Source organism: Rutidosis leptorrhynchoides, chromosome 1 (genome assembly GCF_046630445.1).
Source record: "Rutidosis leptorrhynchoides isolate AG116_Rl617_1_P2 chromosome 1, CSIRO_AGI_Rlap_v1, whole genome shotgun sequence".
Classification (NCBI taxonomy): Eukaryota; Viridiplantae; Streptophyta; class Magnoliopsida; order Asterales; family Asteraceae; genus Rutidosis; species Rutidosis leptorrhynchoides.
In genome coordinates, this window is record NC_092333.1 from 602,383,015 (window position 1) to 602,455,103 (window position 72,089).

The 72,089-nt window shown below is 31.6% G+C and overlaps 3 protein-coding genes and 1 long non-coding RNA gene across 5 annotated transcripts; 3 read left to right on the forward strand and 1 right to left on the reverse strand.

Moving 5' to 3' along the window:
- Window positions 1–22,947: 22,947 nt before the first annotated feature.
- On the forward strand, window positions 22,948–25,744 carry LOC139884279 (uncharacterized). 2 transcript variants are annotated; one of them, XM_071868336.1, is made up of 5 exons: window positions 22,948–23,047; window positions 24,195–25,106; window positions 25,177–25,356; window positions 25,447–25,538; window positions 25,613–25,744. In XM_071868336.1, the coding sequence occupies exons 2-4, from the start codon at window positions 24,516–24,518 to the stop codon at window positions 25,483–25,485; spliced, it is 810 nt and encodes a 269-aa protein (XP_071724437.1). In that variant the 5' UTR covers window positions 22,948–23,047; window positions 24,195–24,515; the 3' UTR covers window positions 25,486–25,538; window positions 25,613–25,744. The 2 variants fall into 2 exon arrangements, with proteins under 2 accessions (XP_071724437.1, XP_071724443.1); XM_071868342.1 differs by having other exon boundaries at window positions 25,450–25,538.
- Window positions 25,745–31,328: 5,584 nt separating this feature from the next.
- On the forward strand, window positions 31,329–32,066 carry LOC139847468 (putative F-box/FBD/LRR-repeat protein At3g56780). Its single transcript, XM_071837141.1, has one exon. It carries the CDS (start codon window positions 31,329–31,331, stop codon window positions 32,064–32,066), a length of 738 nt encoding a protein of 245 aa, XP_071693242.1.
- A 247-nt stretch (window positions 32,067–32,313) lies between these two features.
- LOC139884296 (uncharacterized) lies at window positions 32,314–32,977 on the forward strand. The gene is made up of 3 exons (XR_011771889.1): window positions 32,314–32,489; window positions 32,591–32,658; window positions 32,733–32,977. It is a non-coding gene; the product is annotated as an uncharacterized lncRNA (long non-coding RNA).
- A 2,400-nt stretch (window positions 32,978–35,377) lies between these two features.
- On the reverse strand, window positions 35,378–38,728 carry LOC139884302 (heptahelical transmembrane protein 1-like). Its single transcript, XM_071868352.1, has 4 exons — window positions 38,316–38,728; window positions 37,095–37,187; window positions 36,674–36,722; window positions 35,378–36,226 (listed from the first exon to the last, which is right to left on the reverse strand). Exons 1-4 carry the CDS (start codon window positions 38,615–38,617, stop codon window positions 35,555–35,557), a joined length of 1,116 nt encoding a protein of 371 aa, XP_071724453.1. The 5' UTR covers window positions 38,618–38,728; the 3' UTR covers window positions 35,378–35,554.
- Window positions 38,729–72,089: the final 33,361 nt, after the last annotated feature.

Consider the following 72,089-nt stretch of genomic DNA (forward strand, 5'->3'; position numbering starts at 1 on the left):
CCTACAATCCATCGAAACCACCGTTGTTGCTATAATTTTTTTTTTATTTCGGTTCACTGTTATAATTACGATGTGATGAGAAGGGACGATGATGATCATATGATTTTCGAGAATTATTTTGATGAGGACGAATCGTGATGAATGTTGTCAACTAGAAGATGAAATTATGATCGATCATAATCATATATTATTGATTACATGTGATGATGTTAAGTTGTTGTTTCTGTCCCCTTTTCTCCTGACAACAAGAACCCACAAAAATTTCCATTCGATCTATTTAAATACCAACATTTTACTAACCACTAAATGGGCTTGTGAAAACTCGGGTTTATGAAATTGCTCTTGGGCTATACGATTATTGATGGGCTGTGATTTCATCCCATCTTATAGGGCCGAAGGTTTTAAGCTTGTAGTTGGGCCAAGATCCCTGTGGGGCTGAGGGTGTCCTCCGTTGATCTCGTTGTCAAGGTGTTAGGCCGAGAGTTATCATTTTGAAAGCCGAGGGTTAAACTTTTAGGCCGAGAGTTATCATTTTTTTTTTTTTTGGCTTTGAAGTTCGAAAATGATGATATGATAATAGATTACATGATGATGACTATGATCATGATTTTAGAGGTTGATGGTGAAAGATGATGAAGGTGATGACATGAATCGAAATGATGATGATCATGGTGAATGATCATAATAAAAATAGAATAAAACGATGATGATTAGATTAACGATGAAAAGATGATTACCATCGATTCGATTATAATTATGATCGATGAAGGTGAGGGTTCATTGATGATAAAATGATAATGAAGATAATAATTAACGAAAATAATTAGATGATGATATAAAATATGTTTTGTTAATAATAAAGGGTTATCATGATGAGAAGTGATGAAGATGATAAATCGTTTCATAAGGGTTAAACAAATAAAAACGTGGGTTATTTCAGAAACGTTTGAACAGTCCATTGGTAGAGAGTGTTTGTGTTAAGCGGGAGGTCGCTGGTTTGAGTCCCGGCTTGGACAATTTGATTATACTTTTGAGCTTATGAGGTAAATATCTTTTTAGTTAATTATTATTATTATTATTATTATTATTATTATTATTATTATTATTATTATTATTATTATTATTATTATTATTATTATCAATATTATTATTATTATTATTATTAACAAAAGTTGTATCATAATTATTAGTATTATCATTTCAAACATTATTATTATTATTATTATTATTATTATTATTATATTTTCATCAATAATATTAAAATTATCATTATTATTGTTATAGAAATTATCAAAATTCTTATTATTTTTATCATTACTAATATTATATATATATCAAATGAATATTTTCCATATAAAATATAATTATGACATAAAAACTAACCACATTAATATTTTTGTAATAAATGTTAAAATTAGCTATACAAAGATAAATATATATATAATTAGGTTATTAATAAACACATAATATAAAATAACACATAAAATCACTAATAGTATATACTCGTTCGATTACAATTATACGTGTTAATATATATACTTGATATAGGTTCGTGAATCCGAGGCCAAATCTACATCTTTCAATATAGTCATATGTATTTTTACTACAAAATACATTATGTGAGTTTCATTTGCTCCCTTTTTAATTGCTTTTGCAATATATATTTTTGGGCTGAGAATACATGCGCTGCTTTTATAAATGTTTACGAGATAGACACAAGTACTTAAAATATATTCTACGTTGAGTTGTACCACTGGCATACTTCCCTGTAGCTTGGTAACTACTATTTACATGCGGTATTGTAAACGCGAATCCTGTTGATAGATCTATCGGGCCTGACAACCCCAACCGGACTGGACTACCAGTATTCAACGGTTGCACAGTACTTCGTTTCAGTGACTACACTTGGTACAGTGTAGTGAGATTTCATAATAAAGGGAATATGCGACGTTGATTAAATGTTAAGTATGGTTACCAAGTGCTCAACCACTTAGAATGCTTTACATACACTTGCGAGTGTATTATGTTTATGATTATGAAATCTTGTGGTCTATTAAAATATTGAAATGATTGTTATGATAAACCTATGAACTCACCAACCTTTTGGTTGACACTTTTAAGCATGTTTATTCTCAGGTATGAAAGAAAGCTTCCGCTGTGCATTTGCTCATTTTAAAGATATTACTTGGAGTCACTCATGGAATATTTAGGTCAGTACCTCGCAATGAGATCAGATGTTGATGATTTCGTCCGGGAGGATTAGGACGGGTCATCACAGGTGGTATCAGAGCGTTGGTCCTAGCGAACCAGGTCTTGCATTAGTGTGTCTAACTGATAGTTGTTAGGATGCATTAGTGAGTCTGGACTTCGACCTTAGCTGCATATTATACGTATTGTTTATCATTCCTAGTGGAAAATTACCTGCTTATTATTCCTAAGTCTAGACACGACTTCCTGCACTTATTTGATAGATAGTGTATAGATAAATTTATATCCTAGCGTATCAGTTACTGTAAACTTTGCCTGACACGTTTCCTTAAATCCCTTCGTAATCTATGGGATCTTCTGTACTATGTATAGGTATTCTATATAATTAGAGTATCATCCGATATCCGAAAATCATTTCATATCGAAAAATCCTTTATTCAATCGTACGCAATGGAACTCATAACTAGTTTAAATCCCTCAGATTCCGATATGGAGTCCCACTCCAGCCCCAGAAGCAGCGTCACCAGAATGAATCAATCAATCAGCCATCCCCAATTCATCTGATGGGTTCGTAGTCGACTTAACCAATGGAGACAAGAAGAAGGCGATCCTTTCCACCCACCAACCTGCACCCTCGGCAAAGAACTTGAAGCACTTACCGGTGAACCTATCCGAAACACCATTTTTAGCCTCATCTCTAGGGTAGCTCGTCACGATTATCTTCTATCTAAAATTCTAAACCTTATTCATCCGCTCGTTCCGACCGACAATCATCCCGGAATAATAGAAGAAGTCAACGAACTTCGCGCTCGTGTAATCAATCTAAAGAATATGGTGCAAAATTTACCAGCTTCAACAACATCACCGGCACCAACAATACCATCAATAACAGCACCAGTACCATCAACAATCCATGCCTCAACATCTCATTCTGTACTTCGAGTACAATCAACGTTCTACGTATCGTTCTACATCAATTAACTTCGTTCTTCATGATGATTATGTAATCTCTAATGTTTTAGAGATTATGTATTCTAGTTCTAAAGGTAAATCAAATGAGTTAATATTATATCTACTCATTAAATCCACGATTACATCTGAAGAAAATATATATGTATATATATTTTCATAAAGATTGTAATTAAAAATTCTTTTGTACAACTGTTAATGGTGAAAATATTTTAACGGGTAGGTAATACCCGAGGAATATTTAGATTTCACATTAATAAGTTACACTGTACATTCGACGAAGCTGATTCAACAGTCATTTACTATCCTACTTACAACCACCGATATACGTATCCGTTCACCGCAGAATAACCATTTTCATTCAATTTCATATTAGGATTTTGACCTATCAGAATCCAACAAGTGGCATAATGAAGAAAACATTTGACGAAATAAAAATATGATAGAAACAAACAAATTAACTACGAAAAACGTTGTTAAGAATCCACGCTAACTATTCCAGCTAACTGTTCCTAGCTAACTGATTACATTTTATTTATCGCAGTTTATTTATCGCAATTTAATTATCGCAATTTATATTCTCGCAATTTTATTTATCGTCATTTAATTTCTGTTATTTACTTTACGTACTTTATTTATCGTCATTTAATTTCTGTTATTTATTTTACGCACTTTAAATATCGGGACACGTATACAAGGTTTTGACATATCATATCGACGCATCTATATATATTATTTGGAATAACCATAGACACTCTATATGCAATAATGTGGGAGTTAGCTATACAGGGTTGAGGTTGATTCTACAATAATATATATAGTTTGAGTTGTGATCGAGTCTGAGACGTATACGGGTCATGATACGTATTAATTAATTCGAATATTATAAATTAAATTATATATGAATTATTGGACTGTTAACTGTGGACTATCGATTGGAACTATCAACATTGGACAATTAAAAAAATGAATTAAAATATTAATTATAACATATGAAACTAAACAATTCTTCAAGTTTGCCACTTGATTTCATCTTAAACCTCATTCGTATCTTAACGATTACAATCTGCGTTCAAACCTTTCACGATTATTGAAAACACCTCGATCGAGAGGATGAACCAGCCACACTTCATCTACTGAAGAAAAGATTGATGCATATAGTTACGCACCTGAAAAACTCTTGGAAAAACTGAGTAAACGTTTAACACATATCTGTGCAAGCTCCTTTGGCGTTATTATTACCAAAAATAACTTTGCAATTCCTTTCCAAATTAGCCAATTTTGTCACAGCTCCAGCAAGTCAACTCTGACTTTTCATCCGAGACAACCTTATTATAACCTTGATATATATGCGCACTCTTTATTGTTACTCGGGAACCTTTTATATTTCACCATATTACCATCAGCATTTAATCATCTAAAAACACAATTCTCCTGAAACCACCTCGGTTTGATAACCGATGACCTAGATCCGTTAACTTTGAAAATGCTGACGAAGCAACATGTTGTAGATGGTCTTAATGGCCAAAAGTTGATGATAAAGAAGGAAGTGTTAGGAACGCTCGATAGAAAATTTGATACTGAAAAATGGATTGAGCTAACCATGAAGGAAACAAAGAACAAATACAAAGACCAAACCCTATATTCAAAGAATCCAGGTAACTCTGGATCCACCGAAATCTTTAGAGAATATCTTGTTCTGAAGTCATGTTAAAATCTTGCGAAAAATCTTTCTTCATCAATCTTCGAACTTAGAAATTCCAAAATATCATCATAAATATCTTCGATATTTCTGAGGATATTTTCATAAGTATTCTTGTCCGAAATTATCTATCTCTTCGCGCTTTCTGTATTCCATTATATTGGAAACTTCTGTAAAATCTAAGAATAAATTATGAATGAATTGTGGAGAAATGTTGGAAATTGAAGCATGAGTTAGTATAATATAATGGCGCTTGGCCAACGTGATTATAGTACACTAAGTCATGTTAAATTTCTAATGTAACGTGATGATGATTCACAGACCTTATCCTCGTCATGTGCCATGTTACATAACTCTTTCATTCTATTTAATCTCTAAACATATCAAGAAAATAGTCTCTTGATATTTCTATCCTTTCCATAATTCCGACAGTTGCTAACAAATCGTACTATTACATTTTCTTTCTAATTAGGAGATTTCTTTAAATTCATTGAATTCCAGAAGAATAATCGTGACTACATCAAAAGTCAGGTCGAATCTTATTTTTCTCATTTCACTATTTTGTGATAGCTTCACTCGTACGCTTCACATGATCGAATCGTTTTATCTATATTAATCAATAATGATAAAACTCTAATTATCAACTCATATTCGTCATGAAAATATTTTTATTGTTAGCCATGACGACCTCGATCAAATTTCGGGACGAAATTTCTTTAACGGGTAGGTACTGTCACGACCCGGAAAATTTCGACTAATTTTGAACCAAACTCTCGATACTATCTAATATTTTTGACACGATATATGAAGTCTATTAGGATGAGTCTCAAAATTTATTTATTTATTATGTATATTCATTTACCTTTTTACTGATCCCGATGATTCACGAACCATTATTTGGAAATGTGCGTATATATAAATGTATGTATATGTGTATATATAACTTAAAACAATAATAACTATTATACGAAATATTATTATAACCAAATAATTAAAATAAAATACTTTGTAAAGAAAACTATTATATATATATATATATATATATATATATATATATATATATATATATATATATATATATATATATATATGAATATTACTTGTATATATTAATATATTAAATTTAAATGTTTAATATATTTAACTAATATATTTATTTACGAAGTAAAATTTGTTATTTATGAATGTTCTTATATATTTAAAGTATACATTAAGTAAAAATGATTTCGAGTCTAAACAGTAAACGTTTAGAACACTCGGTTGACGTTTCGTTGATTTTAATATAAACCTAATATACATCTATGAGGACTTAAATAAAAGTTGGTCCGCATATTGATTAAAGAGATTATGGGCTCGATAAAAATATTTTTACCCCTTTTAGTTTCAGTTTTAGTACTCCGTACACGTTAATTGAAACAGAAAATAAATAATTAGTGAACCTTTTTGATCAGGTTTCAAATAGTTAATGAGTGAAATAATTAAATATACTTGAGCTAAAAATTTGGGATTTTTAGGAACACTTTTATACATTAACTGTTTAGCATTGGACACGATAGTACTCCGTGTGAAAAAAACCGTCGGCAGATGAGTGCCAAATTTTAGCTGCTTTTCCTGTTACCTTTTTCCCATTCATTCACATGTCTAAGTTTTGAATTAATTGATTTTTATATTACATTATTTATATGACACTTGCAAATGAGTTTAACAACCACACACACATACACGATGCATATATGTTAGGATTTACCATTTGCAATCTAATCACTTTCATTGATCTTCACCCTCACACAACCGGCCGTCTCTACCATCCCGACAACTCGCCATCTCTTTTCCCTTTTCCCTCTCTTCCTCTCTCACTTAGACCCGTCACTCTCTCCATTCTACACCATGAAACCAACTCTTAAACACCACCATTGGGTATCACATATAACCGCCATCCTTTCACCACCTTGCACCACCCATCGGCCATCACTACAACCTATACGCCACCCCACTATGAACACCCATAACACCACCTTCATCTAAACCATAAACCACAGTCCACCACCATTCTTCTTCAACAATCACCACCCAAAACTGCTTCTGCTACTCGTTTTTTTTTTCTTTCTCCTCTCTGTTTAAAACCCAAAGACACCCTAAACTGCTACTAATGGTCACTGCTATAAGCTGTATATATATATATTTTTCTGTTTATACTCGAAGACCCTAACAGCCACCCCACCGTTGTTATCTTCGACAGTTACGCAGCTCACAAACCACCAAGAAGCTGTTAACTACTGCTACGTTGTTACATCTATTTTTTTCTGTTTCTTTTACGATCACACAAGACGCCTACAATCCATCGAAACCACCGTTGTTGCTATAATTTTTTTTTGTTTCGGTTCACTGTTATAATTACGATGTGATGAGAAGGGACGATGATGATCATATGATTTTCGAGAATTATTTTGATGAGGACGAATCGTGATGAATGTTGTCAACTAGAAGATGAAATTATGATCGATCATAATCATATATTATTGATTACATGTGATGATGTTAAGTTGTTGTTTCTGTCCCCTTTTCTCCTGACAACAAGAACCCACAAAAATTTCCATTCGATCTATTTAAATACCAACATTTTACTAACCACTAAATGGGCTTGTGAAAACTCGGGTTTATGAAATTGCTCTTGGGCTATACGATTATTGATGGGCTGTGATTTCATCCCATCTTATAGGGCCGAAGGTTCTAAGCTTGTAGTTGGGCCAAGATCCCTGTGGGGCTGAGGGTGTCCTCCGTTGATCTCGTTGTCAAGGTGTTAGGCTGAGAGTTATCATTTTGAAAGCCGAGGGTTAAACTTTTAGGCCGAGAGTTATCATTTTTTTTTTTTTGGCTTTGAAGTTCGAAAATGATGATATGATAATAGATTACATGATGATGACTATGATCATGATTTTAGAGGTCGATGGTGAAAGATGATGAAGGTGATGACATGAATCGAAATGATGATGATCATGGTGAATGATCATAATAAAAATAGAATAAAACGATGATGATGAGATTAACGATGAAAAGATGATTACCATCGATTCGATTATAATTATGATCGATGAAGGTGAGGGTTCATTGATGATAAAATGATAATGAAGATAATAATTAACGAAAATAATTAGATGATGATATAAAATATGTTTTGTTAATAATAAAGGGTTATCATGATGAGAAGTGATGAAGATGATAAATCGTTTCGTAAGGGTTAAACAAATAAAAACGTGGGTTATTTCAGAAACGTTTGAACAGTCCATTGGTAGAGAGTGTTTGTGTTAAGCGGGAGGTCGCTGGTTTGAGTCCCGGCTTGGACAATTTGATTATACTTTTGAGCTTATGAGGTAAATATCTTTTTAGTTAATTATTATTATTATTATTATTATTATTATTATTATTATTATTATTATTATTATTATTATTATTATTATTATTATTATTATTATCAATATTATTATTATTATTATTATTAACAAAAGTTGTATCATAATTATTAGTATTATCATTTCAAACATTATTATTATTATTATTATTATTATTATTATATTTTCATCAATAATATTAAAATTATCATTATTATTGTTATAGAAATTATCAAAATTCTTATTATTTTTATCATTACTAGTATTATATATATATCAAATGAATATTTTCCATATAAAATATAATTATGACATAAAAACTAACCACATTAATATTTTTGTAATAAATGTTAAAATTAGCTATACAAAGATAAATATATATATAATTAGGTTATTAATAAACACATAATATAAAATAACACATAAAATCACTAATAGTATATACTCGTTCGATTACAATTATACGTGTTAATATATATACTTGATATAGGTTCGTGAATCCGAGGCCAAATCTACATCTTTCAATATAGTCATATGTATTTTTACTACAAAATACATTATGTGAGTTTCATTTGCTCCCTTTTTAATTGCTTTTGCAATATATATTTTTGGGCTGAGAATAAATGCGCTGCTTTTATAAATGTTTACGAGATAGACACAAGTACTTAAAATATATTCTACGTTGAGTTGTACCACTGGCATACTTCCCTGTAGCTTGGTAACTACTATTTACATGCGGTATTGTAAACGCGAATCCTGTTGATAGATCTATCGGGCCTGACAACCCCAACCGGACTGGACTACCAGTATTCAACGGTTGCACAGTACTTCGTTTCAGTGACTACACTTGGTACAGTGTAGTGAGATTTCATAATAAAGGGAATATGCGACGTTGATTAAATGTTAAGTATGGTTACCAAGTGCTCAACCACTTAGAATGCTTTACATACACTTGCGAGTGTATTATGTTTATGATTATGAAATCTTGTGGTCTATTAAAATATTGAAATGATTGTTATGATAAACCTATGAACTCACCAACCTTTTGGTTGACACTTTTAAGCATGTTTATTCTCAGGTATGAAAGAAAGCTTCCGCTGTGCATTTGCTCATTTTAAAGATATTACTTGGAGTCACTCATGGCATATTTAGGTCAGTACCTCGCAATGAGATCAGATGTTGATGATTTCGTCCGGGAGAATTAGGACGGGTCATCACATATTAAGATTAATATTTATATATAATTTTATTAATACTTATAATATACTATATTGCTTATTTGATATATGATTTAATTAATGTTATATCAATGTAAATAGTATTATATTAGTTAAACCATAATATTATGTAGTATTAGTAGACATAAATATATATATTTTTTATATAAATATCTTCTGTTCGCAAAAATTAATAATTGTAATAATACAAAGTTAAGGATAATAACGATAATTATACTATTAATAATAGTAATAATAATAATAAAAATATTACTTTTTAATGAGGATAATTTTAATAAAGAAAATGATAGTTTTTAATGACAACAAAATAATAGTTTTAGTAGGAACGATACTTTTAATAATAATAGTAGTTTTTAATAAAAAGATAAGTTTAATAATAATAATAATGAAAATAATAATTTTTGATAATAATACTTAACACTTAATAATAATAATAATAATAATAATAATAATAATAAATATAATAATAATAATAATAATAATAATAATAATAATAATAATAATAATAATAATAATAATAATAATAATAATAATAATAATAATAATAGTGACTATAATCTTAATAATAATAACACATGATACTTAATAATAATAATAATAATAATAATAATAATAATAATAATAATAATAATAATAATTGTAATTGTAATAATAATAGTAATAATAATAATAATAATAATAATAATAATAATAATAATAATAATACTAATAATAATATTAAAAATAATAATAATAATAATAATGGCTACCTTCAAATGAAAGGCTTAAAAAAAAAAAACTGCTATGTCCGGGACTCGAACCGGCGACCTTTTGCAATCCCGCTAACATCTTAAACTGTGACGATCGCTCCAAATCCATATGGACAATACGTCATTCATTGATTTCATTGCGAGGTATTTGACCTCTATATGATACGTTTTGTAAACATTGCATTCTTTTGAAAAGGCACACCATAAATGAATATTTAAATCAAAGGTTTTCGACATCTGATGATTTCTACATATAGACAATCACCGTAAATAATAGTTTACAATAGTACTTCCGTTGACAATGCAGTCAAAATAAGATACATGGTGATGATTTGGTGAATGCAACGTTTCCTTGAAAAGTATGTCATGTAAGACTCCATGCACATAGCTTGTCTAACATATAAGCAACAGCGGAAGACTTCTAGTAAAACTGAGAATAAACATGCTAACAAGTGTCAACACAAAGGTTGGTGAGTTCATAGTTTTATTGTTTCGTATAATCTGTATGTAAAGGTGAATCACAAGTTTTCAGTTGTTTTATCCAGAAACGTTTATCAAAATATTCTACGAAATTGAGCACCCTGGTAACTAAACTTAACGTATATATAACTTGTATCCTTTATATAATCATCTTAATAATACACGCAAACCAACGTGTACGCTTCTCAAATAGCATACGTCCGTTAAAAGGCTAGTGCTCTAGCTCGGACGGGGATATCAAGCCCTATGGATCCATATACTACTACTCGCGCCCACCAGTTCTTATAACTGGCAGTTAACAGTTACCAAAGCTAAGGGATTTTCGGTTCAAACTCAGTGTAGAATTTAGTATGTACTTGTATCCATTGCGTTTAAAATAAAGTGCATGTATTCTCAGCCAAAAAATATAGATTGCAAAAGCAATTAAAAATGGATCAATGAAACTCACCTTAGCAGCACATAAAGTTGTTCATCGTAATGTGACCGAAACTCGGTATATCAAATAATCGTAGATCTCAACCTAGAGAACATATGTTGGTCAATAAATGTCTATCAAGCTAGGTCAGGTCATAGTGTATCACAATCCTAATGCTCGAAATTGACATACAAAAGTTATTCAAAGTTGTTTTAAAAAGTCAATTTTGACAATAGTTCAACAAAAGAGACGTACCTTATATAAGGATTCATTTACTCGGTTGGTAATATTCAAAAATCCATTTTATCAATCTCGTAAACAAGTTGTTTAAGTATTAATTGCAGATTCAAAAAGCAATTCCAATTAATGTCAATTATAATTCAGTTGACCATATCTTTTGATTCGTTCCTCGAAACTATTCGATATCTAAATGAAAAGTTATTGATTTTTCGCCAGCTTTCCGAAAACATGTATATCATATACCTTTTACCCGTCATATATGTATTTAATTCGTGATTTATTATAAACTGTTTAACGACGAAATTTAGTATACAAGCATGTATAAATATATATACTCGAGCACTAGACATGTATACACTATTAATTTATAAAAGATAAAATATAAATGCTTACGTATCAATATTGTGATTCAATATTTCAGAAAAGTACGTAGACGTAACGGAGATGATAAACACTAGGTTAAATATACCCCCGAACATTACCCATAACCTCCTTGGCAATAACCCATAATTTCCTTAGTTCTATCCCGCTCGAAAAACCATTTTAAAAGTGATACGCTCAAGACCTCATCGTAGTATTTTATGTATAATATTAATACTACTAATAATAATAAGATTAATAATAATATTAATCTTAATAATAATAATAATTATAATAATAATAATAATAATAATAATAATATAAATATAATAAATAATACGGAGGAATGTGGAAACTAGCTCGAGCTTTTATAGGATTCTGGCCTGCTACAGTACCCCATGCGATCGCATGAGTTTTCAGTATTTTTGCCATGCGATCGCATGGCCGCCTTATCCTGTTTTTGTTTACTAGTTCGTCGACATCAAATAGTGTGTTACTGTAGCAAATAGTGTTTACTGTAGCAAATAGTGTTTTACTGCAGCAATAGTGTTACTGTAGCAAATCACTGTAGCAAAGTCGTTTTCACTGTAGCAAAATACGGTTCCACTGTAGCAAATAGTGTTTTACTGTAGCAAATAGTGTTTTACTGTAGCAAAGTCATTTTACTGTAGCAAATAGTGTTTTACGGTAGGAAAGTCGTTTTTACTTGTATATATATATATATATATATATATATATATATATATATATATATATATATATATATATATATATATATATGTATATATATATATACATACATATAATTGTTCATGAATCGTCGAGAGCAGTCAAATGTAATTGAATACATGAAACAGTTCTAAAATTTTGAAATTCAACTTCATAGACTTTGCTTATCGTGTCGGAAACATTAAATCATTTAAAGATAAAGTTTAAATTTGGTCAGAAATTTCCGGGTCATCACATAAACCATCATGCTGGTTCTATTTTTCTGATATTCTGCTAGTCAAGAATAAACATATACCCCGTTTTTCAACAGCAATCACTACTGGGTCTCGGCCCAATCGAAATTAGTTGGAAGCCCATTAAGAATAGTAGTATGTTGGGCTTTAAGAGTTCAATAAAATCGCCCACCTTATATCATCCGATTCTTATAACCTGTCGGTTCTTCCTCGATCATACGAACACCCAATTCTTTTTCTAGGTTAACTTTCATCAAGTCACAAAATCAATTGAACTTGCTTCCTAGATCCACGGTTAGGAAGTCTTGTGAAGGAATCATAGCTAAGAACATCACAGGCTCGAATTTTGGTTAAGAATAATGGCGATGTTGATGATGAACAGGAATTTCAGAAATCGAACTCAAATGTGGTTCAGGTATAGTTTTCTTTTAAAAAAAATGTTTAGAATCTCATATAGAACGCTCGTAATTATTAATTTGTTCCAGGAATACCTTCTAGTTCTTGAATCAAAAGTTTGACCGAAAAGTTTTATTTGTTGACTTTAATTTCTGAAATTTTAGAATTGTAATTTAGTTAGGGTAATTATCTTACGAGACACAAACAGTGTCCAGGAATCGAAATAAAACATTAATTTGATTTGTAATTTCATTGTTTGTTCTAGAGTTCATCAATTTGTTGATTTAAAAAAAAATACCGATGGTGACGATGATATAGAAGGATAGGTATTCTATGATTGATTTGTGTTGAACCGGACTAGAATCAAAATGGAAACAGAAAAAAAATATAAGCAGGTGGTTCTAGTGGTTTTAATGATGAAGGTGGTTGATTGCAGGTTGTGATCGTGGTTTGGTTTTGAACACAATAGTAACAGGCGATGGTTATGGAGATTGAAAACTTCGATGGACATGAACAGCAGTCAAGCTCATAAGCTCAGCAATCATCTTTTTCGACTGGACAGAAACATAGCAGCAGGGCAGTAGTGGTTCAAGAATATGATTGTGACTTGATTCGAAAAGTAAAAATTATGCAGGTATTTGGATAGGAACATAAGTGGTTGAATAGCATCCTATTAAATTGTTTTTAGTTATGACTTGTATATTTGTTAATAATATGTTATGAAATTTGTGTTAATGTATTAAATGTAGAGAGGAAGAAGAAGGAAACAGAGGAAAGAATTTGCAAGTGATGATAATACAAAGTGTGGTGGTGTTGACAGGTGAACACCGGCTGCAGGTTGCAATTTATCACTTTGATTAAATTAGATACAGGAAACATGGTATGTAACAGCAAGTTAGTGAACAGGAAGGAAGTAGTTTTTGGTGGGTTTCATTGGATAGTCAAATAGACAGAAATATAAAACTTTGCAATAGTTTAATAGAAGATTTAAATGGTACCAGTTATTTGATTATGCAGAATAAGAGTAGCAGCACAGCAGTTAAAGATGGGTTGTAGTTTAGCAGTGATTAAAACATTTGATGATGGTGTCCTTTGGGATTAAAAATGGAAAGCAAAATAGAAAGAAAGAAAGAAAGAAAGAAGGAAGGAAAGAAAGAAAGGTGATTTTGGTCGATCATTTTTCCTCTGCATTTGTATATGTATATAATATATATATAGATATAGATATAGATTAGATTAGATGGTGGATGTTGGTGATGATTATATAGAATACAGCAACTAGTAGCAATCAATTGGTTTGTTTGTGGAGCTTAACATAAGTTTAAGAAGCAAAAAGATGTTTTCTAAGTGGGTTCTTGGTGATGAATGAACGAATGGGTAATACATATATATTTATATTACTCCGTATAATTTAAAGTTAAGAAGACAAAAATTAATACAGTAACGTTGAATATATATTGATATTGATAGTAAAATGAAACAGAAAAAGTAATGGATTTTGTTGTGTAATGGATTAAATGCATGTGCTGCATTATATATTTGAATATATTACTCTGAATGTCATCGTTTGTAAAAAGAAAACAGTAAATCTAAATGAAATCATGTGAAACTTAATTGTCTACATTCATTTGTACATATGTCATGTATGAAATCTTTGAGTGGGGAAAATAGGAGAACAATCTTGTAAACTTTTAATAATTAATATTAATAATTAGTTATTCATAACAATTTTATAATTTTGATTATTTTTACAAAATAATATTTAATCCTTATACATTATATATATATATATATATATATATATATATATATATATATATATATATATATATATATATATATCTAATCATAAACTATTGTTCGTGAATCGTCGGGAATTGTCAAAGGGTAAATGATTCTATGTAAACAGTTCAAAGAATTTAAGACTCAACATTACAGACTTTGCTCATCGTGTCGGAATTACATAAAGATTAAGTTTAAATTTGATCGGAAATTTTCGGGTCGTCACAAGTAGTGTATGTGGATATGATTAAAATAGAAAGAAAAGGTAAGAGTAAAACTATAAAGTAAACCAAAAGTACAGTTCTTTTATAAAATGTCTTAAACTGTTAAACTGTATCTTCTTTGTCTGTGGACTATTAATATGAGATGGAGGTAGTGTCATTTAAAGTCTAACAAATACAACGACTAAGCGATCACGCACATCAACTTTAACATGACCATGATACTATAAAACCTTACAACACTACGACACAACCCACAAAACTACAAGCCGAAAAATGCAACTTTAAGACTCAACTAAGATATTAAGAAAAACAGAACGCGAACACATAAATGAGTAAACCACTGCCTATGATCTCGTGACTACTCGTTACCGGCTTATATGCGCTCGTTAAAGGCTTAGTGCCATATGCACCGCCTCGTTGAAGGTATTCGTTACCCAGGTTCACCATCCATTTAACGAATGCTTCTTAACCAAATTGGAGCTCTCATGTGACTGTTTTTGTACTCGCATCTTAAAATTTGGAGCAAAATACCTCCTCATCTCGTTGTACAATTTTAACTTCATAATGTACAACCTCTTTTATGCATGATTTAATAACTTCATAAAAAGATTTAATAATTTACAGATAAAAAATACACCGTTTCGAAAAATAATTGCTACATAGTAATTTTTTTTGTTTACTTTTTAACTTTACTTTTTACTTTTTAACTACATTTATCTTACTTAAATAAAGTAAAAATATATATAAGTATATCTGACTAATTTTTATTTATTTATAGAAGCAAATTATACATTTGAGACGGATCAAGGTAGTTAACTACCAGTAGTCAGATACAATGAATGATAAAATTGAAAATGTTGTGATGGATACAGAAAATAATAAAATGGAGGGTATTAAATTTGCTAGTATTTTGGAGGGGGGTTGATGTGGTAGAAGCGGTTGTAAATGTTTCAGGTTGTTTTGATACAATAGTAGGTATTGATGAATCCAGAGGAAGAGGAAGGATGGTGGGGGTTCAAACGGTGGTGTTAATGTGAAAGTTACGGTTAAAAACAATTATGGGGTTGATGGAATTTTGGGTTCTCCATATTCGGTTCAAGAAGTCGAGATCGATAACGCTCTTAGTGATGTAGGTTTTGGTCAAAAGAGTAAAAAATGGAGATTTGAGGAGGTTAAGACACCAACGGTGTGTAACGCATCTACTAGCGCTATTCTCGATAACTTGGCTAACGTTGCTACCGGTAATAATGCGGGTCGTAAGTTTTGCATTTGTGCAGATCTGAATTGTAAAGGTTTTTGTAGGGGATGGCATGTGCATTCTAGGATATTTCGAGGAGAAGGAGCGAAAAAGATCGGTCTAAAAAATGGTGTCAAGATGAGAGGCAAGGCAATGAAGAAATATGATAGAAATGGTGCATTGGGTTTGAAGGATTATAGTGATGATGAAGAGGGGAGGATTGATCTTTTAAAAGATAAAAATCCCATGAATTCTCAAAAGAATGGATCTTGCAAGTGGACTCGCATTGGTTCGGGGACGGGATGTGTAGGAGAGAAAGGCGGGTTTTTCGGTCAATTTAGGAATGGTGGTTTGGAATCTCCGGGGAGCCGCACAGACGGAGGGATAGGTATCGAATCGACCTTTACGTTCAAGGCCCATGTGGATGGCGGTGGCGACAACAACATTAGTCTTTAAGTGTTTATGTATTGTTGCATTTTTATATGCAGGTGATTGTTTCGTTCCTTTGATTGATTGTTAGCGTTAGGTGTTTTTAAGGTGTTCGGCGAGGCTCTAGTTTAGTTAGCGTTAGGTTGATATCTTTATTTGGTCTCGTTTACTGTTCTCGAGCCTCATTGGTGAGTGTTATAATTCAGTAGGCTTATAACTACCTTTAGTGATTTAATTCTTGATTAAGAATACTAATAAAGAAGTGTAAGAACAAAGATGATAATGAAGAGAAAGAAAGAAACACTTTGTAAGTGTGAGAAAATGGTGCAAGTGTTTTAGCTTGCAATACATGGCTATTTATACAAAAACAAAGCTACCCAATATTGACTAAGTATTGGTACAAAATTGACTATCCACATATAAATAATATTGTTATTATTATAACACTCCCCCTTGGATATCAATTTTGTTTTATTGAAGATCAACTATAAGTTACTTCCTCGTTAAAAACCTTGTTAAAGAAAACCTAGTGGGAAAAAACTTTAGCTAAGGGAAAAAGAGTGCAGCATGGAGTTGACTCCCCCTCAAGTAGACATCATTGAGTCGTCACATCTTTTGAACTTGACTCATGCCAATATTGTGAACGTGTGTTCTGGAAATAGCAGTTGACAGTGCTTTGGTATAAAGATCAGCAGAATTGTTGATTGAACGTATCTCATTTCAATCTGTTTGGCCTTTATGAGATCTTGAGTATATGAGAAGAATCTGAGGTTTTCATCTGAAACTGTATCATCTAAATCTTTTATGTACAAGTTTAGTCCGTGTGATTTGTCTACAATCTCCTTCATGGTTAGCTCAACGTTGTTTCAATTCATATTCCCTTTCAGTCTTTTTCTAAGCTTTACCTACATACCGTTCTTTCCCATCAAACTTATGACCGCTAAGACCGTCTATGGCTTTAGCATCTTGTCTGCATTTATGTTTTGTTCTGTCACTTTTGATACTCTTCTTTCATTTGTACTATGCAAGCTGCATTATCTTCATATATAGTTATTGGTGAAGATAGTTGTTGGTCTTTTACAGCGCTCTAGTCCACAAGAATCAATAATGATTTGTGTCATTGATCTCAACCAAACACATTTTCGAGTAGTTTCATATAATTCAATCACCTCGTCATGATTTGATGATGTTGCAACAAGTGTTTGTTTTAAGAATGCCATGATTTTGTGGTACCTCCATTTAGGAATACATATCAAGTTTGAGATTTATCTTTATGAGGATTTGATGAATGACCTGCATATACATAATCAACCAAATCTTGTTTTGAAGCGTTAGAATAAAATAATTTTAAATCAGCAGTTCCTCAAGGGTATCAAAATATCTGCTTGATCCCATTTCAATGTCTTTTTGTAGGGGTTGAGCTGAACCTTGTCAACAAATTAACTACAAAAGAAATGTCAGGTCTTGTACAATTTGTAAAATACATAATAGCTCTAATTGCACTAAGATATGGAACTTCTGATCCGTTAAGATCTTCATGATCTTCACGGTGATGAAATGGATCAGTGTCAGTATTGAGTGATCTAACAATCAATGGTTTTGTCTTTAAAAAAATGTTTTAAAATCTTTTCGGTGTAAGTTGTTTGATGTACAAGAAAACCATTAGGCATATGCTAAATTTGCAATCCAAGTCAATACTGATCTCTTTATTTGTTCATATGATGTTATGATCATTGACATAAACAACTTACAATCACATATCCGGACATTGTTTTCTTAATAAGAACACATGTGCAAATAAGATTATTTGTATACCCTTTTTCTCATCAAGTAATCACTTAATCGGGTATACCATATGCGATCCGATTATTTCAACCCATATAAAGACCTTTGTAATTTAATTGAGTACATTTCTTTGTGTTTTGCATTTGATGCTTCTGATACTTTAAATCCTTCAGGTATCTTTATATATGTATATATATCACTATCAAGTGATCCATAAAGATCATCAGTAATAACATCCATGAAATGCATTTCTAGATTTTTTTAGAAACTGACAGGCTGATTAAGTATCTAAAAGTAATTGCATCTATAACAGGGGAATAAGTTTCATCATAATCAATTCCCGGTCTTTGAGAAAAACCTTGAGCTACAAGTCTAGCTTTATACCTTGTAACTTCATTTTTCTCATTTCTTTTTCGCACAAAAACCCATCTATATCCCACAGGTTTCACATCTTTAGGTGTGAGAATGATAGATCCGAAAACTTTTCTTTTATTGAGCGATTCAAATTCAGCTCGTATTGCTCCTTTCCAATGATCCCAATCATGCCTATTTTGACATTCCATGACAGATTTTGGTTCTGGATCATCATCATCATTCATGATGTCATATGCAACATTATATGAAAATATCTCATCAAGATTTTTCATTTCATTTCAGTTCCATAATATTTTTGAATGTGCATAATTGATTGAAAATTCCGTATTGACATCATTAACCTCCTCTGCAGAAGGAGTATTGATTTGTAGTTATTTTTGAACACTTTCTTTTACCTCATTATCAGCTGATTTTCTTTTTCGAGGATTTTTATCTTTGGAACCAATTGGTCTCCCACGTTTCTGCCGTAGCAAATACTCATGAGTGACATTATTTCCAGCTTTTGTAATTTCAATTCTAGCTGAAGCATTTACTGCTGGTATATATGATTTAGTCACTTATTTTTGTATCTTTAAATGCATAAAGTAATTAATTTGCAAGTTCTTGCATATGCATTATATTTGAACTTTCTTTTCGCATTCTTTTGTGCGATGATCAATATTCCTTAATTGATGTTCACGCCATGAAACATCATTTTATTTATATTTTATTTCTCCCCCTAATATATGGAACAATGTTTTATTAAAGTGACAATCAACAAAACTTGCTGTAAAAACATCACCCGTCATGGGTTCAATATATCTTATGATTGAAGATGTTTCATATCCAACATATATTTCAATCCTTCTTTGAGGAACCATTTGTTGTGATTGTGCAATTAAAAATACACTGCACAACCAAATGTTCTAAGATGAAAAATATTTGGTCTCCACCAAAATTAAGTTGGTAATGGAGAATATTTATAACTTACACTTGGTTTAATGCGAATTAATGTCACATCATAAAAATTTACATCTCCCCATATAAATATTGCGAGTTTTGTACTCATTACCAATTGTCTAGTTATTAGCTGCAAGTGTTTATCTATTGATTCAGCTAAACCAATTTTGTGTATGCACATGAGCAACTGGATGTTCAACAATAATCCCTGTAGACATATAATAATCATTAAATGCTTGAGATGTTAACTCACCAGCATTATCAAGTCTCATCCTTTTAATGGTGTAATCAGAATAATGTGTTCTTAATTTAATAATTTGTGCAAGAAACTTTGCAAATGCCATATTACGGCTTGATAACACACAAACATGAGACCATCCGATAGATGCGTCTATTAGAACCATGAAATATCAAAATGGTCCACATGATGGATGAATTGGTCCATATATATAACCTTGAATTCTTTCAAGAAACATTGGTGATTCTTTCTCAATATTCTTTTCATTAGTCACCATATGTGCTTTTCATTAATCACCATATGTGCTTTTCATTAATCACCATATGTGCTTTTTCATTAATCACTATATGCGCTTTTTCATCATATATCCTTTTCACCATATGCGCTGCGCTTTTAATCATATGCGCTGCGCTTTTCATCATATGCACTTTTCATCATATGCGCTTTTAATCATATGCACTGTGCTTTTAATCATATGCGCTTTTCATCATATGCGCCGCGCTTTTAATCATATGCGCCGTGCTTTTAATCATATGCGCTTTTAATCATATGCGCTTTTCATCATATGCGCTTCTGGTACATTTATATATGTATAATGTAAACCAGGATTAAGCCTTGGTAGTTTTTCAACCACATGATTCTTGTCGGTGATGCATAAATATTTCTCATTTTCTATTATCATTTACTGATAATCATATCCATTATGATATATAATAGAGAAACTTAATCAATTTCTCTTTGATTTTGAGAGAAAACAAATCATTATTTACCAGAAAATTTGTACCATTTGGTAACATGAATTTTGCCTTTCTTTTTATCAAGTTCGCAGGACCTGATATAGTATTAATAATTCTTTCAGTTGATTTCAAATTAATGAAATATTTCTTAGATTTGATTATAGTGTGTGTTACCACTATCTGCAATACATAGGTCTCTACCATTTAATTGATGCTGTATTTCAGCAAGATCATACTAAAACTTCAAATAAGATAAGCAAATAATGAGTAATATTTTAGCAAAATAATCAAATTAATTTACCTGCAACCAAGTTACAATCTGAAGTACATAAAAGATAACACTTAATAAACATATATATATTATGTATTAGTAAGAATGGTGACCCTAGTGATTACATTCGATCACTTATTTAAGATACAAATTTTACTGTGCAAGTAGGTGAAATAGTAATGAAATATATTATCTAAATTTACTGTACATTTATCACTAGATCTAAATTCATTTGGATTCATGTGAAAATTGGCATCCACCTTCTTTGACTTTAGTATCATAACAAGTTGAATTATTAGTATACATCTCGATATTTATTTTATGAGACATGAATGAAGGTCTTTTGAGGGAATTCACAAATAAAGTATTACTTCCCATTAGAAAAGCCTTTTGATGAAATTTATGATTTTTTTTTAATAAAAATAAAAACCTTTTCCTATTTTCCATACTATTTTCCAACTTCACTAGCAAAATATGAAATCTAGTGTCTGGGTCACAAATTGCTTTGGAACTATGTTTGCCCAGTTATCATCTATAGAATATAGTCCATGTTGTAAAAAGACTTGAGCAAAGTCAAAGGTCAAATTATAATTAGTAATATATAATACATATGCCCACTAATCTTGTGATATTCGAATCTCAACAAAAATGTAACTTTATATAACATGGTTGGTGAGCCTACCAAGGAAGACCTCAAACAAATACTACAAACTTAAATAATTCATTTCAAGAAACAACTTTTACCTACTTTCCAAAACATGTGAAGATGCTCCATGCTCTTTAATATTGTTCCAAAATAATAGTTTATTGAAATTGATAATTAATAATTAATTGTTGTAAGAATTATAAAAACGAATTAGTAACATGGACTTTAATCTATTTTTATTTATAAAAGCAAAAACATATTAATTCAAATTGGAATTTGAGTTTAGTAGAAATACGATGATTAAAATAATAAACATATTATGCATAAATAATAAATTTAAGGGATAAACATTAGTATACATGAAATAAATAATGATTAGTTGCATAAGTAATCATAAATAAATGTTAGATAACATAAATATAAATGTTAGTGAAGTTAATTACAGAAATATAATTCAGGCGGTATAACCGACCATATATAACTTAAATAACATAAATATAAATGTTAGTGAAGTTAATAAAAGTTATATTACAGAAATATAATTCAGGCGGTATAACCGACTATATATAACTTAAATATAAATTTTACTTATGATAATAATATTTATCTTACTAATAAATAATAGAATATATCGTTAAAGAATTTCTTACCTTGATTAGTAACTTGTGCTTACTTAGATAAACCTTGATTATACGGAGCACTTCGTGCTGATAACGTGTTATAATTCAGTAGGCTTATAACTACCTTTAGTGGTTTAATTCTTGATTAAGAATACTAATAGTGAAGTGTAAGAACAAAGATGATAATGGAGAGAAAGAAAGAAACACTTTGTAAGTGTGAGAAAATGGTGCAAGTGTTTTAGGTTGCAATACATGGCTATTTATACAAAAACGAAGCTACCCAATATTGACTAAGTATTGGTACAAAATTGACTATCCACATATAAATAATATTGTTATTATTATAACAGTGAGCTTTTTCTTGTATTTTTATTTCTTGTCTCTTTTTGATTAAGATTTGGTATATAAGTTTTCGTTTTTTTGCCTGAAAAAAAAAAAAAAAAAAAAAAAAAAAAAACTACCGGTAGATAATTTCTTTCGGGCCGCGTGGTAAGTAATATTGGCTTGGAGGCCCCTATTAAAGTTGTTAAAAATCAAAATAAAAATTGATCGTAAGGTACTGAAGTTGGGGTTCTTTCAAAATCATTTTACCTACAGCTTATGAGAAGCTGACGATTAACGCTCACACACACAGTCACTGTATTCTCAAATCGAAGGTTAGTTTTAGATTCTCTACATTCTTGAAACTTATCTCTATTGTATGATTCCTTTAGTTGTTTGTTGATTTGAGTAAAGTATGAAATTTGTAAAGTTAGGGTTTTTTTTTTCTCCTTTTGTTCTTGATTAAATGTGTTCAACTTCAGTATTTCACAGATTTTGTGGTTAGATATCTTCTCTCACTTTGATTGTAGCCAAATTATGTTAGTTTTATTTGTGCTTTTCTGTTTGTATTGGATATTGGACTATTTAGTGTATTCATGTGCAGTTCATTCTGATAATTTATACTGATATCTGGGCGCTAGTATAAGTATACACGAAAATTTAATTTATTTTCGTGTAACGTGTTCTTAATATAATTTGTAATTTTCCAATTTAAAGCACATTGAGCTTCTACAGTCTTTTGAAATTTGTTCTGCAACGTTGAAATATGTAACCTTTTCGAATAAAACCTTAATTGTGACGCATCAAATTTTCTTATTTTGTTTGCTACTTGTAGTTGTACTATCAATTTTGTGTTTACTCGTTAACGTATGTCGTTTGATAGTTGTTCCTACCGATTTTCTTTTTACTGATTAACATATAAAGTTTGCTAGTCGTTTCAGTTAGAAATATATAAGTGAGAATAAATTTGAAGGTTTGCTGATAACATTTATCTATTAGTACAAAGTAGGGTTTAGGATTTTAAATGTAGGGCTCTATTAATTAAATTAAAGGTTAGTATTGTAAGAATGAAATTAGTGATTCGGCACCTGTTTTGATGACGTTATACACTTTATAGTTTTATTCGATCTTTTTTGGTATTTTTGTTATTCTGGAATAAAATTGGCCCAATTACGATGATCATCTCAACTGCACTTATAATTTCAAATCTCAACCTTTCATATTTCATTTTCATTTTCAATTCCAGTTCTTTTATCTGTCTGCTGGTAAATTTAGGGATCCTGCATCTTCCAAATGTATGTATTCTTCTTTTACTAGTTACTGTATTGTTTTGTGCATTATTTTGAAACATGATTTTTATAAACCTTTTTCTTATAAACTCATATTGAATTGAATAATGATTCCTAATATTGACTTAGTAGTATTGTTTATTTTTTATTTAGTATGCCCTGATTCTCGGTTATTTTATTAACTTGATTGAAGCTTCTGGAGTGAGAATGGATAGACTAAGCAGCTTATCGGACGATCTCATCATTAAAATCCTTTCTTATAACCAAACCAAACAAGCTATTAGAACTAGTATTCTTTCATCTAGATGGAAGACTATTTGGAAGTCAATTCAAAATCTCGATTTAACTATTGATGATTTAACTTCATTAACCAAATTCTACGAGTTCACTCGTCTTTTCTCTTCGCGCAATAATGATGTAAAATTGTCGTCTTGTTAAACTTAGTGTTGGTGGATTTAGCCAAGCGTTTGTCCATATAGTTATTAATTATGCCCTTTCCCACAATGTCCAAAAGATGACTATTTTATTGTCGGTCAAAAAGCGTATCGAAATACCTAATTCTCTTTTTATGTCCCAATCTCTCGAAGATGTCACTTTAATTGGACCTACCAGATATTATGCTCAACCTGAAATCAAATCATCTTTAGACCTACCATCATTAACAACATTGCATCTTGAAAATGTCATTCTCAATCACGAAAATCCTGGCGAGTATGGTGGTATTTTCTCTAAGTGTTTAAACTTGAAGAATCTTACCTTATCAAACTGCAACATAAACGATCATACTCCTTTCATTTCCTATCCTGAATTTTCTAAACTCACCCCTGAGAAAGGATTGTACTCTTTTGCTAATGTGGTTGTACCTCATTTAAAGAATCTTACTGTTGTAGACTGCCGTGGTCCAATTAAGATTTATGCACCCGAATTGTCTTCATTGATGTATCAAGTTCCATATTATGATACCTTTTTTGCAAATGGTTTGTCTTGTTTGGAGAAAGTGGATTTCTACATGTGTCCATTTGAGGAAGATGATGCTCCAATTATGAAGATTCTTGAACAGTTTCACACTGTCAAATATCTCACTCTTGGATTGGAAGTCGTAGAGGTATTTGGTCTTTAATGTTTGTACATGCATTTATTATGTCTTTTCTTTTGATCTATATAATGTTTTTCAGCTACTTGATTTATATGTGGACATGCTTTCAAATCTACCTTCTCCATTTGCTAATTTAACAAGTCTTAAGATTTATCCATGGAAAAAGGAAGGAAAAAAGAAATTAATGGTCCATAGACAAGTAAAAAACTTTCTTCTAGGTGCTTCTTCAAATGCTACCGTCTCAATATACTCACGCAAGGTAATATTTTTTACTTGTTGCTATACTTTGTATATCATGTGATGATAAATGGGGATTAATGTTGATTATAAACTGTATGATAAAATGCAGCAGGTGAAAGCATTGAAGGATGCCACATCAGCGCAATGAATAATGGCCAAGTTGCAGGTGCTATAGCATCACAAGTGTTGCCATATCAAATTGTAAGTTTCTAATTTCTATATGTTCTAAGTTGATAACTGTTTCATAAAAATGGTGTCATTTGTTTTGCTTTCAGGTTTCATTGTTTTTGCTATCTGTTATCCTCAATGCAACAGTCATGTTTTTTTGCTGATCAATCATATTGTTTTTTGCTGGTATGCTCTACACATCTTGGATGGTTATGTGATTCGGGTTTCTAATATGTAATTTTTAGAATTTTAAGTACTTTTAGTAGGATCCTATCTTAGTTCGTGTTGTTGGGTTCTTACATTTCTAAGTACTTTTATGTGTACTCTATTATGCTAGTTCTTGTTTTCTGGAAAGTTTATTTCCACAAGTTTTTACCTTTATTATTTCTGCTTAATCCTTTTTTTTTTTTATCTTGGTTGCTGATTGTGAATGTATGTACATGTATGATGGAGCACATCGAGAGTTAAAACTAGCATTTTGTAATACATTGATTTTGTATGTTGATTGTTGAAAAGTTTATTTTCTTAGTTTTTCTTTTTTCAAGTCAACTACATTACTCAATTTTTTTTATTTTTTTTATTATTATTATTTTTTTTTTGGAGAAAAGAAGGAAATAGAAAACTTTATCAAAATGATAGAAGAATTCATAAAAGAAACAAGTGAAGGTATTTCGCATGCCCGAGAGACATATTAAATTAACGTGGCTAATATGTTTTAATTCAAGTCGGGTCATACCCAATAACAAGCTTACCGACACCTTATTCGTATTTGATCTTAGCGATTGGATCGTTGATTAAATACGCGACACTTGAATTTTAAAAAATGGTTTCTAAAATAATATTACTTGATGTGTATATAAATTATGGAATAATTTATATAATTAAGACTTAATTATTTATAGGTAAATAATTAATAATGTTATATTACATTTTTTATAAATTGGTTTTATATAAAATGCACATAACTAAATATGGAAGCTTATAAAATGGTTTTATAAAATCTATCTATTTTTTTATAAAACATATTTTATAAAACTAATTTGGAAGTGGCATTGGAGTCTAACTAACATGCCATTTGACTAGCCTTTAAGTGGTTACTTCCATATATTCCATGTGCATATGTACCAAGAATTCTTGGAGACACAAGACACATGCTAACACATCAAAACACATCAAAAAAACTGCACAAAACCTCTCTACTTGTTGCTGTCTGGCCGTGAGTTTGAGAGAGGAGAAAGGGGTTCTTAAACTTTGTTTTGCAAGCTAAATTCAAGTGTTAATAAATCCTAACCAAAGTACAAGGTGTTGGTATTAAAAGGACAAAATTACTCCCGTCGTCCTTGAACTTATATCGAAATTGCTGACGTCGTCCCTAAACTTTTTTTTTGCTCGCGTCGTCACTGAACTTGTAAAAAATAACGTTCGTCGTCTTTCTGTTAAGTTGCCGTCTCTTTTCTCTGTTAACTAAAAGCATGTGCTAGTCATGTGAGGGTAAAATGGTCTTTTCATTGTTTGTTCCTTTTAAATACCTTTAAATAAAAAGCAAATTCATTAATTATTAATTTTATATTAATTAATTAACTATATCAAAATTAAATTAAAATAAAAAAACTATTTGTACTTGTTTGCTTGTCACCGATCGTATAAATACAAATAAACAAGAAATTCTATTCCCAACTATCATTTTCATTTTCATGCACAACAATATTTTCAAACACACTCATTGGTTTTTACATACATATACATCGATCAGTTGCAGAATACGGAATATTTTTTGGAACACCATCGTCTTCACCATGGTTCTGATTGCACCATCGTTTGTTTCTCAGATCCACACCTTCGTTTGCACCTTCGATTCACACAAACCCGATCTTTGAGCACCTTCGATTGCACCATCATTCATCCTTCAACCTTTCGATTAAAGAAGTGGGTTTAACCGGAGTTCATGGGTCAAATTTGAATAAGATCTGGGACAGATTTGGGTCTGATTTGGATCAAATCTAAGAAGTGTGTTAATGGTGAAGTCTTTGATGGTGAAGCTGTTGATGATGATGATGATGTTGTTGATGACAATGATGTTGTTGATGAGCATGATGTTGCCGATCTATATGTCGATTTAGAGTTTTGTATATATTATTGCTATATGCAATTTTGAGTGTTTGAAATAGAAGTAGAACATGGTTTCTGTATAAGAAAGTGAGTTTTGTTCCCCCTAATCTTCTTCTTTTTGTTAAAATTTTGATAATCCTTCTTCAGCTACTGTTGTTGGGTTTAAGTTGATATATTTGCTAAAATAGTTGTTGTATTGAAATTTAGATTAATTAATTTTATTGTTTAATTGAGATTTATTTTTAGTTTTTAAAGTTTGGATTTGGATTTAGATGTGTTAATATACTACGAGTAGCATTTATAATTTTGTAATGGAAAAAATAGAAGGTTAGGTGAAGAAAAAACTAGGGTTTGTGCAATATTGGGGATGAAGATGAAAATGAGGGAAGAAAGTAAGAAAGATAAAATTACGTTGGTAGTCCTTGAACTGTAAAAGAGATAAAATAACTGAATTGCCCTCACATGTTTGGCACATGCTTTAGGTTAACAGAGGAAAGAGACGTCAATTAAACAGAAGGATGACGAGCGTTATTTTTTACAAGTTCAGTGACGACGCAAGCAAAAAAAAAAGTTTAAGGACGACGTCAGTGATTTTGATATATGTTTAAGGACGACGAGAGTAATTTTGTCTATTAAAAGCTTGGGGTATTACAACTTGAGGCTTCATCTTTTGGAGCTCCATTCATCATCATCTTCATCACTCACTACCTAGCTTGGAGAAGGTATAAACTCCTTTCTTACTTGTAGTTTGTAAGTATGTTTCACAACTTGATCCTATTTGGGATTTAACTTTAAAAGGTTAAAGATTAACATGTTCTAAAATGGTAATACTTACATGCTTCCGCTTTAATTTGATCTTCAAATGTTTTAAGTAATATTATGAACTTGTTAAATCCCAACAACAAGAACAATAAAAGCTAGGCATACTAAATAAAAGTCATAGCATAACAGCAGCAGACAACGTCTAACAACTAATAATAGATGCTAATGAGCACCCATGGATAACACCCTCAGACTACCAAATATAAACCAAGCCCGAACTACCATAGAAGCTAAATTCAACTGAGTTAAAAGTGTGATGCTACCAAATCTCATTTGAAGTTAGAAAACATTTTGACCATTTGCAACATAAACATAATGAAACCGTGGGACCATAAGACCCACCATACTACCTCTCGGTTTACACCTAATCTTCGGGTGTTCTAAGAGACGATTCTTAAAATGACTACTTGCTTTTTAGCTTGTCTTGGGCGATCAAGCCATTCATTATGCTACCGAATTTGCCCAATACGACCTTCGGAGTTTTGCTGATTGGTTGGGGTTGCTTCCTGGAACGAGACTTTTTAATCAGCAATAGCAACACGATAATTTCCCCCTGCAACGCACGAATTTCACGTAAAATCGTAAATTTTATAAATAATGATTTCCTTTAATAATTTCGAGCTTAGACTAGCTCAAATTAACAACATGATAATTTTTTCGCGGTAACACGCGGACTAAGCGTATCTTGTCAATTTAAATTTAAAATCTATAATAATAAGAAGGTATCATATAATAACACTGACTTTATATAATTAAGTTACTTCATATACTACGTATTTGTTATCAGTTTATTCATATACTACATATTTGTTATCGCTGTCAAAAAAATGCGTGTTTACATTTTAATTTTAATTCTAATAACTATTTAAATTTAAATTAAACTAGTAAACTAGTAAAATTAAATTAATTTTTTTTTTAATTCGGGTCGTGTTGTAAGTAATACTATTGTCTATTGGCTTGGAGGCTCATATTCAGTGTTGTAAAAGTCGGCCGACTTGGCCGACGCGTCGGCCGATGCGTCATTTTTTTGGGTTCTCCGTCCCGTTTTTTCTGAAAACGACTCAAAAGACTGTCAGAGCTAAAAGTTCGGTCAAAGTCTGTCAAAGAAGGTCAAAGTTGGTCAAAACGGTCAAAGTCAGTCAAATTTTCGTCAAGATCTGATATATTTTAAAATTAGGGTTTGTTTTTATTTTTTGGGCCGCTCTTTTCTCTGTGTCCTTTCTAATTATGTACTTGGTAACATTAATTGAGTTTGAAGTTTGATTGTTTTTAAATTCTAGTTCTTATTTAAGAAATTTATGGTACATAATCAACTATTTTATATATATAAATATATATTTAAGAAATTATTAATGAAGTCAACGTTGGTCAACGACCGATGCGTCCCTGACGCGTCCCCGACTCGGCCGACGCGTCCTTTTTAGGTCTCCCGACTCGCCACTTTAACAACCTTGCTCATATTAAAGTTTTTAAATATCAAAATAAACATTGATCGTAAGGTACTGAAGTTAGGGTTCTTTCAAAATCATTTTACCTACTGCCTACGAGAAGCTGACGATTAACGCTCACACACAGTCACTGTATTCTCAAATCTAAGGTTGGTTTTAGATTCTCTACATTCTTGAAACTTATCTCTATTGTATGATTACTTTAGTTGTTTGTTGATTTGAGTAAAGTATGAAATTTGTAAAGTTAGGGTTTTTTTTTCCTATTGTTCATAATTAAATGTGTTCAACTTTAGTATTTTACAGATTTTGTCGTTTGATATCTTCTCTCACAATGATTGTAGCCAAATTCTGTTAGTTTTGTTTGTGCTTTTCTGTTTGTATTGGATTATTTAGTTTATTCATGTGCAGTTCATTATGATTACTTAAACTGATATTGGGCGCTAGTATAAGTATACTTGTGTAACGTGTCCTTAATTTAATTTGTGAGTTCCCAATTTAAAGCACATTGAGATTCTACAGTCTTTTGAATTCGTTTCTGCTGCATTAAAATAGGGAACCTTTTCTAATAAAACCCTAACTGTGGCACATCAAATTTTCTCAATTTGTTTGCTACTTGTAGTTTTTGTACTACCAAATTTGTTTTTACTCGTTAACATATGTCGTTTGTTAGTTGTTTTTACCTATTTATTTTTTACTGATTAACATACAAGGTTTGTTAGTCGTTTCAGCCGATTTCCTTTTTTTTTTTTTTTTTCATTTTAGAGTTTCAGGCTGATTAGAAATATGTAAGTGAGAATAGAAAGTATCTGAAGATTTTGCTGATAACATTTATCTATTATCTATTACAGTAGTACAGAGTAGGGTTTAGGGTTTTAAATGTAAGGTTCTATTAATTAAATAAAAGGTTAGTATTGTAAGAATGAAATTGGTGATTCGGCACCTGTTTTGATGACGTTATACACTTTCTAGTTTTATTCGATCTTCTTGGTATGTTTGTTTTTTCAGGATTAAAATTGGCCCAATTTACAATGATCATTCCAACTGCACTTTTTAATTCCATATCTGAGCCTTTCATATTTTATTTTCAATTACAGTTCTACTTTTTTCTGCGTGCTGTTAAATTTAGGGATCCTGCAACTTCCAAATCTATATATTCTTCTTTTACTAGTTACTGTATTGTTGTGTGCATAATTTTGAGACATGATTCATAAACCTTTTTTTATAAACTCATTTTGCATAATGATTCAAATTTTTGACTTATCATGTCTGGATGAAACTTATCATGCCTGGATAAGCAAATTTGACTTTTCTCGTTCTAGTTTGCAGAATTTGTCTCTGTTTAAAACTCGTTTGTTCAAGCTGTAGCTTAAGTAGTATTGTTTATTTTTATTTAGTATGTCTTGATTCTTGCTTGTGTTATTAACTTGCAGCTTTTTGAGTGAGAATGGATAGAATAAGCAGCTTATCAGACGATCTCATCATCAAAATCCTTTCTTATAACCAAACCAAACAAGCTATTAGAACTTGTATTCTTTCATCAAGATGGAAGAATATTTGGAGGTCAATTCCAATTCTTAAATTAACTAGTGATGATTTAACTTCATTAACCAAATTCCACCAATTCACCAGACTTTTCTCTTCGCGCAATACTGATATAGAGTTGTCATCTATTAAACTTACTGTTGGTGGATTCAACCAAACGTTAATCCGGAGAGTTATCAGTTATGCGCTTTCCTACAATCACCAAAAGATGACTATTTTTTGGTCAGTCGAAATGCGTACCGAAATACCTAATTCTCTTTTCATGTCCCAGTCTCTTGAAGATCTCACTTTAATTGGACCTGCTAGATATTATGCTCAGCCTGAAATCAATTCAATTCTGGACCTGCCATCATTAACAACATTGCATCTTGAAAACGTCATTCTCAATCACGGAAATCCTGGCGAGTATGGTGGTATTTTCTCTAAGTGTCTAAACTTAAAGAATCTTACCTTATCTAATTGCAGCATAAACGATCATACTCCTTCTATTTCCCATCCTGAACTTTCTAAACTCACCCCTGAAAAAGGATTGTACTCTTATGCTAATGTGGTTGTACCTCACCTAAAGAACCTCAATGCTCTTGACTGTAATGGTCGTATTAAAATTTATGCCCCAAGATTGTCTACTATTCTACATTAAAGTATCAAGTTCCGTATTACGATACCTTTTTTGGAAATAATTTGTCTTGTTTGGAGAAAGTTGATTTCTGTATGTGTCCATTTGAGGATGATGTTCGTGCAGTTCTTGAGATTCTTCAACGCTTCCACAATGTTAAATCTCTTACACTTGGTTTGGAAGTCGTAGAGGTATTTGTATTTGATCTTATGTTTATTCATGTGTTTATTATGTCTGTTCTTCTGATTTATATAATGTTTTTTTCAGGCTCTTGAATTATCTGTGAACATGCTCTCTAATTTACCTTCGCCATTTGCTAATTTAACAAGTCTCAAAATTTATGCAAGGAAAAAGGAAGGAAAAAAGAAAGTAAAGATGTCAAGACAAGTCAAAAACTTTCTTTTAGGTGCTTCTCCAAATGCTACTGTTAGGATATACTCACGCAAGGTAATTTCATTTACTTGTTGCTATACTCTGTATATCATATTTGATTGATGATTAATGTGGGGATTAATGTTCATTATAAACTGTATGATGATAACATGCAGGAGGTCAAATCAGCACGACTGGCCAAGTTGCAGGTGCTATAGCATCACAAGTGTCGCCATGTCAAATTGTAAGTTTCTGATTTCTGTATGTTTTAAGTTGATAACTGTCGTTAAAAAGTGGTGTCATTTGTTTTGTTTTCAGGTTTCAATGTTTTTGCTATCTGTTATCAGTCAAATGGTTTTTTGCTGACCAATTATGTGGTTTTTTGCTGGTATGCTCTACACATTTTGGATTGTTATGTGATTCGGGTTTCTAATATGTAATTTTTAGAATTTTAAGTACTTTTAGTAGGATCCTATCTTAGTTCCTGTTATTGGGTACTTACATTTCTAAGCACTTTTATGTGTACTCTACTCTACTATGCTAGTTTCTGTTTTTTTGGAAAGATTATTTCCACAAGTATTTAGCTTGATTATCTCCACTTAATCCTTTTTATTTTATCTTGGTTTGTGAATGTATCTACCATGTATGATGGAGCATGTCGAGAGTTAAAACTAGCATTTCGTAATACATTGATTTTGTATGCTGATTGTTGGAATCAGTTTCTTATTTCATGTCAACTACATTATTCAGTTTATTCATATTGATGACAACAAGAGTTAAAACTAGCATTTCATAAAGAAGAGTCTTGTTCTTTGGTATCACTTTCATCTATGGCACACTCTTCTTTATGACTGGTATTTTTATATTCATTTTTCATATTTATTACTTTGCTTTTGTTATCTTTAATTGAAACTTGTTCAACTTGACTAGTTTTATGTCGACTGACTTCTATAGTTACCAAATGTCCTAATTTTAAAGTTTATGCCCCGTTTGTTTTTGTTTTTTTTTTTTTTTTTTTTTTCTTATTAAGTTTTGTTGTCTGAATTTGAATAAGACGTCTGTGAGAAATAAGTGACGACTAAATAATTAACGTTTGTTTTATGTGCCGAATAACTGTCTGAATAATTGAATTTACCAAATTAACCATGTACATGAGTAGTTACTAGAGCAATTACTAAAAAGTCAGGACCTAAATGGAAATTCACACTTATTTGAATTTTTTTATCATTAAGATGCGACTTATTTAATAAATCGAAAACAAACACTTGTCAATGAATTCTAATATTAAGTTTTAGGGTTAACTCCACAAATTGGCTATATATACTTTCTCAAATGTCCCGATGTCACCCATATACCCATTTGCGTTCCACTGTCGTCTACAAACTTTCAAAAAATGTACCGATGTCGCCCACTATACGTTTATTACCTGTAACGAAAACAATTGATGACGTGACTCTAAGTAGTCATGACATGTGGGTGGTACATCGGAACAAAAATTGAAAGTATATGGGCGACATCGGAAAACAACTGAAAGTATATGGGCGACATCGGGACATATAAAATGAAAGAAAAGTTAAATAATTAACTTCACCGGTTCAGCAGGTAGTCGGTAACGAAATGTTGACATTGGTACATTTTTTGAAAGTTTGTAGACGATAGTGGGACGCAAATGGGTATATAGGCGACATCGCCCATCAGAACATTTGAGTAAGTATATAGCCAATTTGTGGGTTTAACCCTAAGTTTTATACTATTAAGTCCATTAAGTCATAATCAAACATGACCTTAGTTGGTTAAAAGCGACCAGCTAAACAATGATTTGTAAATTGTACGCCATAAAAATAAATATACACAAAACGATGAATCACTGTAATACTGTATTCATCATCATCATCATCATCATCATCATCATTTATTTGTGTTATGATGCCACTTTTTGAGTTGTACAAATCGTTATCCTAAACTTAAACCATTACGGTTATTGTTGTAAGTTTTCAAAAATTATATCGTTAAATTTTGAACCTAAAACCTTAATCCAGGCAACATGATATTTTCCGACATTCGTTATAGATGTATTAAAATTTTCAAGTTTGTAGTTAGTTCATGATTCTGGTGGGAAAAATGGCCTCAACACACCCTCGACCCAACAAAAACAGAAGAGAAATTAACAATACAAGAATTAAAGTGGAAACTGCAAAACCGAATAAAAAACCACGGGGACTCCTAAAAGACTTGCACATCTAGAAGACTTGCACAATTTATTGAAAATGAATTAATATCCAACAGATTCGCGATTCATTTCATTAACGGTTGTTGGGATTAAACCAACTTTAAAGCTAAACAAGTAATGAACAATGAACAACCTGTAAATCATATCAATATCAATATCAACTATATTGAAATGATGATGGTAATAATCATAGATAAATAAGTAATAAGCACCAAAGTTTTCGTTAGTTACATGTATAACGGTTTTGCTTGGACAACTAATTTTGACATTTGAGTTTAAGTTTTGCATTAAGCTTTTACGCTCAAATACACATGTAATCCGTGCCCAGTCCAAGTCAACATTAATAAAGACTTGTGATTAGATTATAGTTTACACAAGTTTTAAATGGTGTCGTTTGGTTCAAATGTTCAATCAGTAGTTTTAGAGACTCGTTCCTCTACCCCTTACTCCCTTAGACAAAGAAAGTCATTGATCGGCCTATAATTTGAAGTAAATCGAATCGAATATAAAATTAATCAACACTTGTATAAGAATATTTCCATACATATAGCTACAACTTTAAGGCTCCGTTTGGCTCACGGAATCCAATGGGATTCCGGCAGAATTGGAGTTTAGACACGCGTCCTATCTAAATTCAATTACAGTTCCGCCAGAATCTAATTAGATTCCGTGAACCAAACGGGACCTAAGTTTAAATGCTTCTCAGTATACAAACAAGTCAACTATATGACAGTTAAAAATCAACAGTAAATTTGTGTAAAATACAGGTAAATAATTTGAACCCACTTTCACAACAAACATAACTCACAATCATATATTCATTCTACAAGTTCGTATAAATGGACCCAGAAACCGAAAATATCAACCGATCAACACAAATAGGTCCTAACACTTAACCAACTTCACATCACTAGCAACCAACTTGACCTCGAAACTCAAAAAACACAAGTGCAGCACCATAATGAGCCAACGCACCCATAATTACAAAACAATGAAAGATTTGGTGACTATGACCAGCCAAATCAAACCAACCAGGTTTCCATCTTTCTGGTATTCTTGTAATATAAAACATTGTACCAGTCAAATATGAAATCGCCATTGTTGTTTCATAAGCTAAAATCCCATTTCTTTGAGGTTCATGCCAATTCACCATAATAGCATGAATCGCAGGTACAATCCCAAAAAGACCCATTCCCATGAAAAGAAAAGCACGAAAAGATCGAAACTTTCCACTTGAAAGAGCCGGTGCTAGTAACGTAACTACAGTAAACATACCTAACGTTGTTATGCCGCATAGATATACGAACTGCCACATGGGTTCACATTGAAAAATGTAGTAAATTGGCGGGAAATATGATGTAATGATCATGATGGTGATACCAACATAATCCATTTGAAGGAGGAGTAAACTTAGGTGGTGCGAGTGGCATCCGAAAAGATGACACGTGCTGCTAGATAAAAGACAGAACATTGAGCCACCTAAGAACACAAAGAACGGCCACCGTGTAGCTACCATTCGTGGTGATCCAAAAGCCATATCTAGTGATGATTCGTGTTTTAAGTCAACGAGTTTTGGTGTATCCTGTAGTACAACACAAGAGAAATTAGTATGAAAAGGTTTTGACTTTTACAGTCAAATGCATATATCTTCAATTCAGAAAATTGGCACTCGAAAGATCAGATGTTGTTGTCAGTTTTATTTATACAATCTGATATTAGTGTTAGATAAATTTTGTATCATTTTTATCCTCTGCGAGAATTATTTGACTTAAAAAGTCAAAAAAAAAAGTTGTAAGGTTTTCCCTGTTCGGGTTACCCGGGAAGGGCGAGTAATCCGACCCCATACTCTAGTGTACGCAGCCCATCAGGAATACTCCCTGGCTGTTTCCAACCCTTCCCTGGCCACCCCAAGAATTGAACCTGAGACCTCTTGCAAGGATCTCAGGGCCCCAACCACTTGGGCTAACTTGGGATGGTTAAAATGTATGTATAATATGAAATGAAGTAAAAGGACTAAACATCCACATACCATCATTCCATTATGTGAGGCATTTCCACCTGGGCTTAACGGTAAAGACCTGAAAATTATGAAAATTATAAAACTAGAGCTATTGAAATCTTAAAGAAAATCATATTCAACATCAATCAAAGACAAAACCTTGCTTAACATGTTTTACAACCGGTTTATAAGATTATTCTTTAGATATGTTATAGTAATTTATTTCCAGTTCTTGACAGCCACTTATGTGTCATAATATTCTACTAAAGTGTGAACAATTGAGGATATAAAAAATATAATTGAGTTAGTTCCTCAACAATTTAAGTCTAGTTGTGATAGAAGAATAAGAGCAGCAAATATTTTAAGTATGGTTAACAAGAATACAAGATATCAAACAAGTGTCTTGAATCATGCTGTATAAAAATGTAGGAGAAGAAGAATCTTTGCATACCAAGTTATTAAATTTAGGAAATCTGAAACTTGAGGCACATGCATCAAGTTTGTAATGGTCAATCCCAAGAATACAACAAATCCAATTAGATGCCTACACATGAAAAACAAGCAACACAAAAAAATGTTAGTAATGCTACTATAATACCATTAGCACAACTTAAACTTTGATTAAAAACAGCAATTTTAGAAAATGAACATAGTTTTTCCATAACTTTGAGTGTCCTGACCATTTTGATGATTGTGTATTTGTGTGTGAAAAAAAAAAGAGTCAAAAGTATTATTACACAAAGTACAGGACTTGTGACATATCATTTTATTAGCTTTTGAGCTATCAACATATCACACAAGAAAGGTACAATAAATACACTCATATCAATTGCTTTTGCAAAATGGATATCTTTATTATTGTATTTTCAAATGACAACTAACTAATCTGTTTTAAGTGCTTGGATTAAAGTTTTTATTGTGAAAAACTTGAATGTTTAACGCAACTATAAACAATAGTATATTTGTAAAAGTCATGTAACACACAAAAGTCCTAATGTACATACAAGTTCATATTTTAAGACCTATAAGCTTATCAACTTCAGCTTATGGGCTAATATCAGCCATAACCTTAAGCTTATCGAATTTACCACATGTCAACAAGTCCCTTAGCTATATAAGTAAGTTAATCCAAACACCAGGATTATATAGAGAAATTTCAAATTAAATCATTTCCTAATGGTAAATCAATAGGGGTACCCACAAAACATTAACAGCAAACTCAACCTGCAATTTAATATGAATAAAAAAATAAAACCCCAAAATGAAACTTGGTCCAGTGATCATAGTCAATACCAAAAGTATGAAACAAGTATTTAAGCATATTGTACAATAGTGCACATATCCATGGAACCTATATGAATCATCAAACTTGCCCTAACTAAAGTTTAAAACAGAAATGAATGCAATTAACCAAACATCAACATTTGTAAGAGCTCCCATTTAGTTGGAGTAAAGTACTTGATTAATACTGTATTTATTTTAAATTATCTTTAACATAGAAACTTTTTCAAAATATTCAAATTCATTGAGTATGTCCAAATTATCGAACTTTCTCTCAAAAAGATGAAATTAGTAACATACCCATCATCAAACTTTATGAAAAAAAATCATGAATACCCAAACAAAAATTTGAAATTTCTACAAAATAGAGAGGGAGATAGATTATACTTACGTCCATACATTTAGGGTTTCATTGTGCCAATGAAAAAGACTAAAAAAGGCTTGTTTCAAAGGCCAATCAGCTCTGTAATAATTCAAAATAAACTCATTATCCTTCATGTATTCTGGTAATTCTTCATATCTCAATAAAGGGTAGTCTTTTTGAGTCTTGTGATCCTCAATCTTCTTCTTGTTCTTGTTCTTGTTCTTGAACTTATTTCCATTTTTGATAAAAAGATTTGATTTTTCATCATCAATTAAGATCTCTCTAGATCTTCTTCTCTTCCAAACAGAAGACCAATTATTTGAGTTCATATTTTTTAAGTTTTTTTAATTTGAATCTGTGACACCCACAATACAAAACACAAAAGTGTGTGTATGTATTGTAAAATGTAACCAGATTCAATAATAGTAATGTGTTTATGTAATAACAATGGAGACGGGAATCAATGAATGAATTGAATCAAATACCCACCCACATGTATGATGTATTTATGGGTATGACAAATGGTACCATGTATGAATGGGTAAAAAGAGTTTATATTTGAAGGCAGTTAAGGCTATTGCAGCAACTACTACCCACAACTTATGAATTAAAGGCCCCCAATTTTGCTCTATTCTTTTACTTAAAAAGACTTGTTTGTAGATCCTTTTAAGATATTCTATTCCCTTTGATTATGTCATTTTAATTTTAATAATTTTATTTATTATTATTATTATTATTATTATTATTATTATTATTATTATTATTATTATTATTATTATTATTATTATTATTATTATTATTATTATTATTATTATTATTATTATTATTATTGTTATTAAACTTTTCTTTATGTTTAAAGATAGTTTTTACTTATGTTGAGAAGTATTTGGAATTTGGATTTTTTTGTATGTGTGTGTGTGTGTGTGTGTGTGTTATATTTTGCATTTATAAGTTTTATTTTTTGAATTTTGTAGCAATAACTTTAATAATGAGAAATATAATCACAATATATAATCATACCATAAGGAGTAATTGGCATTAGAATACCCCGTATTGGCCGAGAGGGATGTTAATTAGTCCGATATGGATCGAACAATATCGTATCCAGATTCATCTAATTTTTTCTCGTTCATATTCATATCCATTTAATTTCAGCTCATTCATCCTTATTCATATTCACCGGATTAAGCGGGTTAATGAATACCCATTGGATATTCAAAAAATGTTATAATGTTTTCGAGTATGCAATGAAAACGAAAACGTAATATAACAAAAATAAATATATCGTAACATAATTGAAATCTATCCACGAGAACGTGTCATTTTTTTCGGAAATAGAACATAGTCTGTTAAATTACTATCAACATAGATTATAACAAATTATTGTGTAATTTGTATCTTTATTTTGCTACATATTCGGATTTTATTATAATATATCATAGTTAAATAGTTAATAGTTAATTTATTATATGGTTGCAAATAAAATAATGTGTAACGATAAATGCATTAGATAAATGCATTTCTAATAGTAAATGTGTATACATATATCTATATTTATGTATTTGTATATGTATTTCAGGTGTTAATGTATATATCTATGGATGAAACTTTTCATCCATATCCATATCTATTTAGGTTCATCCATATCCGTATCTATATCTATATTCATTTGGATTCATCCATATCTATCAGGAAACGTATAAATTAGGTGGATATTCACTGGATCAGGTGACTATTGTTATCTCTAGCTGAAAGTTACTACTCATTAAGAACAACTTAGTCAATTTACATTTTTTTATAAATAATATATTTATCATTCTAACGTCCGTCATGATGACGTCATCTAGTTTTTCTATTTCCTTCTAAGTTGCTGACGTCAAAATGACATTATCTGAAAAGAAAAATCTTGTCGATCGTCTTTGTTTTCTCTTCCTTTTTATCTTATTATCACCTAATTTTTTATCTCTATCATGCCATTAATTAATATTAATTGTAAACAAATTCCTATAAACATACGTAAAATAAACTAACTAATGTGAAGTATTTAGTTTTGTACCAATATCGATATGTGTATCGTATGGGAATTGAGCTTTCATAATGTATGTATGTAACTGTTCATCGACAAGACGTCATCAAGATTTTTATATTTCTTTTTTATGACGTTGACGAAATGATGTTGTCATCCGAGTATTTTTCCCTTTCTTGCCGACTTTATTTTTTTTCCACCCTATTATTTTTCCATTTATTATGTCATTAATTAATATTTGTGTAAACATGTATCTATACATCTATAATCTATATATAAACATAGTTAAAAATAAACTAGTTAATGGTAGCATTTATTTTGTGGACATCGTTGTCGTCATGAAGACGTCATCTAAATTTTTATACTCCGTAATTCTTATAAAGAATGATGACAAAATTACCGAGAGATGATGGTCACGAAAAACGGTCAAGGAAATAGCTACGTGCTACTATAAGACTTAAAAGTCACGTAGATCTTAATTGCAAAAGCAGCCAACTACGTACAGAAACACAAATTAGACAACAAAAACAGGTTGACGAGACAAGTGTTAGTTTGAATGTATTTTGAGAAACCAAATATGTGTTTTGTTGTTTGTATGTACGCCAAGCAATTAATTCCAATATTAATACCATCCTTAGTTATATATCTTTTCAGTTACATATTCAAATCAAATACGTATACGACATCTAGTATCTTTTCAGTTATATAAGATTCGTATACACTTGGTTAAATGTACTCCTAAGTTACATGTCACGCGTGAGATAAGAGGATATGTTAGAACATGTCAAACGTTTATTCTTAGTAAAGACATATACTCATGCAGACGAGTGAAGACGAAGCAATGGTGGGGTCTACAAGCATTTTTCTCATGTGCAACCAGTGTCGATTCCAAGATCAAAACTCAATAGGTCTTGAATTTTTTTTTCCAGTATTAATTATATTTTATTACTATTTTAGTGATTGTTTACATTCAAAGAATTACAAATTTAAAAAATATATAGGGTCCGAGTAATTAAATTTAGTGGTGTCCTATTCATCTTAAAAGAAAAAACTATAAGTTCGAAAAATATATAGGATCTGAGTAATTAAATTGAATGATGCTTGCAAGGTTGTAAAAGTCGCGAGTCGGGGACGCATCGGTCGAGACCTAAAAAGAACGCGTCGGCCGAGTCGGGGACGCGTCGGAGACGCATCGGTCGTTGACAACGTTGACTTTATTAATAATTTCTTAAATATATATTTATATATGTATAAAATAGTTGATTCTGTACCATATATTTCTTAGATAAGAACTTGAATTTAAAAAACAATCAAACTTCAAACTCAATTAATGTCATCGAGTACATAATCAGTAAGGACACATAGAAAAGAACGGCCCAAAAAAATGAAAACAAACCCTAATTTTAAAACATATCACATCTTGACGAAAATTTGACCGATTTTGACCGTTTTTGACCAACTTTGACCGTCTTTGACAGACTTTGACCGAACTTTTAGCTTTGACCGTCTTTTGAGTCGTTTTCAGAAAAACGGGACGGAGAAACCAAAAAACGACGCATCGGCCGACGCGTCGGCCAAGTCGGCCGACTTTTACAACACTCGATGCTTGAGTTAATTTGTTAACGTGGAAAATAAAATGTAAACAAAGTTGCATAAAAACAAAGCTATTAAGGATTAAGATCCTCTTAATATTACTCCATACAAAAAAAAAAAAAAAAAAAAGAAAAAAAGAAAAAAACAACCTTACCAACACAAAAATAACCATTCTTTTTTATAAACACAAATGTTCTATTGTTGAAGTTATAAAGGAGAATTACGATGATGTAAAGTGTTGTGAATAGAGGGTCTTTAAAGTAGTATTATAAGAGAGTGTTCTATGATGTGGTTAGGTATAATTGGTAGTCGAGTATAATGTTGTATTTAAAAATAAAAAACAAATTATCTGATTGGTTGTTGTAGTGCTGTTGAAATGACCCGCAAAGTGGCCTTAGGAGCTGCATGAGCTGAGTGCTCATCACAACTTGAGAGACAATCGCCCTTCACAAGCTAAAGCGGAAGACTAACCGGTATCTTCAGGTTAACAACTAAAACCATGGTAGGATATATTAGTTAGCCGCATTTTTTATGCTTATAAGGAATCAATATTTCTTTCTCTATTCGATGTGGGACGGGGTATTACAAACTCCCTCACTTAAATTCCTGACATCATCGTTAGGCCGAATCATAATCAATACCCAAGATCCATACCCCAAGAGATGTACGAGTATTGTGTCCGTCACACCCCGTGAGGATACCCTAGGAGATGCACGAACCGAGTGTCCGTCACACTCCGAGAAGCCTATGGCTTTGCTACCAGATGAAACGACCCGCAAAGCGGCCCTAAGAGATGCACGAGCCGAGTGCTCGTCACAACTCGAGAGACAATCGCCCGTCATAAGATAAGCAATGGACTAATCGGGTATCTCCATGTTACAACTAAAAACCATGGTGGAAGATACTAATTAGCCACTGAGATGACCCGTCCTAATCCATAAGGACGAATACAATAACATATGATTACATTGCGAGGTTCTGACCTCTATATGATACATTTTACAAACATTGCGTTCGTTTTTAAAAGACAATCTTTCTTTACATCGAAAGTTGACGGCATGCATACCATAATATATCCAACTATAATTGACTTAATAATAATCTTGATGAACTCAACGACTCGAATGCAACGTCTTTTGAAATATGTCATGAGTGACTCCAAGTAATATCTCTAAAATGAGCAAATGCACAGCGGAAGATTTCTTTTATACCTGAGAATAAACATGCTTTCAAGTGTCAACCAAAAGGTTGGTGAGTTCATTAGTTTAACATAATCGATCATTTTCATAATTTTAATAGACCACAAGATTTCATTTATTCAATAATCATACACTCGCAAGTGTTAAAAAAATTCATTCGTATGGATTGAACACCTGGTAACCGACATTAACAAAATGCATCTAGAATATCCCCAAACATATAATCGAAGTACTAAAGCAGTTCAAATTCTCTGACTGGGGCTTGTCAATGGCCCATAGATCTATCTTTAGGATTCGCGTCAATTGGTGGCAATTATAATAAACACCAATTCTTAGGTTACCAAGTTCAACAAGGGCGATATACGGTATAACAATTCAACCATAGAATGTAGTTTCGATTACTTGTGTCTATTTCGTAAAACATTTATAAAAGCGCATGTATTCTCAGTCCCAAAAATATATATATATTGCAAAAGCATTTAAAAAGAGAGCAAATGAAACTCACGATACGATATTTTGTAGTAAAATATGCATACGACGGAACTGAACAATGCAGGGTTGGCCTCAGATTCACGAACCTATATCAAGTATATATATTAACACGTATAATTGTAATCAAATATTTTCATCTACTAATTATATAATTCTTATATATTTAGTGTTTATATAACTAAATTTCAATTAAGATATGTATACTTTTTATATATTATATCTTCAGTTATATGTTATATATATATATATATATATATATATATATATATATATATATATATATATATATATATATATATATATATATATATATATATATATATATATATATATATATATATATATATATATATATATATATATATATATATATATATATATATATATATATATATATATATATATATATTTATTTATTTATTTTGTAAAATAATTAATATTTTAACCTATAGTTATATTAAATTATATATATTTATATTATTAATTTTTATTATATCAAAAATTATAATTCGTTATATGTAATATTTATAAAATAAAGGTTAATAGGTTTAACATAAAATTTTATGTAATATTAATATAAGTATATAATATTTATATGTTATATAAAGTTAATACTATTTATGGTAAAAATTATGATAATTCTAATAATATTAAAATGATAATTTTAATATTAATGATAAAAATTAATAATAATAATATTAGTAATGATAATAAAATGATAATATTAATAATAAAAATAATAATAATGATAATAATATTAAAGATGATACTTTCAATAATATTGATAATTTTACTAATAATAATAATAATATTGATAATAATAAGAATGATAATAATAATACTAATTCCAATAATGATACTTATATTGATAATAATAATAATTATACTTATATTAATAATAATAATAATAATAATAATAATAATAATAATAATAATAATAATAATAATAATAATAATAATAATAATAATAGTAGTAGAAAGGCTACCTTAATGTAACAAGCCTTAAAAAAAAATAAAGGCCCTTGCCTAGGATCGAACCTGCGACCTCTCTTTCACACGACAACCTCCCAATCACCTGATCCGTTTTATTTTTCTGTTCTAATACCGAAATATAACCTTATGACCCGTATTAACTGTTTTCTTCTTCATCTTTTTAAATCAAAACCCATTCTATCATTTACATCATCATCTATCATTTTACATTATCCTCTTCATCTGTTCATAATCATTACCATTATGATCATCATCTTTATCATCATCCTAACCATTCATCATTCTTCATAATCAAATCTTTTATTCATGGTCATAATCATCATCTAAATCATTAAACCCCATTTATCATATTAACGCCATCATATATGATCTTCATCATCATTATCTATCATCATGTTATCTCATCATCATGAATCCCGTATCATCATCCTTTGCTTATCCTAATCGTGATCTTTATGTCTTAATTTATTATCATAACCGAAATTGTTTATTCATGACAATAATCCAATAGAATTGAAGTTGGGTCACGGTTAGCATACTAGGGTCACGGCCCATACAAAAATCTTTTCATGATCCAATCATAAAAACCGAACCTATAGTCCAACAAGCAATTGCTGTAACAAATTTTGATTACCTCATTCATTTAATATACAAGTGGGTTTACTTGCTTTAGGGGTTGTCGGCCACCAAGAATGAAAACAAAAAGGCACGCTAGTAGTTTAATTCATCATCTTCAATATCTATTAAAGGGGTTTTATGGGTTGTCGACCAAAAGGAAAAAGAAAAAGAAACGTACAATCCTCATCATCATCTCTGCTCAAATAGCAGGTTTAAATGGTGATATTTAGACAGGAAAACAGCAAGCAGGAAATAGCAGCGATATAACAGCTGCATAGAGTGGTTTTTGAGGTACGTTTTGAATAAGAAAATAGTAGCAAAAAATATGATAGTTTGACATCAATAACAGCAGTAGCAGAAGGTTGCAGGTTGTTTAAAATAGAAACGAATATAGTGCAGCAGCGATTAATGAATTTGTTGGGTGGGTTTCGAACTGAAAACTTAAAAATAGAAATAGTAGTTTCGACGGTTTGGGTTTTTGGGTTTGTTGTATTCGATCATAAACATAATAGACGCAGTAGTAGTGTGTGGTTATCGATCAAGTTAAGAGTGATGGTGTGGTTGTGTGTTCCAATGCAAACAGCAACTTGAAGGTAGTGTATGACGGTGGTGGTTCTTGGACTAGAATAATAGAGAGAGAAAAGAGATGGAAGAAGAAGGTGGTTGTAATGGGTGTGGAGGTGGCAATTTGGGCTGTTCGAAGGTGGGGCTTGTGGTGATTTAGTGTGGGTTACGTTTGAAGTAAAACAGAAACAAAACGAGCAACAACAATGACTAGTATCATTACCTAAGTGGGTTTCGGTTTTACCTTGTGGTACTTCGATGGTTAGAGAAAACATAATGAAACGATTAATAAAAGTAGAGTGTTCGTGGTGATAGGTATAAACAGAAAGAACCGGCAACAATAGTAACTATAAACAGAAAGAACCGGCAACAATAGTAACTAGTCACGATGGTTGAAGGTTTAATGGTGATCGATGGTTGCTCCGGTTAGTAACATAAATCGAAAGGATTGGTTAGTGTGTGAATCGAATCAACAAGAAGCACTACTAGTTGTAGTGGAATCATATAGTAGAAGAAGGAAACATATATGTGTGGTTTGTGTGTGTCGAACAACCTAGCGGTGGCAATAAGGTTCTGAGCAAGAAGATAGGTTTGTGTTGAATCTTGAGTTGTGGTGGTTCACTGATAATGAGATATAGAAGAGATAGATATAAGGAACAAAATATGTACAGTAATTCTGGATAATAATTCACATTAAATCACGGATATGAATTAGGGAGACAGAAAACAAAAATTATAAAGTTTGAGAGTGATAGACGTAAAGGTGGTGGAGATGATTCATTATAAAAGATAGAATACTTCCAATATTCGAACAGCAAGATTATAATAATTATTGCAATCAGTGAGTGAAATGATTTGAAGGAAAAGAAGAGTACAACCAAATCAATTCACGGATGAACTAATCGATTTCCTACACAATTCATAAAGTAATAATATGAATATAATATCAATTATAACGTGATTTAAAAATTAAAACGTGCCATAATATTAGCCGTCGTCTTATACGGAACGGATCTCGTACCCGTTGTTGGTGAAGTGTAGGATAAAGTCCAATGGTTAATTTACTTATTTTTTGATACCCAACATCTAAAATATCTACACTTTCCGTTCTTACTTGTAAATCACATAAGTTCGAAATTAACTTGTTTAATATCAATCGGAACATCAAACGAGTATTACAATCATTCAGTATTTATTTTTAATATACTTTATTTATATATATAGATATATTTTAAATAATAATTATTATAATATCCTATTTATTTTATTTTACATAATAAATTTTAACAACAACATATAATACTTCAATTTATATTTTAAATTATTATTTATATATATACACACATATCTATTTACAATTAATTGTTCGTGAATCGTTGGGAACAGTCGAAGGTCAATTGAATATATGAAACAGTTCAAAATTTTTGAGACTCAACCTAACAGACCTTTCTTATCGTGTTAAAAATATTAAATCGTATCGAGAGTTTGGTTTAAAATTAGTCGAAATTTTCCGGGTCACTACAGTCACAACTCCAAGCATATAAATGACCAATACTTTCTTTTTCCATCACATGTGAGATGGGGTGTTACAAACTCCTCCACTTAAACTCCTGACGTCCTCGTCAGGCCGAAACATATTCAATACTATGATCGATACCCCATGCTCGTAGTCTGTTTCAGCAACACCCCCACGCCTGGGCTCCACAACGCCCCACAAAGCCCGGTGGTGGGCCTTGTAGAGTACCATGTCACACAATGAGGAAAACTTCACGTATACATAAAAATGTGATAGAGAGGATGTGAGATGTATGAATCATTTCTCTTATTAAGAATAAATGAAGTCGTTTCTTTTTCTCGTTAAAGAAAGTAATCCATCTACCCGAAGGTAGAGAGACTGATTCATAAAGACCTCTAGTCAACATTAAATAAAAATAAAAAGGACACATTGACATAAGTGGAAGTGTATAAAAAGACGGATAAGATTTTTCCTATTCGGGGGGTTTTTTTTTTTTGGCAAAATAACGAGAACTTATATAACATGATCTACATCGAAAAATGAAGATCAAAACTGTGATGACTCGTCCAAATCCATTTGGACGAATACATCATTCATTGATTTCATAGTGAGGTTTTGACCTCTATATGATACGTTTTATAAACATTGCATTCTTTTAAAAAGGCACACCATAAATGAATATTTAATTCCAAGGTCTTTGACATCTGATGATTTCTACATATAGACAATCACCGTAAATAATAGTTTACAATACTACATCTGTTGACAATGCAGTCAAAATAAGATACATGGTGATGATTTTGTGAATGCAAAGTTTTCTCCAATAAAGCATGTATGACTCCATGCACATAGCTTGTATAACGTATAAGCAAACAGCGGAAGACTTCTAGGAACATGAGAATAAACATGCTTAAAAGTGTCAACACAAAGGTTGGTGAGTTCATAGTTTTAATGTTGCGCATAATCTGTATATAAAGATGGATCACAAGATTTCAGTTGTTTCATCCAGAAACGTTTATCAAAATATTCTACAAAATTGAGCACCCTGGTAACTAAACTTTAACGTTATAATAAGTACCCCTGTTTTAACATACATGCAACCAACATGTACAATACATGCAATCCAACGTGTACTAACCTCAAATAGTATACGTCTGTTTTATAGTTCAGGCTAGGGTTTCTATACCTGGAACAGACAGGTATGTCAAGCCCTATGGATCCATATACAACTATTCACGCCCACCAGTTCTTATAACCGGCAGTTACTAGTTACCAAAGCTAAGAGATTTTTGGTTCAAACTCGATGTAGAATTTAGTATGTACTTGTATCCATTGCATTTAAAATAAAGTGCATGTATTCTCAGCCCAAAAATATAGATTGCAAAAGCAATTAAAAAGAGATCTATAAACTCACCTTAGCGGAACATAAGGTCATTCACCGAAATGTGACCGAAACTTGGAATGCAAAATAACCGTAGATCTCAACCTAGAGAACATATGTTGGTCAATACATATCTAACAAGCTAGGTCAGGTCATAGTGTATCACAATTCTAATGCTCGAGACCGACATGCAAAAGTTAACAAAAGTCATCTCAAAAAGTCAACTTGACCCAATATGATCTTTAAATCTATACATGTTTATTAACATAGTATAAGCCTTGATAATTGAACGAATTTATAGTTTATCAAACTTAAAATATTACTTATTTTAGGAGTTATATTATATTTGAATTATCATGGCAATCGAAAATATTTTATTATTTTCCATAGTTTTTCCAATACTTGTAGAATCAGATTATAGTGTTTATAAAGCTTTAAAACATGATAAAATGGTCAACTTTGACAATTGTTCAACAAAACGAGACGTGTCTTATATAAAAATTCATTTATTCGATTAGTAATATCTAAAAATCCAATTTATCAATCTCATAGACAAGTTGTTTAAATATTAGTTTACAGTTTCAAACACAATTTCAATTAACATCAAACATAATTCAGTTGACCATATCTTTTAATCCGTTCATCGAATTCCCGCGATTTCTAAATGAAAAGTTATTAATTTTTCGATAGCTTTCCAACAACATGCATATCATATACTTTATATCAGTAGCATATGTATCAAATTCGTGATTCATCATAAACTATCTAACGACAAAATTAAAGCATACAAGCATGTATAAACATATATACTCGAGCACTAGACCTGGATAAACTATTAATGTATAAAAGATAAGATATGAATGCTCACGTATCAATATTGTGATTCAATATTGTAGGAAAGTACGTAGACGCAACGGAGATGATAAACACTAGGTTTGACTTGCGAACAATACCCATGAACATTACCCATAACCTCTATAGCTATAACCCATAGTTTTCTTAGCTTTGACTCATTTGAAAACTCGGTTTGAAATCATTTGAGCAGTACTTCGTAGTATTTTATGTATAATACTAATAAGATTAATAATAATATTAATAATAATAATAATAATAATAATAATAATAATAATAATAATAATAATATAAATATAAATATAATACAGAGTAATTTATGTGTGTGTGTGTGTCGAAGCAGAAATGTGCGAGCTTTATAGATGTTTGCTGAGATTGATTCCCATGAGATCGCATGGGTTTCATGCCCATTTGCCATGCGATCGCATGGCCAGCTGGTACGCACCCAATATGTTTTGTTTTCTTGTTTGTCGACATATTATTCACTGTAGCAAATAGTGTTTACTGTAGCAAATAGTGTTTACTATAGCTAATAGTGTTTTACTATAGCAAATAGTATTTACTGTAGCAAAGTCGTTTTTTACTGTAGTAAATAGTGTTTTACTGCAGCAAAGTCATTTTTACTGTGGCAAATAGTGTTTTACTGTAGCAAAGTCGTTTTTACTGTAGCAAATAGTGTTTTACTTGTTCATCTTAAACATTTTAGTTAACTTATCTAAATATCAATCTAATCAATAAACGAATGTTACTATCGTTTACTAAATAACTTGAAATTATATATATATATATATATATATATATATATATATATATATATGTATGTATGTATGTATATATCTTTATTTAATATACATAAATCAGTTTTTAAATACGCATTGCAAGTTATTTATGAATACTTAATATTCCAACTATATATATATATATATATATATATATATATATATATATATATATATATATATATATATATATATATATATATATAACTATTTACAAATAGATGTTCGTGAATCGTCGGTCAATAGTCAAAGGTTAACTGAATATATAACATTAGTTCAAAAATTTTGAGAATCAATATTATAGACTTTGCTTATCTTGTCGAAATCATATAAAGATTAAGTTTAAATTTGGTCGAAAATTTTCGGGTCGTCACAGTACCTACCCGTTAAATAAATTTTGTCCCGAAATTTGAGTGAGGTCGTCATGGCTAACAATAAAAATGTTTTTATGAAGAATATGAGTGGATAAATAGAATTTTATCATTATTGACTAATATAGATAAAACAATTCGATTATGTGAAGCGTACGAGTGAAGCTATCACAAAAGGTTGAAATAGAGATTTAACTTTGGACGTAGTCACGGTGGATTTCCGGATTTCAAGGGATTTAGAGAAAAATCTTCGTAATAAGATTTGATTCTTCGGTAGTTAAGGAAATTAGGATCTTCTTTAGTTAAATGCAATAATCTGTTTCGATTGCTCTGTCGGATATTTTACTATAAATCTACTCCCTTCGTTTCCTTATTTCCATAGCTCACACTTTCTATTCTTTCTCCCTCAATTCATACTTTAAAGTATTCGTTGATAATGCTAAAAACGAACATATATTTCATAGCATTATCCCTCAAGAAAGACAAGCTTTTAGTTGCAATTGTTCTATTTACAAGTGATATTTGTTTAAATAATAAAAGGTGAAGACAAAAGACAGATTCGACGAATTGAAGACACAAACGACCAAAAAGCTCAAAAGTACAAAGTACAATCAAAGTGGTTCAAATTATTGATGAGAAACGTCTCAAAATTACAAGAGTACAAGTCGCAAAACGCAAAATACAAGATATTAAATTGTACGCAAGGACGTTCAAAAAAGTCGGAACTGGGACCAGAGTCAACTCTCAACGCTCGACGCAACGGACTAAAAATTACAAGTCAACTATGCACATAAATATAATATAATATTTAAATAATTCTTAAAATTATTTATATATTATATTTATTTATTAATCCGTCGGCAAGCTAGGAAACAAAGTCACATGAGCTGGAAAAAGTGGCCATGCGATCGTATGGCCTGGAAGAGCAAATTCCATGCGATCGCATGGCAATAGGTACCAGGCCACATCTATAAATTTCGCAGTTTTTGGTCGAATAAAAACATCTTTTTCTCTTCCATCATTCAATGTATATATATTTATATTTATATTATAATTTTAATTTTAATTTTAAATTCTAATAATAAGGGTATGTTAACGAATGTTGTAAGGGTGTAAGTCGAAATTCTGTCCGTGTAACGCTACACTATTTTTAATCATTGTAAGTTATGTTCAACATTTTTAAATTAATGCCTCGTAGCTAAGTTATTATTATGATTATTTAATACCGAAGTAATCGTGATGTTGGGCTAAATATTAAAATTGGGTAATTGGGCTTTGTACCATAATTGGGGTTTGGACAAAAGAACGACACTTGTGGAAATTAGACTATGGGCTATTAATGGGTTTTATATTAACTAAACGATACCTCGTTAGTTTAATATATAGACTTATAATTTGACGTATTTATATATAATCACATACGCTTGATTGGGCACGGTGGAAGGGATATCTATAAATACCAATAATTGTTCATTTTACCGGACATGGAACTGGATTACTAGTTAATAGATTTGTTGAAATAGGGGTGGATTACATTCAAGGGTAATTAGTGTAATTGTTAACAAAGTAGTAAAACCTTGGTTTACACGCAGTCGATAACCTGGTGTATTCATTAAACAAAGTATTAGAACCTTGTTACAATTCGAATCCCCAATTAGTTAGAATATTTGACTTCGGGAATAAGAATAATTTGACGAAGACTCTCGCACTTTATGATTATGACTGATGGACTATTATGGACAAATCCGTATGGACATATCAAATAATCCAGGACAAAGGACAATTAACCCATGGGAATAAAATAAAATCAACACGTCAAACATCATGATTACGGAAATTTAAATAAGCATAATTTCTTTATTTCATATTTAATTGTACTTTTAATTATCGCACTTTTATTTACTGTCATTGTATTTAATTGCACTTTTAATTATCGTACTCTTTAATTATTGTCATTTTATTTATCGCACTTTATTTACCGCAATTTCATTATCGTTATTTACTTTACGCTTAAAATTAAGTTATATTTATTTTTAATATTTTACATTAGGTTTTAACTGCGACTAAAGTTTTAAAATCGACAAACCGGTCATTAAACGGTAAAAACCCCTTTTATAATAATAATACTACTTATATATATTTTTGTATTTTCACAATTATATAAGTTAAAAATATAGCGTTAAGCTTGGCTAAAGATCCCTGTGGAACGAACCGGACTTACTAAAAACTACACTACTGTACGATTAGGTACACTGCCTATAAGTGTTGTAGCAAGGTTTAGGTATATCCATTCTATAAATAAATAAATATCTTGTGTAAAATTGTATCGTATTTAATAGTATTTCGTTGTAAAAATTAATAGTATTTTATACCCCTTCGCTTTAAACATCAAGTATTTTTGGCGCCGCTGCCGGGGAACAACATAAACGCCGGAAGCGAAACGCTATATATATATATATATATATATATATATATATATATATAAAGATTTTATTAGAGTTTTATTAAGTTTTTATTAAAAATATACGTTTTTAAAAATATAAAAAAATATATACAAAAATATAAAAAGAAAAACAAAATATATATATATTTAAGAGTTGTTCAAAAATATAAAATATTTCTATTTCTATTTTTAGTTTGTAAAAATATAAGTTTTATTTAATTTATATAAATACTTTTTATAAATTTTAAAACAGAAAATTAAAACAGCAAAAAAAATATATAAAACCACTCGGGCCGAGTACTGTTGAAGCTCAATTTCTGGCCCGAAACCCTACTCCATGCGACCGCATGGAATTATAACGGGATATCCATGCGATCGCATGGCCCTGTCTGACACGCCACATTTGACCTAAATCTGCATTAATTACGGTGTATTATTTATTATTATTATTAAAACCCTAATTAGGGTTTAATTTTAAATTAATTAGTTTTAGTTTTTATTATTAATTTGTATTTTTAGTTTAATTAGTTTTATTAATATATAAAATTAATAGTTTTATAAAATAAATAATATAAAAATAATATTTTTTTTAAAAATTGTGTTTTTACAACTTTAAGTTTATTTTTTATTTTTTATATTTTGTATCTTTTTATTTGTTTTAGCGTATTATTTATATTTTTTTTGCTCGTACTTAGTTTTAAACTTAGTATTTTGCCATAGTTATTTTTATTTCTAGATTTTTAGGCTTTGCCGTAAAATCCCTTAAGTGCTTTTTCTTTAGACTAAGATTTAGGTGCTTTAGAATTTTGCGACGCCGTTTTTATATTTTAGTACTTTTTAAGTTATTGCCATTTGAGATATAGTATTTCTTTTAAGCTTTAATATTTTTAGACGCAACTTTTAATTTTTAGTTTTTAGACTTTTAAGTTTCAACGCGCTGCGATCTTTTTATTATTTTTTGACTATTTATTTTTCGATGTTTTTCGACGCGCTCTTTTTCTTTCTTATTTTTCGCCGGTCTAGTTTTTAGGACTTAGTTTTTTTCTATTTCTTCTCTAAAATTTCTTTAAATTTCAACGAAAAATGATTTTAAGTGGTTAAATTGATAGACATCCAAATTTTCTGCTTCGTAGTAATAGTTGGATTTGTTAGTGGCTGAGTTGTGAGCTTCCGATTTAAAGGGTTCTGGCTCCCTGCTACATCTATTGGCTATTCGAAACGTGGGCAAAAGCAGAAAAGTCTATTAATTTGATAACTTTAATAATTTTTTTCTTTTATAACTAATAGGATATTCAGTGAATGCACCGAGCAAAACGTTCACCACCTTTTGTACGTTCACCACCTGTAACTCGATCAAGACATCTAGCAAATATTGTTGCCGTTGATTTTTCTTAAGAATCGTCATCCAGTCGACCAAGTACTCCAATTCAAATTTTCGATAATCCATTTTTTGAACCCGACCTCACAATTGAGAATCCGGAGGATATTCAGGGACAATTCATAGATCCTGAACCGTTAATCTTTCCTCCGGAACCACCAATCATTCAAACGGAGATTGTCGAGGAACAACCCATTAAATCAGAATACTCTAGTGATTCAGATTCAACAAATTCAATTATGGAGAATCTGGAACCTCTAAGTATGGAAGACCGAATGCGAGCTAAACGCACTGGCCAAGGTCACGCAATTACTCAACCTGACATTAATGCGCCAGATTATGAAATCAAGGGACAAATCCTACATAGGGTAACTAATCAATGCCAATTTAGTGGTGCGCCGAAGGAAGATCCAAATGAACATCTTCGAACCTTTAATAGGATCTGTACACTATTTAAAATCCGATAAGTGGAGGATGAACAGATATATCTCATGTTATTTCCCTGGACTTTGAAGGGAGAACCCAAAGATTGGTTAGAATCGTTACCTGAAGGGGCGATTGATACATGGGACGTTTTAGTTGAAAAATTTCTTAAACAATTCTTTCCGGCATCTAAAGCCGTAAGACTTCAAGGAGAAATTGTTACGTTCACACAAAAGCCAAATGAAACTCTATATGAGGCGTGGACAAGATTTGGAAAGTTATTAAGAGGATGTCCGCAACATGGTTTAGACACCTGTCAAATAGTACAAATATTCTACCAAGGATGCGACATCACTACACGAAAAGACATCGATATAGCAGCTGGTGGTTCCATTATGAAGAAAACCGCAACTGACGCTTACAAAATTATTGATAACACTGCTTCTCACTCACATGAGTGGCACCAAGAAAAAGATATCGGTAGATCATCTAAAGCAGCTAGAGCCGATTCTAGCCATGACTTAGATTCCATTTCCGCAAAGATAGATGCTGTCGAGAGACGAATGGAAAAGATGACTAAAGATATACACTCAATACGAATTAGTTGTGAGCAGTGTGGAGGACCACATTTGACCAAAGGCCTGGAAATAATTATCAGAATAATTATCAACCGCCAAGACGAATCTACAATCAAAATCAGAATTATAACCGAAATGTTCCATACAACAACCAACAAGGTCCAAGCAATCAACAAGTATCCAACAATACTTACAATCAGCAAAGACCTATTTTTCAAAACAAATCACCACAAACCGATGATAAAAAGCCAAATTTAGAAGACATGATGTCAAAGCTAGTTGAATCTCAAACTCAGTTTTTCACATCTCAGAAACAAACCAATGAACAAAATGCTCAAGCATTTAGAAATCAACAAGCTTCTATTCAAAATTTGGAACAAGAAGTAAGAAACCTAGCAAGGTTAATAGGTGAAAGAAAACTGGGAAGTCTACCTAGTGATACAAATGCTAACCCCCGGAATGAAACAGCTAAAGCTATTACCACAAGAAGTGGTATTACACTTAAACCGCCTGAAATGCCTGTAATTTCTGATGAAGCTATTCCTACTCCACAAGAACCACAATCTGAGCAAGATAAGGAAACAGAACCGGTAGTTGAAAAGGTTAATGAAGATAACACAGTTAAGGCTAAACCTTATGTTAAACCATACCAACCACCACTTCCTTACCCGAGTAAAATGAGAAAAAAGAGACTTGAAGCCGAGCAATCCAAATTCTTGGATATGTTTAAAAAGATAAATGTAAATCTTCCTTTCATTGATGTGATTTCAGGAATGCCTAGATATGCTAAATTTCTAAAAGATCTAATCACAAATAGAAAGAAAATGGAAGAACTCTCGGCTGTTACTATGAATGCAAATTGTTCTGCAGTGCTGTTGAATAAGATACCAGAAAAATTATCTGATCCAGGAAGTTTCACAATTCCATGTTTTCTGGGAAGTCTTAGTTCAATACAAGCATTGGCATACTTAGGTGCTAGTATAAATCTAATGCCATATTCGCTATACGCTAAACTAGACTTTGGAGAATTGAAACCAAAAAGAATAAGTATACAACTATCCAATCGATCAGTAAAATATCCTAGAGGGATAATGGAGAACATGCTAGTTAAAGTTGGTACTTTAGTATTTCCAGTAGATTTTGTTATTCTGGATATGGAAGAAGATTCTCGAGTTCCTCTCATATTAGGAAGACCATTCTTAAACACGGCTAAGGCAATAATAGACGTGTTTAGTAAGAAACTGACCCTAAGTATAGAGGATGAGGGTGTTACCTTTTCTGTTGATAGAGCAATGCAACAACCGCAATCTGCAGATGATACATGTTATTATATTTAAACTATAGATTCACATGTAGAATTGTTAGAAGAATTTCCAGAATTACAAGAAACAGGAGAATGTTCTTTAGGAGAAGGAACTGAACCAATTGATGAAACTGAAATGTTAGCTACACTTATGGCTAATGGATATGAACCAACAACAGAAGAAATTCAAATGCTAAAAGAGGAAGACAGATATCGATATAAATCATTGATAGAAGAACCACCGACATTAGAGTTAAAGCCACTTCCAAACCATTTGGAATATGCTTATTTACATGGTGAATCTGAATTACCTGTAATAATATCGTCTTCTCTTACTGAAAATGAAAAATCTCAACTTATTTCTGTGCTAAAAGCTCATAAACCAGCTATTGTATGGAAAATTCATGATATTAAAGGAATAAGTCCTTCGTATTGTATGAAATGTCCCGTTCATATTGATTATAAACGTTCCATATTAATTGATTTCATCGCGAAGTTTTGACCTCTATATGAGACGTTTTTCAAAGACTGTATTCATTTTTAAAACAACCATAACCTTTATTTTATCGATAAAGGTTTAAAAAGCATTACGTAGATTATAAAATAATGATAATCTAAAATATACCGTTTACACACGACCATTACATAATGGTTTACAATAAGAATATATTACATTAAAAATAAGTTTCTTGAATGCAGTTTTTACATAATATCATACAAGCATGGACTCCAAATCTTGTCCTTATTTTAGTATGCAACAGCGGAAGCTCTTAATAATCACCTGAGAATAAACATGCTTAAAACGTCAACAAAAATGTTGGTGAGTTATAGGTTTAACCTATATATTATTAAATCATAATAATAGACCACAAGATTTCATATTTCAATATACATCCCATACATAGAGATAAAAATCATTCATATGGTGAACACCTGGTAACCGACATTAACAAGATGCATATAAGAATATCCCCTATCATTCCGGGAAATCCTTCGAACATGATAAAAACGAATTCGAAGTACTAAAGCATCCGGTACTTTGGATGGGGTTCGTTAGGCCCAATAGATCTATCTCTAGGATTCGCGTCAATTAGTAGATCGGTTTACTAATTCTTAGGTTACCAAGCAAAAGGGGCATATTCGGCTTCGATCATTCACCCATATAATTTAGTTTCAATTACTTGTGTCTATTTCGTAAAACATTTATAAAACTGCATGTATTCTCATCCCAAAATATTAGATTTTAAAAGTGGGACCATAACTCACTTTCACCGATTTTTACTTCACTGGGAAGTAAGACTTGGCCACTGGTCGATTCACGAACCTATAAAAAATATGTACATATATATCAAAGTATGTTCAAAATATATTTACAACATTTTTAATACGTTTTACTGTTTTAAATTTATTAAGTCAGCTGTCCTCGTTAGTAACCTACAACTAGTTGTCCAAAGTTAGATGTACAGAAAAAATTGATATATATTATCTTGAATCAATCCACGACCCAGTGTATACACGTCTTAGGCTAGATCACAACTCAAAATATATATATTTTTGGAATCAACCTCAACCCTGTATAGCTAACTCAAACATTACTGCATATAGAGTGTCTATGGTTGTTCCAAATAATATATATACATGGGTCGATATGATATGTCAAAACATTTGCATACGTGTCTATGGTATCCCAAGATTACATAATATATTAGAATACATGTATAATACAATATAAGTTAGCTAGGATATGATTTGTATAGAATTGTTACAATATTTCCCGTAGCTACAACAATCAAAAAATATCCAATCTTGTTTTACCCATAACTTCTTCGTTTTAAATCCGTTTTGAGTGAATCAAATTGCTATGGTTTCATAGTGAACTCTATTTTATGAATCTAAACAGAAAAATTATAGGTTTATAGTCGAAAATATAAATTACAAGTCGTTTTTGTAAAGGTAGTCATTTCAGTCGAAAGAACGACGTCTAGATGACCATTTTGGAAAACATACTTCCACTTTGAGTTTAACCATGATTTTTGGATATAGTTTCATGTTCATAAGAAAAATCATTTTCCCAGAAGAACAACTTTTAAATCAAAGTTTATCGTAGTTTTTAATTAACTAACCCAAAACAGCCCGCGGTGTTACTACGACGGCGTAAATCCGGTTTACGGTATTTTTCGTGTTTCCAGGTTTTAAATCATTAAGTTAGCATATCATATAGATATAGAACATGTGTTTAGTTGATTTTAAAAGTCAAGTTAGAAGGATTAACTTTTGTTTGCGAACAAGTTTAGAATTAACTAAACTATGTTCTAGTGATTACATGTTCAAACCTTCGAATAAGATAGTTTTATATGTATGAATCGAATGATGTTATGAAAATCATTACTACCTCAAGTTTAGTAGGTAAACCTACTGGAAGTGACAAGAAATTATCTAGCTTCAAAGGATCTTGGATGGCTTGAAAGTTCTTGAAGTAGAATCATGACACGAAAACAAGTTCAAGTAAGATTATCACTCGAATTAAGATAGTTATAGTTATAGGAATTGAATCAAAGTTTGTATATGAGTATTACCTTGAATTAGAATGATATATTACTGTAAACAACAAGGATTTCTTGAGGTTGGATGATCACTTTACAAGATTGGAAGTGAGCTAGTAAACTTGGAAGTATTCTTGATTTTATGAAACTAGAACTTGTAGAATTTATGAAGATCACTTAGAACTTGAAGATGGAACTTGAGAGAGATCAATTAGATGAAGAAAATTGAAGAATAAAAGTGTTTGTAGGTGTTTTTGGTCGTTTGTATATGGATTAGATATAAAGGATATGTAATTTTGTTTTCATGTAAATAAGTCATGAATGATTACTCATATTTTTGTAATTTTATGAGATATTTCATGCTAGTTTCCAAATGATGGTTCTCACATGTGTTAGGTGACTCACATGGGCTGCTAAGAGATGATCATTGGAGTGTATATACTAATAGTACATACATCTAAAAGCTGTGTATTGTACGAGTACGAATACTGGTGCATACGAGTAGAATTGTTGATGAAACTGAACGAGGATGTAATTGTAAGCATTTTTGTTAAGTAGAAGTATTTTGATAAGTGTCTTGAAGTCTTTCAAAAGTGTATGAATATATATTAAAACACTACATGTATATACATTTTAACTGAGTCGTTAAGTCATCGTTAGTCGTTACATGTAAGTATTGTTTTGAAACCTTTAGGTTAACGATCTTGTTAAATGTTGTTAACCCATTGTTTATTAAATCAAATGAGATGTTAAATTATTATATTATCATGATATCATGATGTATTAATATATCTTAATATGATATATATACATTAAATGTCATTATAACGATAATCGTTACATATATGTCTCGTTTCAAAATCATTAAGTTAGTAGTCTTGTTTTTACATATGTAGTTCAATGTTAATATACTTAATGATATGTTTACTTATCATAATATCATGTTAACTATATATATATATATATATATATATATATATATATATATATATATATATATATATATATATATATATATATATATATATATATATATCATATAGTTTTTACAAGTTTTAACGTTCGTGAATCACCGGTCAACTTGGGTGGTCAATTGTCTATATGAAACCTATTTCAATTAATCAAGTCTTAACAAGTTTGATTTCTTAACATGTTGGAAACACTTAATCATGTAAATAACAATTTCATTTAATATATATATAAACATGGAAAAGTTCGGGTCACTACAGTACCTACCCGTTAAATAAATTTTGTCCCGAAATTTTAAGCAGTTGGAGGTGTTGACGTATCTTCTGGAAATAAGTGCGGGTATTTCTTCTTCATCTGATCTTCTCGTTCCCAGGTGAACTCAGGTCCTCTACGAGCATTCCATTGAACCTTAACAATTGGTATCTTGTTTTGTTTAAGTCTTTTAACCTCACGATCCATTATTTCGATGGGTTCTTCGATGAATTGAAGTTTTTCGTTGATTTGGATTTCGTCTAATGGAAGTGTGAGATCTTCTTTTGCAAAACATTTCTTCAAATTCGAGACGTGGAAAGTGTTATGTACAGCCGTGAGTTGTTGAGGTAACTTAAGTCGGTAAGCTACTGGTCCGACACGATCAATAATCTTGAATGGTCCAATATACCTTGGATTTAATTTCCCTCGTTTACCAAATCGAATAATGCCTTTCCAAGGTGCAACCTTAAGCATGACCATCTCTCCAATTTCAAATTCTATATCTTTTATTTTAATGTCGGCGTAGCTCTTTTGTCGACTTTGGGCGGTTTTCAACCGTTGTTGAATTTGGATGATCTTCTCGGTAGTTTCTTGTATTATCTCTGGACTCGTAATCTGTCTATCCCCCACTTCACTCCAACAAATCGGAGACCTGCACTTTCTACCATAAAGTACCTCAAATGGCACCATCTCAATGCTTGAATGGTAGCTGTTGTTGTAGGAAAATTCTGCTAACGGTAGATGTCGATTCCAACTGTTTCCGAAATCAATAACACATGCTCGTAGCATGTCTTCAAGCTTTTGTATCGTCCTTTTGCTCTGCCCATCAGTTTGTGGATGATAGGCAGTACTCATGTCTAGACGAGTTCCTAATGCTTGCTGTAATGTCTGCCATAATCTTGAAATAAATCTGCCATCCCTATCAGAGATAATAGAGATTGGAATTCCATGTCTGGAGACGACTTCCTTCAAATACAGTCGTGCTAACTTCTCCATCTTGTCATCTTCTCTTATTGGCAGGAAGTGTGCTGATTTGGTGAGACGATCAACTATTACCCAAATAGTATCAAAACCACTTGCAGTCTTTGGCAATTTAATGATGAAATCCATGGTAATGTTTTCCCATTTCCATTTCTGGATTTCGGGTTGTTGAAGTAGACCTGATGGTTTCTGATGCTCGGCTTTGACCTTAGAACACGTCAAACATTCCCCTACTTATTTAGCAACATCGGCTTTCATACCTGGCCACCAAAAATGTTTCTTGAGATCCTTGTACATCTTCCCCGTTCCAGGATGTATTGAGTATCTGGTTTTATGAGCTTCTTTAAGTACCATTTCTCTCACATCTCCAAATTTTGGTACCCAAATTCTTTCAGCCCTATACCGGGTTCCATCTTCCCAAATATTAAGATGCTTCTCCGATCCTTTGGGTATTTCATTCTTTAAATTTCCCTATTTTAAAACTCCTTGTTGCGCCTCCTTTATTTGAGTAGTAAGGTTATTGTGAATCATTATATTCATAGATTTTACTCGAATGGGTTCTCTGTCCTTTCTGCTCAAGGCATCGGCTACCACATTTGCCTTCCCCGGGTGGTAACGAATCTCAAAGTCGTAATCATTCAACAATTCAATCCACCTACGCTGCCTCATGTTCAGTTGTTTCTGATTAAATATGTGTTGAAGACTTTTGTGGTCGGTATATATAATACTTTTGACCCCATATAAGTAGTGCCTCCAAGTTTTTAATGCAAAAACAACAGCGCCCAATTCCAAATCGTGAGTCGTATAATTTTGCTCGTGAATCTTCAATTGTCTAGACGCATAAGCAATTACTTTCGTTCGTTGCATTAATACACAACCGAGACCTTGCTTTGAGGCGTCACAATATATCACAAAATCATCATTCCATTCAGGTAATGATAATATAGGTGCCGTAGTTAACTTTTTCTTCAACAATTGAAATGCTTTCTCTTGTTCATCCTTCCATTCAAATTTCTTCCCTTTATGCGTTAATGCAGTCAAGGATTTTGCTATTTTGGAAAAATCTTGGATGAATCTCCTGTAATAACCAGCCAGCCGTAAAAATTGGCGTATGTGTTTCGGAGTTTTCGGGGTTTCCCACTTTTCAACGGTTTCAATCTTTGCTGGATCCACCTGAATACCTTCTTTGTTTACTATGTGATCGAGGAATTGAACTTCTTCCAACCAAAATGCACACTTTGAAAACTAGCGTACAGTTTTTCTTTCCTTAACAACTCTAGCACTTTTCTTAAGTGTTCTTCGTGCTCTTGATCATTCTTCGAGTAAATAAGTATGTCATCGATGAAAACAATGACAAACTTGTCAAGATATAGCCCACACACTCGGTTCATGTGGTCCATGAACACAGCTGGTGCATTAGTCAATCCAAATGGCATAACCATAAACTCGTAATGACCGTAACGCGTCCTAAAAGCAGTCTTTGGAATATCATTCTCCTTCACCCGCATTTGATGATATCCAGAACGTAAATCGATCTTCGAATAAATAGACGAGCCTTGTAGTTGATCAAATAAGTCATCGATTCTCTGTAGTAGGTAGCGGTTCTTGATGATAAGTTTATTCAACTCTCGGTAGTCGATACACAACTTGAATGTACCATCTTTCTTCTTGACAAACAAAACAGGAGCTCCCCACGGTGATGTGCTTGGTCGAATGAAACCACGCTCTAAAAGTTCTTGTAATTGGCTCTGAAGTTCCTTCATTTCACTAGGTGCGAGTCTGTATGGAGCAGGAGCTATTGGTGCAGCTCCCGGTACAAGTTCTATTTGAAATTCAATGGATCGGTGTGGAGGTAGTCCCGGTAATTCTTTCGGAAATACATCGGGAAATTTTTTTGCGACGGGAATATCATTGATGTTCTTTTCTTCGGAATTGACTTTCTCGACGTGTGTTAGCATAGCATAACAACCTTTTCTTATTAGTTTTTGTGCCTTCAGGTTACTAATAAGATTTAACTTCGCGTTGCTCTTTTCTCCGTACACCATTAAGGGTTTTCCTTTTTCTCGTATAATGTGAATTGCATTTTTGTAACAAACGATCTCTGCTTTCACTTCTTTCAACCAGTCCATACAATTATCACATCAAAACTCCCTAACTCTACTGGTATCAAGTCAATCTTAAATGTTTCGCTAACCAGTTTAATTTCTCGATTTCGACATATATTTTCTGCTGAAATTAATTTACCATTTTCTAATTCGAGTAAAAATTTACTATCCAAAGGCGTCAATGGGCAACTTAATTTAGCACAAAATTCTCTACTCATATAGCTTCTATCCGCACCCGAATCAAATAAAATATAAGCAGATTTATCGTCAATAAGAAACATACCCGTAACAAGCTCCGAGTCTTCCTGTGCTTCTGCCGCATTAATATTGAAAACTCTTCCACGGCCCTGCCCATTAGTATTCCCCTGATTCAGGCAATTTCTAATAATGTGGCCCGGTTGTCCACATTTATAACAAACAGCGTTGGTATTAATTGCTCTGACACTATTCGTTTCGGCATTACTTGTTCCGACATTATTTGCTCCCTTAGTTCTGTTAAACTTTGATCCGTAGACCTTACACTTTGTCGCGCTATGACCATTTCTTTTACACCTGTTGCAAAATGTCGTGCAAAACCCCTGGTGATTTTCTTCACACCTATGACATGGCTGTTTTTGGTTTTTGTTGCCGTTGTTGTTATTGAGGTTGTTGTTGGAATTGTTATTGTTGTTGAAACGGTTGTTGTTGTTGTTGTTGTTGTTGGGATGTTTGTTGTAGTTATTGGTAGGATTGCGGTTATTGTTGTGATTGTTGTTGCGGTTGTTGGAATAGTTGTTGAGATTGTGGTTGTAATTGTTGTTGTTGTTGTTGTACTGGTGACTCTTGTCACCGTTTTCCTCCCACTTCCTCGTGAGTTGTTTCGTGTTGGCTTCTTCGGCCGCCTGTGAAATGTCCCGTTTTTATTGATTAAAAACGTTCCATATTAATTGATTTCGTTGCGAGGTTTTGACCTCTATATGAGACATTTTTCAAAGACTGCATTCATTTTTAAAACAAACCATAACCTTTATTTCATAAATAAAGATTTAAAAAGCTTTACGTAGATTATCAAATAATGATAATCTAAAATATCCTGTTTACACACGACCATTATATAATGGTTTACAATACAAATATGTTACATCGAAATCAGTTTCTTGAATGCAGTTTTTACACAATATCATACAAACATGGACTCCAAATCTTGTCCTTATTTTAGTATGCAACAGCGGAAGCTCTTAGTATTCACCTGAGAATAAACATGCTTTAAACGTCAACAAAAATGTTGGTGAGTTATAGGTTTAACCTATATATATCAAATCGTAACAATAGACCACAAGATTTCATATTTCAATACACATCCCATACATAGAGATAAAAATCATTCATATGGTGAACACCTGGTAACCGACATTAACAAGATGCATATATAAGAATATCCCCATCATTCCGGGACACCCTTCGGATATGATATAAATTTTGAAGTACTAAAGCATCCGGTACTTTGGATGGGGTTTGTTAGGCCCAATAGATCTATCTTTAGGATTCGCGTCAATTAGGGTGTCTGTTCCCTAATTCTTAGATTACCAGACTTAATAAAAAGGGGCATATTCGATTTCGATAATTCAACCATAGAATGTAGTTTCACGTACTTGTGTCTATTTTGTAAATCATTTATAAAACCTGCATGTATTCTCATCCCAAAAATATTAGATTTTAAAAGTGGAACTATAACTCACTTTCACAGATTTTTACTTCGTCGGGAAGTAAGACTTGGCCACTGGTTGATTCACGAACCTATAACAATATATACATATATATCAAAGTATGTTTAAAATATATTTACAACACTTTTAATATATTTTGATGTTTTAAGTTTATTAAGTCAGCTGTCCTCGTTAGTAACCTACAACTAGTTGTCCACAGTTAGATGTACAAAAATAAATTGATAAATATTATCTTGAATCAATCCACGACCCAGTGTATACGTATCTCAGTATTGATCACAACTCAAACTATATATATTTTTGAATCAACCTCAACCCTGTATAGCTAACTCCAACATTCACATATAGAGTGTCTATGGTTGTTCCAAAATATATATAGATGTGTCGACATGATAGGTCGAAACATTGTATACGTGTCTATGGTATCTCAAGATTACATAATATACAATACAAGTTGATTAAGTTATGGTTGGAATAGATTTGTTACCAATTTTCACGTAGCTAAAATGAGAAAAATTATCCAATCTTGTTTTACCCATAACTTCTTCATTTTAAATCCGTTTTGAGTGAATCAAATTGCTATGGTTTCATATTGAACTCTATTTTATGAATTTAAACATAAAAGTATAGGTTTATAGTCGGAAAAATAAGTTACAAGTCATTTTTGTAAAGGTAGTCATTTTAGTCGAAAGAACGACGTCTAGATGACCATTTTAGAAAACATACTTCCACTTTGAGTTTAACCATAATTTTTGGATATAGTTTCATGTTCATAATAAAAATAATTTTCTCAGAATAACAACTTTTAAATCAAAGTTTATCATAGTTTTTAATTAACTAACCCAAAACAGCCCGCGGTGTTACTACGACGGCGTAAATCCGGTTTTACGTTGTTTTTCGTGTTTCCAGGTTTTAAATCATTAAGTTAGCATATAATATAGATATAGAACATGTGTTTAGTTGATTTTAAAAGTCAAGTTAGAAGGATTAACTTTTATTTGCGAACAAGTTTAGAATTAACTAAACTATGTTCTAGTGATTACAAGTTTAAACCTTCGAATAAGATAGCTTTATATGTATGAATCGAATGATGTTATGAACATCATTACTACCTCAAGTTCCTTGGATAAACCTACTGGAAATGAGAAAAATTGATCTAGCTTCAAAGGATCCTTGGATGGCTTGAAAGTTCTTGAAGCAGAATCATGACACGAAAACAATTTCAAGTAAGATTTCCACTCGAAATAAGATTGTTATAGTTATAGAAATTGAATTAAAGTTTGAATATGATTATTACCTTGTATTAGAAAGATAACCTACTGTAAGTAACAAAGGTTTCTTGATCTTGGATGATTACTTGGAATGCATTTAGAAAACTTGGAAGTAAACTTGCAATCTTGGAAGTATTCTTGATTTTATGAAACTAGAACTTTTGGAATTTATGAAGAACACTTAGAACTTGAAGATAGAACTTGAGAGAAATCAATTAAATGAAGAAAATTGAAGAATGAAAGTGTTTGTAGGTGTTTTTGGTCGTTGGTGTATGGATTAGATATAAAGGATATGTAATTTTGTTTTCATGTAAATAAGTCATGAATGATTACTCATATTTTTGTAATTTTATGAGATATTTCATGCTAGTTGCCAAATGATGGTTCCCACATGTGTTAGGTGACCCACATGGGCTGCTAAGAGCTGATCATTGGAGTGTATATACCAATAGTACATACATCTAAAATCTGTGTATTGTACGAGTACGAATAAGGGTGCATACGAGTAGAATTGTTGATGAAACTGAACGAGGATGTAATTGTAAGCATTTTTGTTAAGTAGAAGTATTTTGATAAGTGTATTGAAGTCTTTCAAAAGTGTATAAATACATATTAAAACACTACATGTATATACATTTTAACTGAGTCGTTAAGTCATCGTTAGTCGTTACATGTAAGTGTTGTTTTGAAACCTTTAGGTTAACGATCTTGTTAAATGTTGTTAACCCAATGTTTATAATATCAAATGAGATTTTAAATTATTATATTATCATGATATTATCATGTATGAATATCTCTTAATATGATATATATACATTAAATGTCTTTACAACGATAATCGTTACATATATGTCTCGTTTAAAAATCATTAAGTTAGTAGTCTTGTTTTTACATATGTAGTTCATTGTTAATATACTTAATGATATGTTTACTTATTATAGTATCATGTTAACTATATATATATATCCATATATATGTCATCATATAGTTTTTACAAGTTTTAACGTTCGTGAATCACCGGTCAACTTGGGTGGTCAATTGTCTATATGAAACATATTTCAATTAATCAAGTCTTAACAAGTTTGATTGCTTAACATGTTGGAAACACTTAATCATGTAAATAACAATATCATTTAATATATATATAAACATGGAAAAGTTCGGGTCACTACAGTACCTACCCGCTAAATAAATTTCGTCCCGAAATTTTAAGCAGTTGGAGGTGTTGATGTATCTTCTAGAAATAAATGCGGGTATTTCTTCTTCATCTGATCTTCACGCTCCCAGTATATATATATATATCCTCTACAAGTATTCCATCGAACCTTAACAATCGGTATCTTGTTTTGTTTAAGTCTCTTAACCTCACGATCCATTATTTCGACGGGTTCTTCAATGAATTGAAGTTTTTCATTGATTTGGATTTCGTCCAACGGAATAGTGAGATCTTCTTTAGCAAAACATTTCTTCAAATTTGAGACGTGGAAAGTGTTATGTACAGCCGTGAGTTGTTGAGGTAGCTCCAGTTGGTAAGCTACTGGTCCGACACGATCTATAATCTTGAATGGTCCAATGTACCTTGGATTTAGTTTTCCCCGTTTACCAAATCGAACAACGCCTTTCCAAGGTGAAACCTTAAGCATGACCATTTCTCCAATTTCAAACTCTATATCTTTTCTTTTACTGTCCGCGTAGCTCTTTTGTCGACTCTGGGCGGTTTTCAATCTTTGTTGAATTTGGATGATTTTCTCGGTAGTTTCTTGTATTATCTCCGGACCCGTAATCTGTCTATCCCCCACTTCACTCCAACAAATCAGAGACCTGTACTTTCTACCATAAAGTGCTTCAAACGGCGCCATCTCAATGCTTGAATGGTCGCTGTTGTTGTAGGAAAATTCTGCTAACGGTAGATGTCGATCCCAACTGTTTCCGAAATCAATAACACATGCTCGTAGCATGTCTTCAAGCGTTTGTATCATCCTTTCGCTCTGTCGATCAGTTTGTGGATGATAGGCAGTACTCATGTCTAGACGAGTTCCTAATGCTTGCTGTAATGTCTGCCAGAATCTTGAAATAAATCTGCCATCCCTATCAGAGATAATAGAGATTGGTATTCCATGTCTGGAGACTACTTCCTTCAAATACAGTCGTGCTAACTTCTCCATCTTGTCATCTTCTCTTATTGGCAGGAAATGTGCTGATTTGGTGAGACGATCAACTATTACCCAAATAGTATCAAAACCACTTGCAGTCCTTGGCAATTTAGTGATGAAATCCATGGTAATGTTTTCTCATTTCCATTCCGGGATTTCGGGTTGTTGAAGTAGACCTGATGGTTTCTGATGCTCAGCTTTGACCTTAGAACACGTCAAACATTCTCCTACGTATTTAGCAACATCGGCTTTCATACCCGGCTACCAAAAATGTTTCTTGAGATCCTTGTACATCTTCCCCGTTCCAGGATGTATTGAGTATCTGGTTTTATGAGCTTCTCTAAGTACCATTTCTCTCATATTTCCAAATTTTGGTACCCAAATCCTTTCAGCCCTATACCGGGTTCCGTCTTCCCGAATATTAAGATGCTTCTCTGATCCTTTGGGTATTTCATCCTTTAAATTTCCTTTTTTTAAAACTCCTTGTTGCGCCTCCTTTATTTGAGTAGTAAGGTTATTATGAATCATTATATTCATAGATTTTACTCGAATGGGTTCTCTGTCCTTCCTGCTCAAGGCATCGGCTACCACATTTGCCTTCCCCGGGTGGTAACGAATCTCAAAGTCGTAATCATTCAATAATTCAATCCACCTACTGTGATGGCCTGTCCAAATCCATATGGACGAACACGTCATTCATCGGTTTCATGGCGAGGTATTTGACCTCTATGTGATACGTTTTGTAACATTGCATTCGTTTGAAAAGGTATTTCATAAATGAATATATAAATTCCAGGTTTTTAACATCTGATGATTCCTACATATAGACAATCACCATTTAAATGGTTTACAATAATACATCTATTGACAATACAGTCAAAATACGGTACATGGTAATGGTTTGGTGAATGCAAGTTTCTTGTATATAGCATGTATGACTCCAAGCACATAACTTGTATCACGTATCAGCAAACAGCGGAAGACTTCTAGAAACCTGAGAATAAACATGTTTCAAGTGTCAACACAAAGGTTGGTGAGTTCATAGTTTTAATATTACACATAATCCGTATATCAATGTGGATTACAAAAGTTTTGTTGTTTCATTCAAAACGTTTATCAATATGTTTTAACATAAAAGGTGGACCACAAGATTTCAGTTGTTTCATCCGAAACGTTTATCAATCGGTTCTACAAAGTTGAGCACCCTGGTAACTAAACTTTAACGTATATATAATAAGTACCCCTCGTTTAACATGCAACCAACATGTACAATACACGCAATCCAACGTGTACTAACTTCAAATAGCATACGTCTGTTTTATAGTTCAGGCTAGAGTTTCTTTCTATACCTGGAACAGACGGGGATGTCAAGCCCTATGGATCCATATACTACTACTCGCGCCCACCAGTTCTTATAACTGGCAGTTAACAGTTACCAAAGCTAAGGGATTTTCGGTTCAAACTCGGTGTAGAATTTAGTATGTACTTGTATCCATTGCGTTTAAAATAAAGTGCATGTATTCTCAGCCCAAAAATATATATTGCAAAAGCAATTAAAAAGGGATCAATGAAACTCACGCATATAAATATTGTATATCGGTTAATAAAGCATTTGCATGTATTCTCAGCCCAAAAATGTAGAGAGTAAAAGGGATCATATGAAACTCACAGTTTAATATTGATATACAATATTGCAGGAAAGCACGTAGACGCATTGGAGATAATAAGCACGAGGTTTGATTCACAAAAATAACCCCGAAAATTACCCATAACCTTCTTGGCAATAACCCATAATTTCCTTAGCTCTAGCTTGCTCGAAAACTTGTTTTGAAAATTACTTGGACAGCACTCCGTCGTAATATTTTATGTATAATACTAATTAATAATAATACTACTAATAATATTAAGATTAATAATAATATTAATCTTAATAATAATAATAATAATAATAATAATAATAATAATAATAATAATAATAATAATAATAATAATACAGAGATAGATAGAAATGAAAAAAAAATGAAACGAATTCGTGAGAATTTATAGATGTGGCCTGCAATCTCAGCTCATGCGATCGCATGAGAAGTGTATGCGGAACTCATGCGATCGCATGAGGTCCCTGTCCAGCTCAAAAGTTGTTTGTCATATTGTTTGTCGACATAATTTTTAATAATATATATAATATATATAATTTAAATAATTAATTATATATTATATTAAATTCACGTGCATAGTTGACTTGTAATTTTTGTTCCAATAAGTTGTACGTCATCACTTGACTTATGTCCCGGTTCCGGTTTCTCGAACGCATTTTCGTACGCTTAGAAAACTAATACTTTTCGTTTCGTGAATCGTACCTTTGTTAAAATATAGCCTTAAATTATCCCTAAACTATACCACTCAAAGTATATCTTAAACTTTCGAGTATTTTGGTCATTTACTTCTATAAATAATTGTCTCGTTATTTGTTAAAATACATTTTAAAATAGTGTTTTACTGTAGTAAAGTTACTGTAGCAAAGTCAATTTTTACTGTAGCAATTCACTGTAGCAAAGTCAATTTCACTGTAGCAAATAGTGATTTTCGAAAACACTGTAGCATTTTGAGTAATTTGGCAAATTGGAAAACACTGTAGCAAATTAGTGTTTTACTGGTTCATCTTAAACGCTTTAGTTAACTTATCTAAATATCAATCGAATCAATAAACGAATGTTACTATCGTTTATTATATATATGTATATATCTTTTTAATATACATAAATCAGTTTTTAAATACACATTGGAAGTTATTTATAAATAAATTTTAATAATAAATATCTCAACTTATCATATATATTCAAATAGATATTTAAACCAATAAGTTTAATGTACGGTATCAAACAATTAATACATTGTTACCTTTTCATGTTATAGTATATATGTATCTGTTTACATATAATTGTTCGCGAATCGTCGAAAACAACCGAAGGTATTTCAAAAATTTTGAGATTCAGTTTTACAGACTTTGCTTATCGTGTCGGAAATGTTAATCATACAAAGATTAAGTTTAAATTTAGTCGAAATTTCCGGGTCATCACACCTACGCTGCCTCATATTCAGTTGTTTCTGATTAAATATGTGTTGAAGACTTTGTGGTCGGTATATATAATACTTTTGACCCCATATAAGTAGTGCCTCCAAGTCTTTAATGCAAAAACAACCGCGCCTAATTCCAAATCATGCGTCGTATAATTTTGTTCGTGAATCTTCAATTGTCTAGACGCATAAGTAATCACCTTCATTCGTTGCATTAATACACAACCGAGACCTTGC

Bases quoted from the DNA above. Each gene is read 5' to 3' on its own strand.
- LOC139884302 (XM_071868352.1), bottom strand. From the start codon at position 38,617: ATGAACTCAAATAATTGGTCTTCTGTTTGGAAGAGAAGAAGATCTAGA. The intron at 37,188-38,315 runs GTAAGTATAATC...TTTCATGTGTAG, and splicing joins GAAACCCTAAATGTATGGAC to GCATCTAATTGGATTTGTTG. The intron at 36,227-36,673 runs GTATGTGGATGT...GTTGTACTACAG, and splicing joins CCTCACATAATGGAATGATG to GATACACCAAAACTCGTTGA.
- LOC139847468 (XM_071837141.1), top strand. From the start codon at position 31,329: ATGGATAGAATAAGCAGCTTATCAGACGATCTCATCATCAAAATCCTT.
- LOC139884279 (XM_071868336.1), top strand. From the start codon at position 24,516: ATGACTATTTTATTGTCGGTCAAAAAGCGTATCGAAATACCTAATTCT. The intron at 25,107-25,176 runs GTATTTGGTCTT...AATGTTTTTCAG, and splicing joins TTGGATTGGAAGTCGTAGAG to CTACTTGATTTATATGTGGA. The intron at 25,357-25,446 runs GTAATATTTTTT...GATAAAATGCAG, and splicing joins TCTCAATATACTCACGCAAG to CAGGTGAAAGCATTGAAGGA.